This window comes from Bombus huntii, unplaced genomic scaffold, assembly GCF_024542735.1.
Source record: "Bombus huntii isolate Logan2020A unplaced genomic scaffold, iyBomHunt1.1 ctg00000108.1, whole genome shotgun sequence".
NCBI lineage: Eukaryota > Metazoa > Arthropoda > Insecta > Hymenoptera > Apidae > Bombus > Bombus huntii.
In genome coordinates this window covers 44003-104950 of record NW_026099361.1, presented here as the reverse complement: position 1 = coordinate 104950, position 60948 = coordinate 44003, and the positions used below count along the sequence as shown (strand labels likewise).

Below are 60948 nucleotides of genomic sequence, written 5' to 3'. Positions count from 1 at the left end.
GTGTATTGTCGTTTGTATATTTTGTTACGTGTAAAATATTCTATTTCTACACTACTTACAAGTTCGATAAAGTGTACATTACACATCGTGAAATTTACATATTTTCACTTGGTTACCCTGCCCAATTCGAATATAATTCAGAACGTATGTGCTATATTTATATATTCTGCATTTGTTTTGTATATTATGTACACTGATCTGATCTTTGTAAACGCGAGTTTTACGATATTAATGAGAAATTTGCCAATTTAATGGAAGTTGTTAATTTTTTCTGGCACGTTTCACGTTAGCAGACATGTTTCTTAAGTTACAGTCGAAAAGTGTTTTTATGTAAAAGAATAGGAATGATCAAGTTATTTTAAGATGACAAGATATTTCACGTCTTCTATTTAAATATAGCGTTAAATTTTAATTCCGTCAATTCGTATATACTCATACATCGAATTTCCTTTTCTCATGTCATTTCTTTTCTTTCATTTCACATTTAATTACAAAGATAAAGTGTAAGTACGTTCCTCATAAAATTAATATCAAATGTCGCAAAATATACAAAAGTAAACTAAGAAGAGGGGTACATATTATTACACAAACTGTCGTTCATATTGCATATGTACATATGCAGTATAAAAACAATACTTTTTAGTTTTTAATCTCTTGTTTAAATAATCCTAATATCTAAATTTGTATCGGTCATTGATTCGATATAACTGCGTTTATTGGAAGTAATTAAGCTATAGCCTGCGCACAAGAGAAGAAGGAACAAACACATATAGTATACACGCTTAAATAACAAAATTAATGTGAAAACTCTTTTGGATTATTTTCAGCCATTGTCAATCTTATTGTCAATACTACATGCTTGAAGTAGAAGGAGGGGTACAGAGAAAAAGACTTTTTCTCAGCAAATATAATCGTTATTCAATTATTTTGTTCAACAGTTTTACAAATCTCCCAAAAATAAACGAGAATACGAAAATACACTGAACATCGTGTGTATGGTTATTTATAAAATCCCCTTGAAATAGTTGCGATCGCGGATCACATAAACAAACGAACCTGTCATTCTACAGAGTATCTTTTTCGGTGAAATTATGCAAACGTAAATGTAACTTCGGTAGAACTCCTCGAGAACTTGTAAGCTTATATCACTCTGACCCAACCAGTCCACTCTAAAGTGTATAATTTATAAAAGGGGATTATATTAATACGCGGAGGATGTGGTAGGTGGTAAGTTTTGCATATGAATGTTTGTTGATACAACGAATGGTTAAATGGAGGTTTTCATGAATGTGATAAGGACTAGATCGAATGTTTTAACACTTATAACTAGAATGCGTATTTTTATACAAGTTTGTAGTTTTACGAACATAATCAAAGAAATAAAATTTTAATCGAGATTTATTTTCTTATATACGTATATTTTAGCGCATTTTATGCATTTTGCGCCATTTGCGTACTTTTCAATTTCGCACGAACGTATAAAGATCAGCAATATAATTATAACGCTTCTTAAAAATGTGAAAAATCCTGGTTTCCTAAAAGCTTGCAATTGATTTCAGAAAAATTTTTACCAGATAAATTATGGTAACTCTGAAAAACAAAATTTCACGATAAAATGATTTCCGGGTAAAATACACATAAAAGATGATTTAGACGTGTTTGAACGTGTTCGTTTTCTTTTTTAATAGCGATATGTTCTTACCCTCTGCCACACGAAGACGTTATGGACCATTGCGCATTCACAAAACACGATGCCAAGGCCTATGAAAACCGACGTAACGACTGCCGGTGTGACACCAATTACCTCTCAGAGAAAAGACATCGACTCCCGACTGTCGGACGCCAACGCCGCGACGCATCTTAGTCCCCATCAGAGATAAGGCCCCAACCCCGACTTTCGGACTCCTTGGAATCCACACCAAACCCCCCAACATCCCCAAGCCAGGGTGTATATAAGCCGAGACTTCATCCAGCCCGGGGAGTTCTCGTTCTAGTTACTGTTCTTGTACAACACCCCTTTCTCTGTTCAACATTATTCTACTGTAAGTGCCAAAGTCATAATAAAGTTCGATAAAAGAGAATTAATAGTTGGGCTGCGACTCAGCTTTCTTTTCTCTCGCAACCCAAGTATCCATTTTACGTGACACCGGCGTCGAATGAAACTGGATGAATGTATACAATATCATACCTGAAAGCATTGTTAAAGGATTATTATAACACGTATGCCATAACAAGCGGGACAAAGAATCAGCGCAAATACATATTCTCAATACATATAATTCTCGAAGCGTAAACTATATACATATGCTTTTCATTGAAATTTTCAATACTAGTCGCAAATTATTTTTCAATTAATTTATTATTTAAGTCTTTATATATCAATTCTCGACGAATAAATTACTTAAATTATAGAGAATCTATCTTCAGACAATAGAGAATTCAATATTTTTGGTCGTTAAGTAATTTACAAATTTCTAAAACGATTACGTTCGAAGTTTTGGACAGTATTTGAAGTTTCTAACATGACATTAAAAAAAAAATAAATAAATTTTATGATATAATTAAAAAAACGTTGTAGTCTATCATAATTTCTATTCCGTCAAATTTATTAAAACGCAGTTTTCTTCTGAACAGAGTCAAAATGTCCGTCTTGAATCGAGTTCAACAGCTTAACGATCGATCGAGCGAATGATAGCTGTGTAAACTAGCATGACACAACGTAAACTTTAGATTAGATCTCGATCCATCCACCAGCCGTATTCATGCATGACATGAATATTCTGTTTCAGCTCTTTATAAATTAATCTGTTAAAACTTCCCTAAAAGACGATCATTTTTATTTTTCTAAGAAAAATAATGACTATTCGGCGTTAAAATTAACTTTATTTCCATTAGATTTCTAAACTGATTTCATACACTCAGAGATAGTTCACAGTATCTTTTAGATTCATGCCTGAATTCAAGAAAAATTAAACGTATAACTTATGTACTAGTATCTTTCAAAAGGTTAAAGTTGACAGAATTGAAGGAATTGGTTCTTACCAGTTAGAAAGACGGGAATGCTAATGAAAAACCCTCCGACAGCACATATCCGGCTGATGGATGATTTTTGCAGGTACTTGTTACTCCTGAAACAGACAAAATTTGAAGTGAAAGTCAGTTTCACGATTCTATGATAATTGAGCGAAATATAAATGTTAAGGAAATTCGAGGATTTGGGAATACAAATTATTGACTATATTTCCCACACAACAGTTATACATCTATATTACTCTCTGAAGAACGTCTTGCACGCACGCTGGTCGCCAACCGACTATCCTAGATTCTTCTAACATCTGGCAACAGTCTTTTGTCCCCACTAAGTCCTTGACGCCCTCTAACCCTTACACACACACTCTCATGTACAGTGTAAATGTATCACTTCCCTAACAATAAAGGAACCAGTTTTTTGTTTAACAGCCAAGAATCTTTCAAAAATTCTACTGTAATTGATACTTCAAATATATTTAGTCAGACAAAGGATAATCATAATCGCAACGTTAATCTTAACTTTAATTCAAGGATCAAACAGTATCATTATACATATAAAAGTAAACATAAAGTCTATCCACATTATTGTTATTATTATTATTATATGTTATTCTATAATTGATTTTTATTTCTTTATTATCAACATTATTCTATTTTCTATAATGATTCAATTATAGATCTTATTTTTTGTCAATCATATTTCACTGAAAAGATCACTTTGAAAATAATCTAATAGTAAAAAATGAAAAATAATCTTTTTCTACCTTGTCTTCATTTTTTACAAACTCTGTCCACCGCCGTAAACCTATTAAATGCATGAAACGACAAAGCAAAGCTGCTTCACATAATTCCCCGCTCACGCAGTGTCAATCAGCTCACGACCGCAAACGATACTGCTAATTTCCAGCGACCACGAACGATTTCACCGTAATTGCCGGTGTGAAATTTACCAATACGTGCTCGAATTGGTCAATAATGGATAGAGCGCTCTTGCACATACTAATCTACCAACAAATAATATTGACTCAATTGAACAACAGCGCATAGATTAACGGACAAACTGCATGTTCCAAACAGATTTACAATCACGGCAGAAAATACATGCCGTTATAGATGTTTCCTGGTCAAGATTAATTTCCACGCGTTAAGAACATTGTAACCGGAATCTAGGAAGAACTAGCACTTCCTGGAATAATACTATTGTGTCCTCGATGAATGTCTCTCCGCAATGCCCTCGAGTGAGTTGTTTTTGTCTTCGGTCGTACGACGTCCGGGATGAGAATTCGGGGAACGGTTTTGCGCTGCTTTAATACTCGCACAACCATCCATCCATGGGACTGCATCTTTTTAGGAGGACCAGTGATTAATCTTTTCCCACTCATTTTCATCTCTAATTTCTCATGAGGCTAAGATTCCTGCATCTTTTACCATAATAATTTATTAATACTATTAATAAATTGAGACAATTTTATACGTCGTATTTTGCGTTATAAGATGACTTGTAATTTGTAAAATTTACCTGTAAAATTCCTTTGTTTGTTTTACCGAAGCAATAGTTGGCATTTCTATACGACAATAAGAATTTGTTAATACTAATAATTTGTACGGTTATCATGTTATCATTCTTCTAATGGATAGTATATTATTGAAACTTTTTTAATATTGAAACGCGATATTTTTTTGGAGAAGAAGTGCATAGTAGTAAAGAGTTGAATTCTACGGACGTAAAAAGTGGACATAACATTTTCTGTACATGGAGTCGCCTGGCCTAAACATTTTATGATTTCCGGGCAAAATACAGACGAATCCAGCGCTGATTTTAAAGTAGCTTCATCCAAATAAGCCACAATAAGAAATTCCCACGAAACAGTTGCGTTCATCCCCTTTCGAGGTCGCCGACCTCTTTGAATGCGTTTCAAGAGCGTCGTACCAATGAAACTTCGAGTTCTAAACTAATTTCTCAGCCTTTTCCGTTAAATTTAACCTTCCGCGTTAGTGTATTTCGGACGAGCTCCTATTTTACGCTTTCGTCGACTTCACCAACGTAACACGCAGCATCCGCAAGTAAAACTGTCTCTTAAATTTGATGTGACACCAATACACGACGAGAAGAATCACAATGCCATTTTTATTCCACTTCGTTAATTTTTCGTCGTAAGGTTTAGCTGTAAATAGGATTAAAAAAATTTAGATTAACGAGGAATTTAAAATTGATCTGTTAAATCAACAATTTCTATTAGTTGTCAATAGATTTTATAAGCCTCAGATTACTGAGAAATTATACACATTGCAAAATATTTACCATTGGTTACCCACGCTACACGTAAATTTGATCAATCTACCAATGCACTAACACTGCAATAAATTTCTATTGCAACATTCCACGCTCCTTTGCCGCACCTTAAACTCCTCGCTAGATTTATTCCACCTTAAAGTGTCACATAACTCCTACGACACCGATATCAAATCTTAAACTCCACCAAATTCCAGAGAAACTTGATTTCGTCGAAAGTAAGAGATTAAACTTAAAAAGCAATTTATTTCATCTTTAAACTATCCCAAACTTCTTAAATATAATTTATATATATAAAATATTATACACTTATTGTGTGCATTATATATTTCAAGAACTTTGCAATAAAAAATAAAACTTATTACATTTAAGATATGGTTATATCGCACAGGCTCGAATATGATAAAGAGGTTAAATAAATGTCTCGAATCTCCGCAACAAACTCACACAAACCACCTAAAACACGTATACACAATGTGCATTCACTACGAACTCGACTCCCATTCCCTGCCAAAATCACAGGCATGCAGAGTCAATTTCACTGCTCGAGCTAGTTGAATAGGGAAGAAGGTCGAGAGCTGGAGTTAAGGAGCATAGTTGGTAAAGAATCGCGTGCCGCCGCGCCATTAAGATCAAGCCCACGATCTCAACAATAAATATTAGACGGTTCTCTGACCTGCATTTCGCGTGCGACTCGGGACGATTCAAAAACGCGTAAATTTCCCATGAGTCGAATCAAACGTTCGCGATTTATCGCATTTAGGTTATATCGATATTGTCCACGAGTGGAGGCATTCAAACACAGATTGCTTTGTGTCACTCTATCGTAACTGCCCGTAATACATGATAATTTAATTTCGAATTCTTTCGAATATATGCACGTAACGAAAAATTTGTATTGGTTAGTCAATTGCAGACCAACCAGTTGTTAGCCAGTGAAAATAATGTAGATAATAATAGTGAAGAATTAGCTCGAGAAGAGTAAACAAACAAGGCGCCTTAATAAAAGGCACAATGTGGGTCCGCAAAGTGATGGGATTTCGGCGCATGCGCATTGTTTCGCATCAACTTACAATTAGACATGCACGAAAGCTTCATTTCTGCCGCATACATACTTGGATTCGCGTGCATGAAATTCACAAAGTAGGTTATTGCTTGAAAAACAGCTTTAATCGAGCGAAGCTTTTAACCAGACTGAAATCAAGTCTTGGTTTCTTTAGAAATTCAGATGGAATAAGAGAAACCTATTTTATCTGTGGATAAAGGTTAGGCTGCATCAGTTGGCTTATATGACTTTCCGGTGACTTTGAAGGGTAATACGGCGCCGGCGGTCGAGAAGGTAACTTCTCTATTGAACGAGATCTCATTGATCTCGTCTAAGCAGGAAGAGTCTGTCGGCCCTTTGATTTTATACGAGTCTTTCCATTCACGATCGTGCGAGCTGGCTACAGGCGACGACACGGACCCCCGACAAAACTGTCTGAGCCTATTCAAGGCGACGTCAAATAGTTTCACTCGGAGAGATGAATGGAGATAAGAATCACCGGAGCGTCTCTGCGCTTCGATGACAATGATATTTGGTAAATCCTCTTCTTGTTTCTCGTTTTGAAAGAAGGTTGTAAAGAAGAGTGCTACTAGATCGTCTAGGGAAATCACACGGTATATATTGCGTAATGCTATTTGTTTCGATCATTCGCGGAGAGACGCGATCGCGAGATATCACGTCAACGAGAGTTGTAAGTTCTCGTTACGATTAAACAATCGACGCCACGAACTGATCGATTCCCTTATTTCGATTATGATAATAAGGGTAGTTCAATGAAATTTCACAGAATTAACACAACTAAATTAATGTTTATTGCAACAACTTATTAACTAGAAAGATATAAATGGAACAACAAAAAGAAATGTGACTACGTAATGCGCGATATAAGATATGTGTTGACTGTTTGGCTTCTCGAAACGTTCTGATTTTTTCTGGAAGGCGACCCCCACTACCTTCGGATCACGCCACATTCTTTTACGCCAGATAAAATAACGGCCACGAATCGACGTTTCTGGAGGTCGCCCTGCTTAATGAACCATGCGCTTGCCACTACAATGTTTGTTTTGCCGGGCAGCCGCGACGATCCGTCTGCGACATTATAGTGCCGCGACCGACAGTTAAGAATATAATCTATGGCAAGCCGCATGGCGTAACACTATTGATTTATCAAAAATAACAAGAGGTTAAGGAGCTTTGGGAAGGTTGATTCAATTTTTTATAACCTGACATCTCTTTGAACAAATGTCTTAAGAAACGCTTGAATAAAATGTTAAAAAAAATAATAATCTTTTAATGAAATAATCATCTAAAATGAAATCTTTTCCTGTATTTTTAGACAATAAGATTTACTATATCCTACGCCATAATAAGAATCAATTTGCTATGAACTGGTATCTCGGAAATTGTAAGAATTCAGAAAATATAAGGAGGCCGGAAGAGGTAAATGAAATCCACAGAAACATTGACCCAACCTCAGCGCAGTTAGCCGACAAACTAAAATATCTCGCTGCCTTTTCTATATTTACGACCAGAACGTGGTCATTAATTGAGTCTAGCGACTGCACCGTAGACGAGTCACTGACCGATGTTGCTTTAATGGATATGCGGAAAATCACGTGTTCCAGGTTCCAGGGATGTAGTTGTTTTCATTTCCGGAGAATACGGTCGACTCGCGTGTGTATACCAATCTATCTGAGGATAGGTGTTCGTTAGAATTACTAACTATATTACTTTCAACCTTGTGATTAAAATTTTTAAACGTCACTTAATAGCAATTCAGTCGAGTAAGTACAAACTTTCAAATGTCCTAATTTCCAAATCTTTATATTTTTTAATCTCAAAGATATTTTATTATTTGCCGTAGATCAAGCTTCGTGTTACCGGTACTGTAACATTACAATCCTACGAGAAGCAGAAAATAGTGAAAAAATCTGACCTAATAGATAGTAGTCAATATTCCTTTGACGCGTCTTATGCGAACCGCAGTTAGAGGAAATGCAAATAAGCTCTTGCGAAACGGTTTGCCGCACGACAAGCCTACGAACAACGCCCAATGCAAGTTCGGTGGGAGTTACAGGAAGAGGGACGTCTAAAATCAACTAGGAATCCCTATTCAATCGTCCAATTTTCGATTCCGGCATTGAACTTCCCGAAGAAAATTAAATACAATTCCGACTCGAGATTTAATTTCAGTCTCGTAGCTAATGCAATCTAATCGCGTTTGCAAGGCTACGCTTCCGGTCAGAAGCCACGCGCTTCGATCGCGTACTTTCCGCATCGGAAGCGTACGCTTCGGTACTAACCGCGTCGATTTTCAAAGGAATCATTGGACACCGGAAGAAGAAGAAGGAGTAAGAATAAAAGCACGTAAACCGGCAGGAAGTCAATCGAGACAAAATCTATATCGTTGAAAGTCGAAAAAAGACCCGAATTTAGGCTACAGTACATATTCGAATTGAATATATTCAAGGTTTAGATTTTCTTCTCCTGAAAATTATAAACATAAATGAGTCGACAAGCGATCTTGAAAAGCGTCTGTTCCATCTAGATTATGTAAATTGCATGAATTACCGTTAGCCATAATTCATAATTTATCGAAAAAGCGCGCTTCTTCTCAACCACGCTTTCCCCTACCAGCACCGACATTATCGGCAGATCGATAAGTATCAAAATACCACAAAGATATTAATCTCATCTTTCTTCTAACCGCGAAAAAATGCCGCGCAAATGATAAAACAACAGATCAGCCAGAAACATCGAATTCTCCACGCTTCCGACTGCAAGAAGAAAAACAAAGTTATTTGTGTATGATGGAAACGTCTTTGGACGATGCTCTTGTCACAGACGAAATTCGAGCAGCTGTATATAACAAACCGAAATTCCGAACGCCTTATCGCGTGTGACCGTCCGGTCAGCATCCGTTCTCAGCCGCCTGAGTGGCATTCGATCACTCCAGCCGTTCTCCGAATTTTACACTAAGTATAAACAAAACCTTCTCCCACTCCAACGAATGGAAGAATATAAATTCTCCCTTCAAAATCATCCAGTCAGTCTAATAAAAAAATTCTTAACTAATCCAAATATCGAAAGTACATCATCGCGAACCGAAAAAATTGTATAAATTGACTAAAAAATAAAAAGGACTTTATCTCCTTGTCGGAAATTAACAAGTTCCTTACTTTTTACCTTAATTTTACACGACACTCTTAAGCGGTCGAGTGCGCGCGAGAATAGCATCGCGGATCGGCATTTCCACGGTGAGGATTGTAAAATGGTTACGCAGATGATGGATCATACGCATGGACCGTAGAGACTATCGTGAATGATGGATCAGACACACATACGCGTTCTTCGCTCTTCCGATATTCTTCGTAACAACTGCTGCGACCTCGTCATTGGAAACGATCTCGGGAAATTCAATCGAATAGCGAGGAAATTTATAGAAAGCTACAGCTGTGTTCGAGTATTATTCTAGAGAAAAGTGGTTAACTCTATGAGACTAACGATACAATACGTCTCAAGATAACTTTTAGGAAAATGATTGTACCTTTAAAATTCTTTCGACACTTTTCGGTATATTCTTGTCATTGATTCTGAAAGTATTTGATTAATTTGCTGGTTAATAGGAAGTTGGTTAAAACCGAAGTTAGTTAAAGAAATAAGTAAACACGAAACCCGTGGATACTCTAGACATATGATTCTACCTGCACGCGACAAAAATATTCATGATCTGAACAAGGAAAGAAGTGTTGTTAGATTCGCGTCATGCTGCAAATGAAAGATTTACAGCTCGAACCCAATTATCTGTTACATTACATTCTCGGGCACGTGTAGGCTGAACGTCATGATATATGAACACAAGTATAGAAAGAACAACATGGATATTTCGCGCGAAGAAAACGAAGCTTCACATATACAGTGTATAACCACTCGACAGTATTTGCTCACGAAAAATACGAGTTGTTAAAGTCTAACAAAAATTACGTATACAGTGGCAAAGAAGAAAACTGTTATGCCGTTTACTCTTATTTCTAATTGACAGAAAGTCGTCAACGAACAAAGAGCGCTTTTTCTTATTCTCTGTACCTTCGCGATGCAATCACAGAAATTCTCCAAAATGCTTCGTGTCGACTAAACAAAGAAAAAAAAATGGCAGCTGCTAAGAGCAAACTACCTCCGGAATTTTCTTCGTTTCTAAGTGAACCAGGAAGAAAGAAGGGAAGGGTTAATGACGCCGAAACTGAAGGGTGGCCACGGATCGTTTGAAAGGGGCCACGACAACCGTTACGATTCAGTCGCACCTGTTCCTCTTCCTAGGTTACCACGCCGAACCATTGCGCGCTTTTACGAGCGTTCCCGCGATAGTTTCCTGGCACTTGCTCGTCCTTTCAACGAAGGGTCGATCGGTTAATTTAAACTCTCGAAGGCTTTGTCCAGTCGGTAACATCGATAAGCTTAAGTCGAAATACGGATTTCTCGTAAATTCAGAATTTTATTGCCACCAGGATGTATATGGAGGCGACAGATGAAAACACGATGTAAATTAGATTTCTTGCTTTTATAGAGAAGCAATTTTTAAATTGAACACCAGTCGTCGATCGGTTCTGTAGATCGTTTTTAATAACAAAATAAATTTGGTTAGTCCATAAAGGTTTGTTCGTGTGAATCTTCCCATAGATCATCCGTAACGTAAATACCGCTATAACCGGCTGCAGATACATTTTCCTTGAACATGTGGCGGCACTTGACAGTAAACTTCCCAACAGTTTACGTCGCTTGACGCACGACACAAAGACCCTATACCTGCGGACAAGATGATTGCCAGATGTCGATACATTCGTACCGAATATTTCCAGCTAGCCTAAGGACCGCTATAAATCTTAGGATTTATTTTAGCTAAGGTCCTCCAAAGAGACAAACAGTCTTTGTTTATCAGTCTCGAAGTCGACCACCTACCACGGGGACACACGAGAAATCTGCTATCTCTCACATACGACGCTGCCCGCTAGCAACACCCTCTCAAGGGCAGCTAGCATCCTTTTCTAACGACCAACACGAATTAGCCAATAAACATTAACGTACATTTCCCTCACTTTCCGAACCAAAGCTTTTCTCAACGAATCCGATGCCTTCGCATCCTTAGACACATCCCAACGAGTCTTCCTCCGCAGCAGCATCGCGACAAAAATGTCAGTCTATTACCGCGAGTTACCGCAGTATATCACGATCGTTATACTTACACGGTTCGAGCCGAATAATTATCTAAGCTCTCGACATCTCGTGCAATCATTGTCCGCACTCGCAGCGTATCTCGAATCGTAGCTATCCAAGCTCTATCTAATAACCGCGCATTCGCGAACCGAATACAATCGCGAATCCTGCATCAAGTGTACTCATTGACATTAGAGTGAATAAACATTTATCGTTCAAGAAATCTGAGTTTTCCTTCCGACCCTATCACGACATACCACCTCAAACAAATAAATCAAAATCGTAAAGTATGTTATAAATAAAATCTGACTTCGCGAGGTGTTGATCCCTCATAAAAGAAGTCTTCTATATCTCGCAGATGATTCATAACATGACGTCTACTTTAACTTGTTCCTTATACCTCCTTGTCGAAAAAGTTAATAGTTTACAAATTCGAACATTACATATGTGACGGAAGAAAAGAGAGAGAGAGAGCGTTTCGTCCCGGGACTACCGGTGGACTCGTCAGTAAGGCTATGCCCGGTAGTCCCTGCCTTAGACGTAGAGCGAGTCTCGCTAGGTGCGGTATTTATATCAATCGCTCGTATATTCGACCACTAGCGAGTTAGACAGACAGACTCGTTGTCGTCGTAGCCCTCTAGTGTTGGCGGTTGGTACCCGCGGCTCGACCTGTCGGCGTCCTATTGATACCGATCCGCCACACATATCTACATAACATCGGCCATTATATTTGCCAAACCAAATTTGTTTTCTTGTAACATTCTGTGATTAATTAATGCTACAACAAACTTAATATAGAGTGTCACGTGCAAAATTTGCACGATAAATCAGATGACTACGATACAATCTTCAAATACGATCGTATCTTTCGTATACAAATTGATAGTTTCCACCTAACTGACAGATTTTTATACCCTTGGAAAAATAACGTCTTGACGAACAATTCACGCCAATCAACGCCAAGAATGAATCACGCAAATTCTACTGGAAGTCCTCTATTCACTTTTTCGATTTATCATCAGCTGGAAACATCAAAATTATCGGCTGGTGATTGGGAATTAATCGAAAAATAAATTACAAGCATTGAGACACGCGAGTGCCCGTTTCTTTCTCTATTTTTCTGTCTGCTTGTTGGAATATTAAGGCGCAGTCACGGCCCGCCAAATTTATTCCCGTTCCGTAGTGCCCTGTGTCGGTGAAAAAATTTGAAATGCCGGATTCGAAGGCGTGGAATGCCAACAGCCACGACAGAGAGCCCTCTTCTCTCTTTCTGGTGGAAAGACGAACGGGTGCACGCGTATGCTCGGACGCTCTGACGCACGAAGAACCGCCCGTGAACAGAAACCAGACACGCGTGTAACGTTAAACCGGGCCGTCGATGAAAAACGAACAAGACTTTCGCGACCGATGGGCGTTTTCAATGACAGATCGAATCGTTCAGTTTCACGGTTCGTTCGGGGTCACAGTAGCGTTCATCTTGGCATAAAAACGCGCTAGAGACGATTTCTCATACATTGGTTAAAGTTGATATGTGTTTCGGCGAATTGTCGTTTGGAGGAGCGATACACCTAAAGAAACGCACATATTCATAAGAATCTACGTTTCGTATTCTTCGTATCGATATCTTTATTTTTATTGGTCGTATCATGTTCGATGTGATAGTTGGTTTTTTAGCTAGTGAATTAACAAGATTTAATAAGAAATTTAGTACAAATGCTCCATGCGTCGTGTTTGACACGTCGTTGTTAAACTCTCATTTATAGGAAATTCAAAGCTGTATTTTCTCACCCAGCTTAAACCTTACGAACTCTTTTCACGCGTTCCACCCGTCATTGAACGAAACGATGAAAATGTTCATCCATCCACGTCTCTCCAGTAATAATCCAATTAACCTGTTTCCCCAATAAGTCGAAATCCGCGATCGAAATGCGCGCCTACTTTAGGATCGCGCCATCTAACAACGAAAGAAGAAAACTTCGTGAGCCAGCAACTACTTTGTCCAAAAGTGGCTTTATTCGAAAAGTCTGCTGTTCAGCGTGTTCGCGCCAGCAGCACCAGAGATCCCTTATCACGGACCATTTAAGTAATGAGCCGCCACTTAGCAGCGCCGCTTGTCTTTCATTCTTCTCGTGTCTCTGTGATCGTCGTCGCCGTCGTTGGTGTCGTCGTTGGTGTCGTCGTTGGACCTGTGTCATACTTCGGCTTTTTTTCCTTTCATCCTCGCGTCTCAGACTCGGTAGCGTGGTACGGAAGGAGGGACGGGCACCGAGCTTCGAGTGACAATGAGCAAGCGAAGAGGAACGGCCGTCTACTACTGGGACCCACCATTAAAGTTCGTGCTTCTTTCGGAGCACGTCTGCACACCCCAGGGCTCCTTCTCCTTCGCTAACAATGCCACTTTGCAGACTTCGCTGTTATCTTCAGTCGGACGACCTTCGGCTAAGGCTTCCTAGCTGGCGTGCACCAGAGACACTGACCGAGAACCCTCTTGCTTTTGGTCTTTCGTTGCCAGTTGACTCATTCATAGGGAACACCATTGTCGGAGAATTAGTTTCAGAACGAAGGAGAATTGTTGGTGATCTTTAGTTACTTTAGAGCGGAAGGTTTCGTAATTTGTAATTTGTAGTTTACAACAGAAATTCCTATTGTTTATTAGGGAACTTATGCCGCAGTTCCTTACATTTGAGGGAGGTCTATGGTAGAAATTTTTATGGTAGAAAAATATCGTAGGAGTCAGCCTCCATTATTAATAATACGGATACAGCTGTGCATATTTTACTTTGTAATTTTAACACGAAAATATCCAGTGATCTTCGGAGTATTTGAAAACATTTTGGAAACAATTAATTTGTTAACTGCGGAGTTTATTTCCTTACATATGGGGGAGAGGTCCATGGTAGAAATTTTTCAGGAGCGCGAGTAACCCGTAAAAATATCGTAGGATAATTAATTGTTAATAATACGGATACAGCTGTGTATATTTTACTTTGTTATTAATTTTAACACGAAAATATCCAACGATCTTCGGAGTATTTGAAAACATTTTGGAAACAATTAATTTTTAACTTTTTAAAGTTTAATTTCAAAAATGCCTCTATGGGGTGAGCAGGTAAAATCAAGCAATAACGAATAAACACGTCGAACGTAGTTAAGTGGTTAAGAGCACAAGAAGACAGTTCTTCGCATACCCGTCGACACTCGGACTATTCCTTCTAGCTAAACAGCTCTCTAGGAGAAAATCGAGCATTCCAATTCAGCAGAATCTTGAATTGTCTGGAAGCCCCGGAGGCAAAGCAGGGGAAACAACCGTTGAGCGAAAGGACGAGGAAAAGAGAGAAAGAAGGGAAACGAGAAGCGTCCGGTGACGTTGCAATTTTAATCGTCCTCCGGTTATCTCTTCTGGGCACACTGCGATAGTGTGACACAACCGGTAATATTAACTTAGCAGACAGCTGTAAAAGTTAGTCGTGGTGATAATGTAGCATAAAGAATGGCTGTGTCCTGTGTCATCGAACGATCGATAAGCCGCTAGTTATCAATGTCTAAGCTAGATCTATTGTTCAGAAAAGAAAACAAAGGATGGTCGACCACAGAAAACGGTACACTTTCTTCCCTAAAGGCCATTCTGCCAGATGTGGTTAATCGAAGCAGTAGCTCAGATGTAAACTGTCCTCTTCTCTTTACTCTTAGTTAACCAATAGTTGGGCGAATCACCAGAAATTTACAACAGGGGCCCCAATCGGTGACCTGGAAATTCTGGGGCCTGAATACCTGTCTAACGAACACCTGTCTACTTCGATCAGTGTTTGCGTTACCGTTGCTTACCACCAGCCAAAATAAATAATTACAAAGCATGATTTAACACTAACTCTACCAGGCCTGGTCAAAAGGCCGTGTTTCAACATTTAATTTAGAATTGTACAGTCATTGTTGTTTCTTCTCTTCTTCTAACTTTATGTAGATTCTTACGTTAACAAAAATTGAGAAATTGATTAGTCGGATAATATAAGAATTTACATAAAGTTGGAGGAAGAAAAGAAACAACGACGAACGCACAATTTCAAATTAAATTTTGAAACCGGTCATTTGACCGGGTTTAGCAAGGCTAGCGTTAAGATAATAAATTCGCACTCTTATAAACCGATTTATAGAATACTGCTCCCACTATAGTAAAATGAAATATACTATAAATAGACGAAGAATTTCATATGTTGCTTAAAAACGTTTCTCGCAAAGAACCAATCTTTAATCTAAATATATATATATATCCAAACTCCGGAATATACTCTGCCCGTTCCCAAATCTCATTCTATGCTAATTTGATTATCTGAAATCGCAGTGCACGAGTTTCAAGATCGACAGCTAATTTCGTCCGTGTCCAATCTTCATTATTCTCTTCTTCTCTGTTATTTGTTCTCGAAACAAAAGTTACGATACGTCTCTGTAGTTGCATACATTACAATGTTAACGGCTCGTTCTCCAACATTTCGAACAGCTTGAACAAATCTCGTTCCAATGGCCTGCCAATCAAGCCTAGTTGTGGAATAACGCAACACGCACAATATCAGCCGCATCTTCGTAGTTTGGTACATTAAAATAGTCAGTGGAATATAGTGGCATAGATTTGACTGCGAAATCCTGGGACACTCTATATAAGGAAAGGACCCTATCAAGGGAAGAACAAGATTCGAGTAAAACCTGATCGAACAGTAATATTCGTTGGAAAAACTTGTTACATGGTAATATTTGCAGGAAAACATCGTTGCACAATTACGGTCACAAGGGAGACATGGTCACACGGTAACATTCGCAAGAAACTTTAATATGCCAATCACGCACAACGTCTGGATGCTTTAAGAAACAATGATCTTTCTATCTGCCGAAGAGCACACGACATTTTCCCACGCGAATCAAACTCGCCACGCGATAAAAGACCGCCACTGGCCAAAAAACTGAGCGAAAGAAAAAGGACGGAATTAAAGAACCGAAGAGAAAACTCAAAACGGCGTGTCCGTTGAGGGTAATCACAGTGTTACGACCGTTCGCGGAGAGACGCGGTCGCGAGGAAAACGCGTCAGCGAGAGGCGTAAATTCTCGCTACGATTCGGTGAATCGACGCCGCGAAGTAGTCGTTCCCCTGTTTCGGTTAAGATAACAGAGGTGGTTAAATGAATATGACACAGCAGAGTAAATTATATTTCACCGTTTATTCCAACAACTTATAACGAAGACAGTTACGCTGGTGCGTATGTACGAGATGAGTGAGTGACTGATCTACGGGTGTGTATACCCGGTTGAAGGATGTTGACCGTTCGAAGGATGTAAAATCAGTACTGTCTTGGGAGACGATGCTGTCTCGGAGGAAAGCTAAGGATGGGTGTGTCTAGCGCACGGGACCATCGGATTTGTTGGTGACGATTTTAGTTAGGAGAGTGAGGGAATAGGCTTCGTTGTTAATTGGTCACACGAAGGGTCTTAACCGCCCTCGAAAGAAAGTGGTTAGTGGGAGGAAAGTTGCAGCGTACGTGAGAAAAACTAACTTTCCCTTGTCACGCCGTGGTAGACAATAGTCTTTGGAAATTCTTCGGAAACAGACGTTTGTTTGGTTTGAAGGACCTTTACTAGGAAATCTATGAGATTTATGGAAGGTACTTGAGACTGTTGAGGGTACGCAGTGAGTATCCGAAGACATCTGGTTGCCATCTTGCCCGCGGTGTGTGGCCTCGGCTAGGTAGAGTGTTACGCGACGTAACACACAGTGATTTGGCCGACGATTTCGGCCAATCTGCATAACTTAACGCGCGTTTCCATTCGCTAGTAATTAGAGTCGGCGATGCTTACTTTGTCTCGGTCGGCAACGAAAAAGATAAAAAAGAAATCCGATTGACCAACGATAAGGGAACTTCCGAGCAGAAACCACAGATCCCATCTCGAGGAGTATGTATCGTCTTTAACGAGCCTTATTTTCGCTTTCGAGTTGCGTGTCACGGGAGGCGAGCATATCTATATTCCCTTTGTAACTTGATCTGCACTGCACTGTGTGTATTCGATAATATTTTTCGCGAACGTGCGTGCTGAATTTGCTGGGAGAATTATTAGGTAAAACGGAGAATATTGCAATTTCTACACAAAGGACGTGTCACGATCTTTCAGCTTGGTCACAAATTAATATAGCGTAGTCTATATAAAAAAAAATCTTACTAATAAAATTATTATACGATTTCCTGCGTGCACGACGCTCGAGGAATAAACGAAAGTGTAATTTTCATTTTCAAGGTTCGCGTCATGAAACATACGCATTTACGGATACATCTCACTACACAGTATCGTATTGTGATTGCAGACACGTGTTTGATCAGTAAAAACGGGACACGCGGTCGGTGAACGCTTGCACGTCAAGTACAGGATGTGAATTTTTGCGTTTCGTCCTCCAGGCCGCGTGAGAAGAAACACTAGACAGGCCTCAGATATATCGCACGGGATACGGGACACTGCGTTTGTTCCAGACGCACACAGATAGGCCACGCATGGACGAATGAGAACTTATATTCCGGCACAAGGATAATGATTGAGGATAGCGTCGCCAGATTATAGAAATTAATGGTAATCATCGTTCGACCGCGAATCCCGCGAATTCCCAGCTACCAGGAAAATGCTTATTTTTCTTTTCTTTATCAATACCTAAGTAAGTTTGAAAAGTTACATGTACAACAGCAACAATGTAAATATGGATGCTGTTGACATTTAGGAGGGAAAATGTGGATGACTATGAGAGTCCTCTTTCCATCATATGTATAGTTCGGATTAAAGGATATTTGTATCTCAACGTTTATTTGCACTTTTAGAAGTTTCTCTTTGTGTATTTTGTTTGACTTCCGAATTTTCAAAGATAACAGTATCTTAAGGATACAAACTTTAAACGTATATATTTTTCACACCTTGTTCGACCTTCGGGTTGAGTAAAGTACGGATTATGTACAAAGGTATTTAAAGCGTTATGAATCACAGATTTACCCAGCGTGGTATAAAACGAAAACTCTACTCACCAATGTCCTTGATACGAAGTCTTGACGAGTTTCACAGTGAAGAGGAACTGTATAGCGCACATGAGGAGACAGCAGAGGTTTAGGGAGAGGGCGAGTGCGCACAGCGCTAACGTCACCTCGTAGACAATCGTATACTCTTTCGGGCTGATCAGGCTACTCGGCGTCACCGTTAACGGTGAGATCTTCAGCAAGAAGATCAACGAGAGTAGCGCCAGTAACAACGACACTAGACACAATAAACCCAAACTGGTCAACGTCTCTTTCGCGCTAACCTCGTGGTCCTTGTGATTCCTTGACAGGGACGACGACCAGGAAGCGTTCAAGGGGTACGCCGTGGAACCGGGACCGGTTAACTGTCCCCCGGTAGTCGTACCCTGAAGAGCAGGTGCAGGCGAAGGTGTCGCCTGACTGGGTAATCTGGACAGTCTCGAGATATCAAAGCCTCCATTCGCTTTAGGTCTGCTGTCCTGGTGCAGCGGCGCCGGGGATATCACCCCCAATGTAGTCGACAGATTATTATTATTGTTATTGTTATTCCCACCGGCAACAGGACTGACGCTGTTCACAGAATGCTTCGACGTGGACAACGTGGACAGATTAAGAGCGTGCGAGTGATTCAATCGTTGAGAAAGATTGTTCACGCTCAACTGAGAATGATTCAAAGGGTGTCTGTGAGTGGAAGATGGCGTGGTGGCAGCCTGATGCACGTTGGCTCTTTGATGGACCACCGAGTCGTAAACGTCGACTCCCCATCCTTGGCTTCCCCCTGTCGTTCCACGAACGTTGTTGTTTTGGTTGTAATGATGGTGTTGCTGTTGATCCTGTTGGTGACCAGAATGATGGTGGTGGTGGTGGCCGCCGTGCAACGAGCCCGAGCTCGCCTGGTAGTCATTGTGCTGGTGCCTGGAGCCCGCTGACGACGGTTGCCCCATCAGGATATGCTTCAGCATTACTCGACGCTGGAATGCCTGAGGAAGACTGCGCTTCTTCCTGCTCCTCTACATGGCGCTACGCGGGACTCGCTTCTGAGCACGTCTTTCTCGTTGGAGGCTTCTTCTTTCTTTTCTTTCCCAGTAGAATTTTTACACAATTCTTTCTCTCTTTTATCATTAAATTACCTTTAATTCTTAACGATCTTTAATCTTTGTCTCTTCTTTCCTATATATATATTTTTGTTTACTTTTCTCCGTAGCGAATTTTGTCTTTCTGACGCGGGATTAGGTTCCTGGACTTAGGGAGTTGCTACACGCCAGCTCCACCATGGCGACGGCATTCACTAGGCAGCCTACATAGCCACCTTTCAGCTCACGCTTCGGGATACTTTTTTCGCTGAGATTCTCCGCGATAAGGCATGAAAGCAGAGACCACCGTCTGCGGAGGCATGATTATTCTATTGTTCCTTTTAACGAGTAATCGTTTTACTCGAGTCCTCTTACTAAACCGTAAGTACAAAAGACTATTATACTTAGATAGGTACTTGGTCTCAAGAACCAACTTATTTTGGTCTTTCGATTAAGTTCTTAATTAAATGCTCAATTAGATATTCATAAATATATCTTCATAATATTTCCCTCATCTATTTCTTTGACATTCTAGCAACCTCGTTAAGACGTCCGCCACTTCAACTTCTATCTACAAGTGGCAAAAACTGAAGCTGACCTTCTTCATGGAGAAACATGCCGGAAATGGCATCCGCACGTGTGAATAATTATACTCAGTGTCCAGGTAGTTTTTTCGATCATCCGATAGAAGTCGTTTCTGTTTTTCAGAGTTCGTTCACGCCTCCAGAATGTAAAAATATCCAAGGAAGTACCATTAGGAAGCAATGAAATTCAGAGCTTCTGTGGTTATTCCTTTTTCTGATTGTTTCTTTTCTTTGCCCAAAATGGATGATTTCTATATCAAATTGTTTATTCGTATTTTTTTTTTAATATTCCTTGAGATTTTCAATCAACTCGATTTCGAATTTTTTACCATCCGATCTTCTGGTTGACGTCGTTAAGAAAGAGGAACGAGTGCACAGGAAGCATGGTCGGCGTGAGCATGATTAGATCCGGTCTGCCCGATGACCTTGCCAGTGATAATAGCGGTTCGTTAAGGTGGTTGCAGTCTTGGTTTGCTTCTGTTTCGATTTCCAGCGAACTCGTCAGCCGGCATGGCTTCCGAGATGCTCCCCCTGAAACAAGTCGAAAAGAAATAATTAATGGACTCTCTGTTCGATTGTACGTGGATGACAAGCTGACCGTAAAAAGAAATATACAAATACGATTAGAAAATATAATCCGAACCCCTTTCGGTTTGATCTGAAGGTTTCTTTTTCTAGATGGAACCAAAGATTCTTATCTGGTTTATGGTGAGCTAAGGAACTCTTTGAAAACAGCATTTATAACTTTCGAAAAAGAGACAGGTATTTCTTGCGCGAACAATTGAATAATTAATTCGTTCTCTAAATATCCTTATCTGTTGTTCCTAAAATACATAATGATTGGAAGCTTCTTACGGGAAGCGCAATCAGCCGCTGATATCATTGAAGTCGAAACGCCATTAAAACCATATTACGATTCGCATGCGACATGCTCCATTCATGAAAACACAAAAGCAATAAACAAGTACAAATCAACGAAATAAATCCTCCGAGAACGAGACGTTACAGGAATTATACCATTGCGAGGATACAAAAGACTTGCTCATGAGCTACTTCCTTCAAGTAGTCGAGCGGTGTATTTTCCGGTCGTTAACTTCCATATAATGGGATATTAAAGAGTACGGATACAACGCTGCTATTTTTCAACTGTTCATTATCAAATTACGCAGCGGGAATCGTTGCAACGACAAAACTGTAACGACTCGTACCTGCGTATCTTCCATTTAGCTGCGGTAAACGCTGACTTGTCTGCGTTTTTTTTTTCACTTCCTCGTTACGGAAACCAGGAAAAGTGATTCACAATACAGTTTCTAACTGTACTTCTCGCGATTCTTTCTTAGAAACAAGCAATTGCTTCTTTTCAATTTCCTAAATCTATAATAAAACAGTCCATTCCTTGAATAGAAATTAACTTTAAAACTTTAGGCGCATACATTGTACGTATCGTATGTATGTATTTTGATTTGAAAAGAAACGCGGCAAACGCCTTTGAAAAGACGTTAGGTTTTCAACGCCTTAACTAACTTAATTCCAGCGAGTTGTAAATCTGCTGCATCTCCAACATCTGAATATCAATCTTTTACAATGACTTGTTCTCCAATTTATTAAAATTACATCTCTCCCGTTGCACCGACCTTCTTTAAAGGTTCCCGCGGCAGGTTGAACTCGCATCACGTATCTTCCCTCTTCCTTCCACCCCCTGTTCCCTTTCTCTTTCTATCGGACGGGAAGAGCGGGAACGCTTAAAACGCGCGAATCACGCGAGCGCCTCACGATTTGCGAAACATCACGTGAAAATCACCGATCCGATCTCCGTGCGCGCGGTGCACCGTGGGGGTAACGATTAAATCGACAGGATATACTTTATTGGCTATTCCGTTATTACAGGCTGTAGTTGGCGGGGAAATAGTCACTATGGATCGATGAACTCCATTGTAACAACGCACCTTCGAATTGCATCGGAAACGCTTCTGTATTGCGTCCACCGTATAACCTATCATCGTGTGTTTAGGGTAAATCAGTGGATCGGAAGTTACGTTTCTATGTTTCTCGCCTGTCAGTATAATACTGTGCAAGAGATACAGCAAGATCCTAAAATCATTCGAGTACAAGTAGCGTAAAATGGTCGTTTAAATTTCAATAAATTAACTATTCATACGTTAATTGTACGCGGTCAGGATTAAGGGGTACGGCGATGGAGAAGATTTTGTTAGCTAGATGTTGAGTAAATAATCGAAGATGATAATTTTATAAATGTTTCGTATTTATGATGATGGAAAAGATTTAATTTGAGTTACGTTACGCTTGAATAAGAGAGACTTTTCCAAGAGTGGAGGATTTGTAGAGATAGTGGACGTAATAGTAGTATGATTTAATACTTGATGTGTCTTTTTTTTCTTTGACATATAGGTCACTGTGGGGAGTAATATTGATCTAGATATAACTATCTTTTCTGAGAAGTACGTATATGCTTATGGGAACTATGTTTGGTTAATCAATAGAGCCATTCTTTTGAGAAATTGAATCTAGAAGAATTCGACGATACTTTGCCTTGTTTCAATAGTACATCATTTTAAAGAAACGCCTGCGATTATAGTATATAATTGCACATAGGTATATGCAAAATTGCATTTTCAAATAATTAAATAAAAAATATAGGAATGTATCAATGGGAAGAATATTTGTTAAAGATCTTTCCTTTCTAATCAAATTCGTCCAACAACCCCATTCTCGTCAAACATAAAATGAACGGTGCCTTTCTCAAAGAAACAAGAAGAAAATTGCTGTCGTTCTAAAGTTCTTCTCCATTGCTAAATTACCGTTCGTGTTTCTAGTTACACTCCAATTATTCGATTGTAAGAAGCAAGCAATCCCTCCATCCAAGGGCTAGATATAGTTTCTCGAGTAGTTCTCTTCAATACCGTTATATCGATGAACTCTTTTTGAATAAAGTTCACATTTATAAAGCAAACACAATAAAATACGACAGGACAATTGTAATCGATAAATAACATTTTATTAGGATATTATAAGAAGCTAAGATATCGAGTTCTAATTGTGAATATCAAGCGCTCGTCGTTTGAGGAGATTACCAATATTTTCTTCCTTAACAATATCAATTACGAAGTTTCGATACCGTTTATGACATTAAGATCTCTTGATAAAGTTGTATCGTTAAAATCTTACTGTTCCTAGGGAAAATATATAGTTAATATATATAGTTAAATATATGTCGGAGATGAAAGGACACCGGAATCTTGGGATAGCCCCGCAACATTGCAATCTAAAGTCTACTATAACTGTAACTAAACTATTGTAGTTATTCAATCCGATTGTAATTGTTCGAGATTAGTGACGGTGAGCTTTGGCTCGAGGTGACAGTCTGTCGCCCAACGTAGCCGCGGTCAAGGGATGAACGCTTTGCCTAACAAAGGTATGGAGTAATTCTATAGCTCTCCTTAAAAGAAATATTCGTGGCGACACGCGACAGTAAACATTCCAACGGTTTCTGTCCCGTGGCTCGCCACACGCAGACCCTATTCTTCGAGTAAGATGATTGCCAGATGTCGATGCGTCACCGCAGTACATGTTCGGCTAGCCCGAGGGCCCGTTATAAATCTTAAGGTTTAGTTAACTAAAGTCCTTCAAACAGACAAACAGTTTTTGGCCCAACTACGGGAAGATAGGGGAGACATATTTTTCAACGAGCGGCGTCTCCCACTAGCAACTTTCCCTCGAGGGCGGCTAGCATCCTTTTCTAACCACCGATATGGAGATTAACCAATTAGCAGCAACACTTTCTGAACGAAGGCTTTTCTCGACGAATCCGATGATCTCGTATCCTTAGACACACCCCGTTATAGTTTTCCTGTGTGGCATCATCGGGACGGGAAAGGCATTCTCGCTCGCGATCTCATCGACCCAAGAGTAACGCCTTCGCGATCAGTGATCATTCTCAGACTTAGACTTTGTGACTACGTTCTGTTGTCATCCCGTTGACCGCGGATTCGTTATTGAGCCCGAGAGCATCGTCACTAGTGTCGCGAGTGCCGAACCGCCGTGATCAATTGTTAAGACTGTAATAATTCTATCATTGTAATAAACTACGCCTGTGTGTACCGTATCAATGGCTAATCCTCGAGAAGATTCATTTGACGCCCACAACCCCATTCCCAGTGCCGACCCGACATCAGAAGTGGGATCAGAACCGTTTAAAGTGCTACAAGAGCAAATGGTCCTTATGCGCGAGTTAATTCAGACGCTAGCGCACAAACCGGAGGTGCAAAGACCGAGTACGGAATCTAAGGATGTAACGTTACCACGTTTTGACCCCGAAGGTGCGGGCGCCGATCCATCCGCGTGGTGCTCTCATGCTGATTTGATTTTGAAAGACCACCCGATGCAAGATAGTGCGTTACTTTCCGCTCTAAATCGCGCCCTAAGGGGTCCTGCTGCGCATTGGCTTTCACAAATGGTGCGCGGTGGAAAGCTTACCTGGCCAACGTTTAAGGAACAATTTCTTTCGCGTTTTGGTGGCAGAGAGACAGCCGCTTCGGCGTTAATAAGGATATCCAGAGAACGACCGTCGGAGACTGAATCCCCGGGAGCGTACGGTAGTCGCCTCCGCTCCATGCTGCAGATGAAGTTGCAAGATCTAACGATGCCCGAAGTGATCAATGCCTTCGCCCTTTATATGCTGAGTTCACAAGATCGACGCTTTCGGCGACTAACGCTCGCGAATAATATCAGGACGGAGGACCAATTTCATGATGAAATGAGGATTCTCCCTTACAACGATCAGCCGACATTCTCGCCAAGAAATTCACTAACGGAACCTGAAGCTAAACGAAGCAGGCTATCAGTTCCTCGGATTAAGTGCTACCGCTGTGGTGCTCTCGGACATAAGAGAACGGAGTGTCGCCTGCAAATACAAACGGGGAAGGAGCAGGATATACGAAACCCGAAGGAAAAACGACCAGCCGCATCGTCGAAGGTGACCTGCTTCAAATGCCACGAGGTGGGACATATCGCGCCTAATTGCCCATCATCGCGGAAAAGAAACTACGATTCCATTGACGAACGCCGGATCGACTCCTGTGTAGTGGAAGCTCCGGCTGGTAGATTAAGCCATCTGGGTGAGTCGTATCCATTTTACTTTGATTCTGGGGCCGAGTGTTCGTTAATCAAAGAGTCCCTAGCCTCGAAATTTTCGGGTAAGAGAATAACCGATGTGGTAGTGATGCGGGGGATCGGGAATACTTGTATTAAGAGTACACTTCAGGTTTTGTCCACTGTTTGTATTAACGGTCTTACATTGGAGATAGTTTTTCATGTCCTTGCCGACGATTACCTGAAATACGACATCATGATTGGTCGCGAGATTTTGAGCCAGGGATTCGACGTAAATATCACGCAAAATAGCCTCGTTATTTGTAAAACAAAGGTCGTTAACGCTTGTGGTAAAGTCGCGGAAGATGCGGTCAACATTAACGAGGTTGACACTGATGTGATCGGTAACGACAAAGATCGATTAATCTCTGTTCTCGAAAAATTTAAAGAATCATTCATTACGGGTTTCCCGCGTACTCGCGTCAGTACGGGTCAGTTGGAAATACGGCTAATTGATCCCAACGTCACCGTGCAGAGAAGCCCTTACAGGCTTAGCGAGGAAGAGCGAAGAATAGTACGCGAGAGAATAGACGAATTAATGAAAGCACAAATCGTAAAACCTAGTAATTCGCCGTTCGCGAGCCCTATGATACTCGTGAAGAAGAAGGACGGCTCAGACAGATTGTGTGTAGACTTTCGAGCGCTGAATAAAAATACGGTCGCGGATCGGTATCCCTTACCCCTTATTGCTGACCAAATCGCGAGATTGCAGAGTGCGAGATACTTCATTAGCCTGGACATGGCTAGCGGATTTCATCAGATTCCCATTCATCCTAACTCGACGGAATATACTGCGTTCGTTACCCCCGACGGTCAATACGAATACGTGACGATGCCGTTTGGGTTGAAAAATGCACCAGCCGTTTTCCAGAGAGCCATTTTCAAGGCCTTAGGCGACCTCGCTTATTCGTATGTCGTTGTTTATTTGGACGACGTTCTAATAATCGCCGACTCAATAGATCAAGCTCTAGAAAGGTTGCACACTGTACTAAACACTCTCGTAAACGCCGGATTTTCTTTCAATTTCGCTAAATGTTCTTTTCTGAAAACGTCGGTACTTTATTTGGGATATGTAATTCGTAACGGAGAAGTTCGTCCAAACCCGGGAAAAATACAAGCTTTGAATTCTTTACCTGCACCGTCGACCGTCACACAGCTTAGGCAGTTTATAGGTTTGGCCTCTTACTTCCGAAAATTTATTCCTAAATTTTCACAAGTGATGACACCCTTGTACGCACTCACTTCTAGTAACAAGCACGTAACTTGGACGGACAGGCACGAAAAAATAAGACAACAGATAATTTCCGTTCTGACCGACGCACCGGTGTTAATGATATTTGATCCCAATCGTCCCATAGAGCTACATACAGACGCTAGTTCGGAGGGGTATGGAGCTATTTTAATGCACAAAGTCGAAAAGGAAAACAGAGTCATCGAATATTATAGTAAAAGGACCAGTCCCGCAGAATCTAGGTATCATTCGTACGAACTGGAGACACTAGCAGTAGTAAGCGCCGTCAAGCATTTCCGACACTACTTACATGGACGGAAATTCTTAGTAGTTACCGACTGTAATTCTTTGAAAGCCTCCAGCAACAAAGTAAACTTAAACGACCGGGTTTATAGGTGGTGGGCTTATTTGCAAACATTCGATTTTGACATCATGTATCGAGAGGGTAAACGAATGGCCCACGTAGATTTCTTTTCGCGAAACCCCGTAGACTTGAATCGCCGTATGATAAACAAGGTCGCAGAGAAAGAGATTAATCTGGCCGAGATCTCCGAGGATTGGCTATTAGCGGAACAACGTCGCGATCCGCAAATCTCCGAAATCGTTAATAAGTTGCAGAACGAAGAGCTCGCGGAAGACGTCGCGAATACGTATGAGTTACGGTCCGGCACCCTTCATCGTAAAATACAGAGAAAAGGTAGAACTCTCTGCCTGCCCATCGTTCCGAGAGGATTTAGGTGGTCTGTTATTAACCATGTGCACCAGTCCATTATGCACTTAGGTTGGGATAAAACGCTTGAGAAACTGTACGAGTATTACTGGTTCGAAGGAATGGCGAAGTATGTTCGCAAATTCGTAGAGAACTGTCATGCTTGTCGAGTTTCAAAGGCAAGTTCGGGTAGAGTACAAGCCGAACTACACCCCATACCTAAGACCAGTATACCTTGGCATACGGTTCATATGGACATAACGGGCAAACTAAGCGGTAAAAACGATTCGAAGGAATACGTCATTGTGTTGGTCGACGCCTTCACCAAGTTCGTATACTTGCACCATACCCGTAAGTTAGACTCCATTAACACCATTAAAGCGCTTAAGTCCGCTATATTTTTGTTCGGCAGTCCCTGCCGGATAATAGCGGATCAGGGAAGATGTTTTACGGGCAAAGAATTTCGAGACTTTTGTCAAGATAAACACATTAAACTCCATTTAATTGCGACCGGAGCTAGTAGGGCCAACGGGCAGGTAGAGCGTATTATGAGTACGCTAAAAAACATGTTCACAACAATAGAAACCACCGGGCGGTCCTGGCAGGACGCAATCGGGGAAATACAACTGGCCTTAAATTGTACCACCAACCGCGTGACTAAGTCAAGCCCGTTGGAACTACTAATCGGTAAAACAGCGAGACCCTACGGCTTATCCCTACCCGACAGTATCGAAGAAAGAGAGGTAAATATCTCCCATGTAAGACAGCAGGCGATAAAGAATATAGAAGCAAGCGCCAAATACGATAAGGATAGGTTCGACAAAAACAAAGCTAAAATAGTTAGGTTCAACCTTGGCGATTTCGTGTTACGTAAAAACGAGGAAAGAAACCAGACGAAGTTAGATCCGAAATTCAGGGGTCCATTCGTAGTAGCCGAGATTTTGGAAGGAGATAGATATACCCTAAAAACCTTAGACGGCAAACGATCATATAAGGACAGACACGACAGACTGAGAAAAATGCCAGAAGGTTGCGTCCCTGCTGAGTTAGACGTCTGCGGTGATGACAACGGCGGTGATAATAACGATGCAAGTACACTGACCTCAGAGGATCATTAACACTGCGTTGTGGTCATAGTAGTACACCGAGTGGTTTTATGTGCTTTTGTTGTAACCCGTTGAGAGGGTTGATGTGTCTTTGTTGTAACCCGTTGAGAGGGTTGATGTGTTTTTGTTGTAACCCGTTGAGAGGGTTGATGTGTTTTTGTTGTAACCCGTTGAGAGGGTTGATGTGTTTTTGTTGTAACCCGTTGAGAGGGTTGATGTGTTTTTGTTGTAACCCGTTGAGTGGGTTGATGTACTTTTTGTTGTAACCCGTTGAGTGGGGTTACGTGCTTTTGTTGTAACCCGTTGAGTGGGCTTACGTGCTTTCTGGGTGTAATGCACCCAACGTAGCAATATGATCCAACAAACTGAGGTTCACCGGTGTACGAAATCGAAAATGATCTGTTGTGTCATTACGGTCTGACTGGCGACTCACAGAACGCACCTAACACTTTGAATACAAATTATAACATTACAAATTCCTATTCTCTTTTATTTTTCCGTTGTCAAACCTCCGAACGAAACTTTGTTATTGCACTGGACCCTTGACTTACTTGGACATTTAGCTAAATCGCAAATAATGTCAGTTGTATCGAATCTAATGTAAGAAATACGATATTTTAGTTACACACGAGGACGTGTGATAGTCAGGATGGCCGTGTCGGAGATGAAAGAACACCGGAGCCTTTGGAATTTTGGATAACCCCGCAACATTGTAACCTAGAGTCTACTATAGCTGTAATTGAACAATTGTAGTTATTCAACCCGATTGTAATTATTCGAGAATTGTGATAATGAGCTTGGGCTCGAGGCGACAGTCAGTCGCCGAACGTAGCCGCGATCACGGGATGAACGCTTTGCCTAACAAAGGTATGAAGTAATTCTATAGCTCTCCTTAAAAGAAATATTTGTGGCGACACGCGACAGTAAACATTCCAACGGTTTCTGTCCCGTGGCTCGCCACGTGCAGACCCTATTCTTCGAGTAAGATGATTGCCAGATGTCGATGCGTCTCCGCAGTACATGTTCGGCTAGCCCGAGGGCCCGTTATAAATCTTAAGGTTTAGTTAACTAAAGTCCTTCTAACAGACAGGGGTTGTGGGCGTCAAATGAATCTTCTCGAGGATTAGCCATTGATACGGTACACACAGGCGTAGTTTATTACAATGATAGAATTATTACAGTCTTAACAATTGATCACGGCGGTTCGGCACTCGCGACACTAGTGACGATGCTCTCGGGCTCAATAACGAATCCGCGGTCAACGGGATGACAACAGAACGTACTCACAAAGTCTAAGTCTGAGAATAATCACTGATCGCGAAGGCGTTACTCTTGGATCGATGAGATCGCGAGCGAGAATGCCTTTCCCGTCCCGATGATGCCACACAGGAAAACTATATCGGGGTGTGTCTAAGGATACGAGATCATCGGATTCGTCGAGAAAAGCCTTCGTTCAGAAAGTGTTGCTGCTAATTGGTTAATCTCCATATCGGTGGTTAGAAAAGGATGCTAGCCGCCCTCGAGGGAAAGTTGCTAGTGGGAGACGCCGCTCGTTGAAAAATATGTCTCCCCTATCTTCCCGTAGTTGGGCCAAAAACTGTTTGTCTGTTAGAAGGACTTTAGTTAACTAAACCTTAAGATTTATGACGGGCCCTCGGGCTAGCCGAACATGTACTGCGGAGACGCATCGACATCTGGCAATCATCTTACTCGAAGAATAGGGTCTGCACGTGGCGAGCCACGGGACAGAAACCGTTGGAATGTTTACTGTCGCGTGTCGCCACAAATATTTCTTTTAAGGAGAGCTATAGAATTACTTCATACCTTTGTTAGGCAAAGCGTTCATCCCGTGATCGCGGCTACGTTCGGCGACTGACTGTCGCCTCGAGCCCAAGCTCATTATCACAATTCTCGAATAATTACAATCGGGTTGAATAACTACAATTGTTCAATTACAGCTATAGTAGACTCTAGGTTACAATGTTGCGGGGTTATCCAAAATTCCAAAGGCTCCGGTGTTCTTTCATCTCCGACACGGCCATCCTGACTATCACACGTCCTCGTGTGTAACTAAAATATCGTATTTCTTACATTAGATTCGATACAACTGACATTATTTGCGATTTAGCTAAATGTCCAAGTAAGTCAAGGGTCCAGTGCAATAACAAAGTTTCGTTCGGAGGTTTGACAACGGAAAAATAAAAGAGAATAGGAATTTGTAATGTTATAATTTGTATTCAAAGTGTTAGGTGCGTTCTGTGAGTCGCCAGTCAGACCGTAATGACACAACAGATCATTTTCGATTTCGTACACCGGTGAACCTCAGTTTGTTGGATCATATTGCTACGTTGGGTGCATTACACCCAGAAAGCACGTAAGCCCACTCAACGGGTTACAACAAAAGCACGTAACCCCACTCAACGGGTTACAACAAAAAGTACATCAACCCACTCAACGGGTTACAACAAAAACACATCAACCCTCTCAACGGGTTACAACAAAAACACATCAACCCTCTCAACGGGTTACAACAAAAACACATCAACCCTCTCAACGGGTTACAACAAAAACACATCAACCCTCTCAACGGGTTACAACAAAGACACATCAACCCTCTCAACGGGTTACAACAAAAGCACATAAAACCACTCGGTGTACTACTATGACCACAACGCAGTGTTAATGATCCTCTGAGGTCAGTGTACTTGCATCGTTATTATCACCGCCGTTGTCATCACCGCAGACGTCTAACTCAGCAGGGACGCAACCTTCTGGCATTTTTCTCAGTCTGTCGTGTCTGTCCTTATATGATCGTTTGCCGTCTAAGGTTTTTAGGGTATATCTATCTCCTTCCAAAATCTCGGCTACTACGAATGGACCCCTGAATTTCGGATCTAACTTCGTCTGGTTTCTTTCCTCGTTTTTACGTAACACGAAATCGCCAAGGTTGAACCTAACTATTTTAGCTTTGTTTTTGTCGAACCTATCCTTATCGTATTTGGCGCTTGCTTCTATATTCTTTATCGCCTGCTGTCTTACATGGGAGATATTTACCTCTCTTTCTTCGATACTGTCGGGTAGGGATAAGCCGTAGGGTCTCGCTGTTTTACCGATTAGTAGTTCCAACGGGCTTGACTTAGTCACGCGGTTGGTGGTACAATTTAAGGCCAGTTGTATTTCCCCGATCGCGTTTTGCCAGGACCGCCAGTTGGTTTCTATTGTTGTGAACATGTTTTTTTTTTTTTTTTTAGCGTACTCATAATACGCTCTACCTGTCCGTTGGCCCTACTAGCTCCGGTCGCAATTAAATGGAGTTTAATGTATTTATCTTGACAAAAGTCTGGAAATTCTTTGCCCGTAAAACATCTTCCCTGATCCGCTATTATCCGGCAGGGACTGTCGAATAAAAATATAGTACTTAAGTGCTTTAACGGTACTAAGGAAATCTACTTTACAAGTATGATGCAGATATGCGAATTTAGTGAAGACGTCGACCAAAACAATGACATACTCTTTCGAACCACTTTTACCGCTTAGTTTGCCCGTTATGTCCACGTGAACTGTATGCCAAAGTATGCTGGTCTTAGGTATAGGATGTAATTCAGCTTGTATTTTACCTGAACTGGCCTTCGAAACTTGACAAGCGTGACAGTTCTCTACGAATTGGCGAACATACTCCGCCATTCTTTCGAACCAGTAACACTCGCACAGTTTCTCAAGCGTTTTATCCCAACCTAAGTGCATAATTGACTCTTGCACATGGTTAATAACAGATCATCTAAAACCTCTGGGGACAATGGACAAGCAGAGAGTTCTGCCTTTTCTCTGTATTTTACGATGAAGGGTACCGGACCGTAACTCATACGTATTCGCGACGTCTTCCGCGAGCTCTTCGTTCTGTAATTTATTGACGATCCCAGAAATTTGGGAGTCGCGACGTTATTCCACTAATAGCTAGTCTTCGGAGATTTCGGTCAGATTGATTTCCTTCTCTATGACTTCGTTGATCGTAAGGTGATCCAAGTCTACGGGATTTCGCGAGACAAAATTTACGTGGGCTATTCGTTTACCTTCCCGGTACAGAATGTCAAAAGTAAAAGTTTATAAGTAAGCCCACCACCTGTAAACCCTGTCATTTAAATTTACCTTACTACTGGATGCCTTCAAAGGATTACAATCGGAGACGACAAGAAATTCTCGTCCGTGGAGATAATGACGGAAATGCTTGACGGCGTTCACAACTGCTAACGTTTCTAGTTCGTAAGAATGATACCTAGATTCCGCAGGGTTACTTCTTATACTGTAATATTCTATTACTCTATTTTTACCTTCAATTTTGTGCATTAAAATAACCTCATATCCATCCGAACTAGCGTCGATACGAAGTTCTATCGGGTAGTTCGGGTCAAATACCATTAATACCGGCGCGTCGGTCAGGGCGGAAATTACCTTTTGCCTTATTTTTCCATACCTATCTGTCCAAGTCATGTTTTTATTATCGGAAGTAAGCGCATACAAGGGTTTCATTACCCGTGAAAATTTAGGGACGAATTTTCGGAAATAAAAGGCTAAACCTATGAACTGCCTAAGCTGTGTGACGGTCGTTGACGCAGGTAAAGAACTCAAGGCGTGCATTATACCCGGGTTGGGACAAACTTCTAGGTCGTAAATTACATATTCCAAATAGAGTACCGATGCCTTTAGAAAAGAACATTTTGCAAAGTTAAAGGAGAATCCGGCTTTTACAAGGGTATCTAGTACGGTGTGCAATCCTGTTAGGGCTTGATCTATCGCGTCGGCAATAATTAGGACATCGTCCAAATAGGCGACAACGTACGAATGGCACGTCGGCTGTTATACGTGTTTTCAAAGGAATCTCAAGAATGATCTCTCGTTTTGTTTGTTCGCAACATCGAAGTCAGCAGCCGCTGCTGAATACAATGAAGGAAAGTGTAGTACAGATCACTTCGACCAAATGATTTCTTATGTCACCATAATTAAAAAGGGTCAAATGCTACAGAAGACTTGGCATGCCACTACTCCTGAGGATTTCCGTAGTAAACGCTTTGATGGTTTACACAAAATGGTAGCAAGGAAGAACATAAATATTAGAATATTTAGACAAGTATGAGTTGCAAAATTATTAGGATTGTCCGAAAATATAAGAATCCCCATTTTCGACGGAGTCAGCATAGTATCGCCGTCCCGAAAATGACTTCCGGAAGAAACATTAAACGCGCACGCACTTATGTTATGCAAATAAAGGACATCGAATGGATCGAACAAAGGCACAAAAGAATTCGAAGAAAACAACAACTTATTATCCAAATTGATCATCGAGGGTAATCAAGGCTGTATACTTCCTAGAATTAGGATGAATAGGGGTTTGGAGAAACCCACTGGCCATGTCCAGAATAATAAAATATCTCGCTTTTGCAATCTCGCGACTTGATCCGCAATGAGGGGTAAACGATACCGATCCGCGACCGTGTATTTATTTAGTTCTCGAAAATCTACCTATCATCTATCTGAACCATTGTTCGTCTTCACGAGTAACACGGGGCTCGCGAACGGTGAATTACTAGGCTTTATGATTTTTGGCTGTAATTAAGTCGCTTGTTCTATCACGTACTACTCTGCGCTCGCGAAGTCTATTAGGACTCCTTGTACGGCGATGTTAGGATCAATTAATTGTACTTCTAACTGTCCTGTATTTTTTTTGTACGAGTACGTAGGGAACCCGTATCGGATGAATCTCTGAATTTTCGAAAAGAAAGATTAATCGACTTTTATCACTACCACGTACCTCATTGTCAACTTCATTGACATCGATCTCGTTTTCAGCGGTTTTATTACGGGCATGAATTATTTTTGTTTTACACATAGCGAGGCTATTTTGTGTAATATTACGTCAAAATCTTGGCTTAAAATTTAACGAGTAATCGCGATATCGTATTGTTAAATAACTATCAGCGAGGACATGAAAAATTTATCTCTAACCACTAACACCTGCAACGGACAAGATTTGAGCGATACGTTTAGTACCAATATCTCTTATTCCTCGCATTACTACTATATCAATCGTTCTTTTGCCAGAAATTCTCAAGACTACGGATTCTTTAATTAGCGAACACTCGGCTCCGAAATCAGGGTAAAATGGAAATGACTCACCCGGATGGCTTGATCTACCAGTTAGCGCCTCCACTACGTAGAAGTCGATTCGACACTCGGTATTGAAATTATATTCGGGGCACTGCTTTGTAAAGGATTTTCCTCCGTAATCAGATTGGTAGCTGCGCACCATGCAGCGGAGTCGAAAAATTGTTAGGTTCCACACTCGATATTTTGCACTAGCGACGGAATTAACTCGCGCACGATGGTCGTAAACTCTTGCACTGTTATAACTGGCACTGATCCCACTTCTGATGTCGGGTTTACATTAGAATTAGGGTTAGGGGCGTGAAACGAATCTTCGTTTGGGTTACACGTTGTCGTTATGCAATAGAGAAGACATTGACTAGTGCAAATACGATTATTATAGAACCGGACAAGTAACCGCGGTAGTTAGGTGCTCGAGATACTAATGACAATGATCCTAGGTTCAATAACGAATCCGCGGTCAACGGGATGACAACAGAACGTACTCACAAAGTCTAAGTCTGAGAATAATCACTGATCGCGAAGGCGTTACTCTTGGATCGATGAGATCGCGAGCAAGAATGCCTTTCCCGTCCCGATGATGCCACACAGGAAAACTATATCGGGGTGTGTCTAAGGATACGAGATCATCGGATTCGTCGAGAAAAGCCTTCGTTCAGAAAGTGTTGCTGCTAATTGGTTAATCTCCATATCGGTGGTTAGAAAAGGATGCTAGCCGCCCTCGAGGGAAAGTTGCTAGTGGGAGACGCCGCTCCTTGAAAAATATGTCTCCCCTATCTTCCCGTAGTTGGGACAAAGACTGTTTGTCTGTTTGAAGGACTTTAGTTAACTAAACCTTAAGATTTATAACGGGCCCTCGGGCTAGCCGAACATGTACTGCGGAGACGCATCGACATCTGGCAATCATCTTACTCGAAGAATAAGGTTTGCACGTGGCGAGCCACGGGACAGAAACCGTTGGAATGTTTACTGTCGCGTGTCGCCACAAATATTTCTTTTAAGGAGAGCTATAGAATTACTTCATACCTTTGTTAGGCAAAGCGTTCATCCCGTGACCGCGGCTACGTTCGGCGACTGACAGTCGCCTCGAGCCCAAGCTCATTATCACAATTCTCGAATAATTACAATCGGGTTGAATAACTACAATTGTTCAATTACAGCTATAGTAGACTCTAGGTTACAATGTTGCGGGGTTATCCAAAATTCCAAAGGCTCCGGTGTTCTTTCATCTCCGACATATATATATATATAATAATAATTCTATATTGAAAAAAATATGAAATTAACATGATATATACATTACTACATAAGTTATATATAAAATATGTATACTATACCCTTGCCTACTGATTGATATGAATTTCTTTCGGTCTCGAATGCGTTAAAAGAGAGCGCAAAGAAGTCGAAATTACTTATTGTAATTAGTAAAACGACCTGAGAGGCAGACAGATACAAGAAAGAAGGAATATTATATTAGCGGCATTATCATGTTTTTGCTCTCTTTAAGTCTTTCATCGAGACAGACAATCTACAGGTATTAATCGACCAATTTCTCCAAGCTGATAACTTCGAATTGATGTATATATATATATAAGAAGTGTTATGTGTTAATCTGTCTAAATGTTTAAAAGGTGTTATAAATTAAATGTTGTTAAACGATACGTAATTGCCTTTTGATCGTAAATTTTACTATCAAGGGGTCTTTTATGTATGCGTAATCATTGTGAATTATAACAATTTATGTGATCGATATTAAAGGTGTTTAAAAGCATGTAGTTTTTTTCTATATTACTATTCTCCTATATTATTATCCTATATTATTATAATATCCAATTACATGTTGATACACAAGATATACAGATTATTATTTATAACGTTTTGGTTTTCTTAATTGAGTCACTCATTCAGTACAAATGATAAGAAATTAGTAATAATTCACAAAAAAAGGATATCGTAGTAGAAATATTATAAAAAAACATTTTCTGTTTTAGTGTAGAGTTACTCCTTCTTACAGACAGTGTCGTACAAATCTGTACGTCTCTGAGAAAATGTAGGTATCTGAGCCCTTACTTCCTCAACAACTTTTAGATCTGATAGAAAAAAGAAACATACGAAGTAATAAGTAATGCTTACTAATAAATTCAACAAATACAGAGGAAGATGGCTAAATCGATAAATTAACGAGACTAAAAATTAATTACATCATGGATCTCTCGCTTTTAATTTTAAGCTGTAAATTACCGATATCGGTGACTGCCATATTCTCTTGAGTTTCCAAATCGTAAAGAATCTTTCCTCAGGGATTGGTCAACTGTGTATGTCCCCATGCGACGTAACTTGCTTAAGGAACACGAGCCGGTGATATGCAGGCAACGTATAATTGATTATCATTCCGCTGGATATATCAGCATTTGGCAACCTAACCCAGAGAAGCAGGAAATATGAAGCCACCGAATACCAATTAACTTCGTAGTTGCACGGTTCACATTCCATCATTTCTGAATATGCGAGGACAGTCCTCTTATTGTGCTTTTAATTCTTTTATTTGTTTCATTTTCAGCAAATATACTGGTTTTTTAAATTAAGCTTCTTTTTATACAGAGTTACAGATTATATTAATTTTATATAGAATATATTTAAGAAAGATATTTAATTTTTTGCTAGTTAAGTATTGATCGATTAAGTTACTGTACCTTTGTTCCGATAAATGCGTGCCATTTCCTCGAATCTAATATCATAGCAAATGCCAATACCTATTTTGCAGCCCTTCACATCGAACGTCGTTAGGGAGTTACCAGGACTGAGTGAATCACTCTCTCGAAAAGTAATCTTATTAGGAATGTCGATGTCGAATAGATGTACCTAATAACATAAAAATGTGGTCGCTAATTCTATTGCTGCAACTTTTGTAATTTAATATCAAAGTTACCAACTCCTAAACTTTAATTATTTTTTATTTAATAACTGACAGCGTTTTTATCACTTTCTTTTATTAAAAAATCTTATCATTTAATAATGTTTAAAAAGGAGAAAAAATAAGTATAATAATATTTTAAGTATGTGAAAAATTTATACAACAACAAACACATTACAACAAAAATGGGCGTTTCCCGTATCATAACGTATTTTATAAACCGTAAATTATAGAATTGGTTATAGTATACGTATGTACATATGTATATTCCTAAATTATTCCTAGATAGAGTCACTTTCTTCACCCCAATATTTTCAAATTCAAAGCCATAAAGGAATATATTACTTACCTTTCGGTGTTTTGCTATCAAAGTTCCATCGGGACCCCAAATAGTACAGGTATTGTACAATTTAGCGCCCTCTATTTCAGGCATCGTACCACCAACTACATAGATGTTGTTTTCTTTAGCTGCGTTCGATGAAGCAACGCTCGTTTCACCATCAGGAATACTCTCGGCGTATTTTGGAAAGTACTCTGCATTGCAATATTTCAATTAATGAAGAATAACTGTCTTTTGTTCCAACCATAAATTAAATTGAAATGTTTGTCAGTTTTTTATTTTTTAAATTATTAAAATAACTAAGTTTTATATTTCGACTTAATTAAATATGCAATTACTTAGCTAATAGTATATATAATAAATTGTTTCTACAGGTTCAAAATGAAAAATGAATATTTAGAAATATTTAATTACGACAATGCTATTTGTGTTAGCATCAGTGGCTTGTTACTCAACGACTTTGCTAGTACTTTTTGAAACATAAAGTTAGTTTTCAATTAACACTTATACTAGAGGCGGAATTATAAATGCAAAATAATTGATAATACTAATTTATAAGTACCTAATTATTAGTATCTTAAAAAATATATTTATACAAAAATCACGATAATCATGAAAATGGGGAAATCCTATATTCTCGACTCAATTCACAATCTTTATGGAAGTATAAACGGAAAGGTAATTTGTCTACTTTTACTTTTTCTATATAGTTGTTACACACATAGTAAATTATTGAAAAAAAAACAAATTATTACGTATTCCATATGGTGAATTAAAGCATTCAGGAAGAGCTATAATATCAGCATTGTGCTCTTTTGCGCTAGAAATGTAGGAAACTGCCCGCTCTACATTTTTGCGTTTTACTTCATTTACTTCAAGTTGTACCAACGCCAAGCGAAATGCTAAAATGTTGGAAAAGTTAAATACATTCGGTTATATATTTCCCATACTTTTTATCTATAAATACTTTTTACATAGTGAATACTTACTCGACATCGTTCGCACTACTTGTTTAGCGATGTTTGTAAGTATCATAATGTTGAGGTTATGTATGGTACTACTCAATATCAACATTACGTAAGCAATACGCAGGGATTTTTAATAATTCTTGGTAAAGTTTAGGACATTAATTTTGATGTAATTGTAAACATTATTTGTTCACAATTTGTTCATTTACTTTGCAACAAAAAGAACGCATCTGCAAGCGTGTTAATCGGATAACGACGAACTTCATTTCGCAAACACCGACACGTGAAACATTTTGAAGTTACGTCGACGCGAGAGTAATTGGTTCCCTTAAATTACTCAATTTCCATTTCTTTCGCCATGTATATTCGAGTATTGCATTTGAATTGCAGAGCAGTCGAAAGTAGAGGAGCACCTCGCCGATATATCGACAGGAACATGAATTTTTTTTCATAGGGCGAATATTTTTTCCATTGAATTATTAAACCGAGTCAAATTTTCAAACTCAACCACTTAATTTAATCGTTTTACATAAAACATTTCAATCTGTTTTCTTCTAAATACTTTACCTATATTTCATCTGGCTGAATATTCCATATTTTTAAAGCTTGTTGATAATTACAAATACGTAATTATCATTCTGAAGCTAGAAATTTGAAATAAAATTGCTCTGCGCGAAAGGAAATAATTCAACGTTTTATATATAGCTGTTAAAATGATATAATAAGTTTCAGTAAAATAGCTTCACTAAAATTTGTGGTTTTTTTCCTTTTCTATTTTTTTTCTTTTTTTTTTTTGGTTTTATGTGTTCAAGGGCGAACCTTCCCTCTCATTTCTTGTATTTTTATGAGGAATTTAGCCTTTTTACACCACGAGAGCCTCAACGTTTTCATTTTCACGCCTACGCTACGCTCGTTAAACACGTTCTAATGAGACCATGTGCTGACATTGCGAGTTTTATTATTTTCGCATAATAATTTATCATTTTAGATTTCAAATATTACATTCATACATTTTTCGTTGTAAATTTCTTTCTCTATTTAAACAATTTACCATTGTTGCTACAATAAATCAATTAATTAAATTAGTTGATCAGTTTAAACTTAAAATATCATTTCATAAGTTTTCGTCACTTGAATCTAAAAACAACAGAAAACGGTATACCCGCATCATACATAGAAAGGAGATTAAAACGCTAGAGTGATCATATTCAACGATCACAAAACGATAATAGGATATTGTGTTTCTTCTGAAGGGCATGAAATTGTCAGGAGATTATGCCATAAATGAAATTGGAAGCTGGCTGGTCAAAGGGATTAAACTCGGTTAAACTCAATTGTGCTATATTGCACAAAGACTTGAGAACTGCTACCAAATATCTACTAGCTTAAAGGTGTGCTGATTACACCTTACAAATTGTAACTATATTTCAAATACAATCTCCTAAGTAATAAGTAAATTAAATTAATACTTTACCTAGAATCTGTGATACATTAATATAACAAAAATACATTTCTTAAATTATTCATTAATTTGCAATGTAATTAGAATATTATCTTTATTTTCTGGTGTCTTTATTATTCTTAAAAGATACGCTGCTTGTTTGCAAATTTAACACTACGTATGCTATTAATAAATCATTTTATATTTAATTTTGCAACCTTCAATCATTGTTAAAATTGATTGATAATACCGTTGGTTAATAGAAATTTGAAAATGCTGTCGTTTCCACTCGATTAAAAGGTAATTGCACAAACTGTCACAGTGTTGACTACAAATCACGTGTGTCGTTCTATTAAATTTATACACAATAGTATTTATTCTCGTTTTAATTTAAAATGAAATATGTTATTGTATGAATAGCAGAATGTTCAAATAATTGAAACAACTTTTTGTCCTCTAATTAATGATTCTCATTTAAAAAAATTTAAGAATTTTAATCAAGAAGATTTTGAAGTCTCGATCTAAAATGACCAAGGATTGAAACAGAGAATATTTTGATGCCAACAAATACATATTCTTCAGATATGAAACAAATGTGATAATAAAAATCGATGTACATGAATGAATGTTGAAATATTGGAAAATTGTATAATTATATCCATTCTCTGTTGCGTTTAGATGTTTCAATTAATGTTTCATCAGAATTTTTATTGAATATTTTAGAGGTACTGGCTGTAAGGTTTTTTTTTAAATTAAAATTAAAATTAAATGTAAGAACAGATTCAAAGTATAACATTTAAAAATTTGTGGTTATAAAATTTACTTGTATGTCATAATTATGTAAGTGAATTAATCTCATAATTAATTAAATGAATTTATTTTATGTGAGTAAATTATATTTATCTATAATAAGTCTTAACTTATTATTAATAATCAGCTAACACTGCATAATACTAAGTAAAGTAACTGAAAATTCTCGACGTGAGAATTAATTATAATTTCAACAAGAAAATAAAAAAGAAAAGAAAAGAAAAGAAAAAAAAATTCTATGTAAGTGATTGTTCTATGTAAATAATTCTATGTAAGTAATTCTATGTAAGTGATTTGGGGCTCGGCCAGTACCTTGCCCTTCTTTGGGATATTCCGAATTATCTGTCCTCTCCGAGCTGCAAATCTGATATCTCAGATGTTAGGGAAACCCCCTGGCCGGTAAGGCACGATAGACAGATGAGACTAAACGGCTGGTGGAGAGGGCAATCATCAACAGAGGGTCACACCGTGCGGATACAATACTGGGGTCTCAATAAAATCTTACAACCGTGGTGTTCAGAACATCAAACTCTGTTTGCATACACCCGGTGCACATAAAGTGTCAAATTACACTAACACTGGATTTATTGAACCTCTTTCACCTTGACCAGTGGCTCTTTAGTTTATGATTTGCAACAGAATCCCTGCATCAACGCAGGTTCACGAAACATACAACTTCACGCACCAAATATCGATTACAGTCAATCGACACTAACAATCAATAATTTGTCTGCGAGATGCTCCTCTGGAAGTTTTAACTATATATATTCCGGTTTTAACTATATATATTTAACTATATATATTAACTATATATTTTCCCTAGGAACAGTAAGATTTTAACGATACAACTTTATCAAGAGATCTTAATGTCATAAACGGTATCGAAACTTCGTAATTGATATTGTTAAGGAAGAAAATATTGGTAATCTCCTCAAACGACGAGCGCTTGATATTCACAATTAGAACTCGATATCTTAGCTTCTTATAATATCCTAATAAAATGTTATTTATCGATTACAATTGTCCTGTCGTATTTTATTGTGTTTGCTTTATAAATGTGAACTTTATTCAAAAAGAGTTCATCGATATAACGGTATTGAAGAGAACTACTCGAGAAACTATATCTAGCCCTTGGATGGAGGGATTGCTTGCTTCTTACAATCGAATAATTGGAGTGTAACTAGAAACACGAACGGTAATTTAGCAATGGAGAAGAACTTTAGAACGACAGCAATTTTCTTCTTGTTTCTTTGAGAAAGGCACCGTTCATTTTATGTTTGACGAGAATGGGGTTGTTGGACGAATTTGATTAGAAAGGAAAGATCTTTAACAAATATTCTTCCCATTGATACATTCCTATATTTTTTATTTAATTATTTGAAAATGCAATTTTGCATATACCTATGTGCAATTATATACTATAATCGCAGGCGTTTCTTTAAAATGATGTACTATTGAAACAAGGCAAAGTATCGTCGAATTCTTCTAGATTCAATTTCTCAAAAGAATGGCTCTATTGATTAACCAAACATAGTTCCCATAAGCATATACGTACTTCTCAGAAAAGATAGTTATATCTAGATCAATATTACTCCCCACAGTGACCTATATGTCAAAGAAAAAAAAGACACATCAAGTATTAAATCATACTACTATTACGTCCACTATCTCTACAAATCCTCCACTCTTGGAAAAGTCTATCTTATTCAAACGTAACGTAACTCAAATTAAATCTTTTCCATCATCATAAATACGAAACATTTATAAAATTATCATCTTCGATTATTTACTCAACATCTAGCTAACAAAATCTTCTCCATCGCCGTACCCCTTAATCCTGACCGCGTACAATTAACGTATGAATAGTTAATTTATTGAAATTTAAACGACCATTTTACGCTACTTGTACTCGAATGATTTTAGGATCTTGCTGTATCTCTTGCACAGTATTATACTGACAGGCGAGAAACATAGAAACGTAACTTCCGATCCACTGATTTACCCTAAACACACGATGATAGGTTATACGGTGGACGCAATACAGAAGCGTTTCCGATGCAATTCGAAGGTGCGTTGTTACAATGGAGTTCATCGATCCATAGTGACTATTTCCCCGCCAACTACAGCCTGTAATAACGGAATAGCCAATAAAGTATATCCTGTCGATTTAATCGTTACCCCCACGGTGCACCGCGCGCACGGAGATCGGATCGGTGATTTTCACGTGATGTTTCGCAAATCGTGAGGCGCTCGCGTGATTCGCGCGTTTTAAGCGTTCCCGCTCTTCCCGTCCGAAAGAAAGAGAAAGGGAACAGGGGGTGGAAGGAAGAGGGAAGATACGTGATGCGAGTTCAACCTGCCGCGGGAACCTTTAAAGAAGGTCGGTGCAACGGGAGAGATGTAATTTTAATAAATTGGAGAACAAGTCATTGTAAAAGATTGATATTCAGATGTTGGAGATGCAGCAGATTTACAACTCGCTGGAATTAAGTTAGTTAAGGCGTTGAAAACCTAACGTCTTTTCAAAGGCGTTTGCCGCGTTTCTTTTCAAATCAAAATACATACATACGATACGTACAATGTATGCGCCTAAAGTTTTAAAGTTAATTTCTATTCAAGGAATGGACTGTTTTATTATAGATTTAGGAAATTGAAAAGAAGCAATTGCTTGTTTCTAAGAAAGAATCGCGAGAAGTACAGTTAGAAACTGTATTGTGAATCACTTTTCCTGGTTTCCGTAACGAGGAAGTGAAAAAAAAAACGCAGACAAGTCAGCGTTTACCGCAGCTAAATGGAAGATACGCAGGTACGAGTCGTTACAGTTTTGTCGTTGCAACGATTCCCGCTGCGTAATTTGATAATGAACAGTTGAAAAATAGCAGCGTTGTATCCGTACTCTTTAATATCCCATTATATGGAAGTTAACGACCGGAAAATACACCGCTCGACTACTTGAAGGAAGTAGCTCATGAGCAAGTCTTTTGTATCCTCGCAATGGTATAATTCCTGTAACGTCTCGTTCTCGGAGGATTTATTTCGTTGATTTGTACTTGTTTATTGCTTTTGTGTTTTCATGAATGGAGCATGTCGCATGCGAATCGTAATATGGTTTTAATGGCGTTTCGACTTCAATGATATCAGCGGCTGATTGCGCTTCCCGTAAGAAGCTTCCAATCATTATGTATTTTAGGAACAACAGATAAGGATATTTAGAGAACGAATTAATTATTCAATTGTTCGCGCAAGAAATACCTGTCTCTTTTTCGAAAGTTATAAATGCTGTTTTCAAAGAGTTCCTTAGCTCACCATAAACCAGATAAGAATCTTTGGTTCCATCTAGAAAAAGAAACCTTCAGATCAAACCGAAAGGGGTTCGGATTATATTTTCTAATCGTATTTGTATATTTCTTTTTACGGTCAGCTTGTCATCCACGTACAATCGAACAGAGAGTCCATTAATTATTTCTTTTCGACTTGTTTCAGGGGGAGCATCTCGGAAGCCATGCCGGCTGACGAGTTCGCTGGAAATCGAAACAGAAGCAAACCAAGACTGCAACCACCTTAACGAACCGCTATTATCACTGGCAAGGTCATCGGGCAGACCGGATCTAATCATGCTCACGCCGACCATGCTTCCTGTGCACTCGTTCCTCTTTCTTAACGACGTCAACCAGAAGATCGGATGGTAAAAAATTCGAAATCGAGTTGATTGAAAATCTCAAGGAATATTAAAAAAAAAATACGAATAAACAATTTGATATAGAAATCATCCATTTTGGGCAAAGAAAAGAAACAATCAGAAAAAGGAATAACCACAGAAGCTCTGAATTTCATTGCTTCCTAATGGTACTTCCTTGGATATTTTTACATTCTGGAGGCGTGAACGAACTCTGAAAAACAGAAACGACTTCTATCGGATGATCGAAAAAACTACCTGGACACTGAGTATAATTATTCACACGTGCGGATGCCATTTCCGGCATGTTTCTCCATGAAGAAGGTCAGCTTCAGTTTTTGCCACTTGTAGATAGAAGTTGAAGTGGCGGACGTCTTAACGAGGTTGCTAGAATGTCAAAGAAATAGATGAGGGAAATATTATGAAGATATATTTATGAATATCTAATTGAGCATTTAATTAAGAACTTAATCGAAAGACCAAAATAAGTTGGTTCTTGAGACCAAGTACCTATCTAAGTATAATAGTCTTTTGTACTTACGGTTTAGTAAGAGGACTCGAGTAAAACGATTACTCGTTAAAAGGAACAATAGAATAATCATGCCTCCGCAGACGGTGGTCTCTGCTTTCATGCCTTATCGCGGAGAATCTCAGCGAAAAAAGTATCCCGAAGCGTGAGCTGAAAGGTGGCTATGTAGGCTGCCTAGTGAATGCCGTCGCCATGGTGGAGCTGGCGTGTAGCAACTCCCTAAGTCCAGGAACCTAATCCCGCGTCAGAAAGACAAAATTCGCTACGGAGAAAAGTAAACAAAAATATATATATAGGAAAGAAGAGACAAAGATTAAAGATCGTTAAGAATTAAAGGTAATTTAATGATAAAAGAGAGAAAGAATTGTGTAAAAATTCTACTGGGAAAGAAAAGAAAGAAGAAGCCTCCAACGAGAAAGACGTGCTCAGAAGCGAGTCCCGCGTAGCGCCATGTAGAGGAGCAGGAAGAAAATATTCGTAATCTCCTCGAACGACGAGCGCTTGATATTCACAATTAGAACTCGATATCTTAGCTTCTTATAATATCCTAATAAAATGTTATTTATCGATTACAATTGTCCTGTCGTATTTTATAGTGTTTGCTTTATAAATGTGAACTTTATTCAAAAAGAGTTTATCGATGATTATCCATTACAGGTTGTTAATAAACCTGAATTATGCACAAAGGAATTGCCGTTAATAACTTAAGATTCTCTGCTCGTCGTACAGGGTACATATAGTAATTATTCTCGACGATCGTAACGTTTAAGTCCAATTCGAGCTTATAGTCCCATGCGAGTTAATCAACGACAATAGTTTGAATTTCTATTTGTTCGTTTGTCGTCTGTTTATACCCGGAGCACCTGCTGTAAACCAATACAAAATTTATTAGATCTATAAATAACACATATAAAACTTATTAATTTATAATTAATATAAAATAGGAGAGCACGAAACTTCCTATTTTATGGATATGTTAAATCTTTGTAAAAAAATACCATATCATTAGTATCATTTTAATCGTTCTAAAGGATTTAGCTGCATAAAGCTGTGACCCTTGGAAGAATCGATGTTCACGCGTAACAAATTGAAATTGTGCGAAGGTTCCGGTACGAACATCACAAGCGTCGATACCAGGGGCACAGGCACATGTTCTGGGTTCATTATATATTTATAAAGGGCTGACGATTCAGTGGATGGTCCGGGTAAATTTAAATTGTAAATGAACGCATTGCTGGTTTCAAGTAAAAGCCTGGATAAGAGCGGATATGGTATGAGAGTCTGTCGTGGAAAGGGGAACAGGCCGCTTTTATTTGTAAAGTTTGAATCTCCTCGATATTGAAGATGTTGAAGCTGCAAGTATGTATTTCATTTTAATCCATTCGAGACCGAGATTTAATTGTAAGACGATACCTAGGTGTCGGTACGATCTGAATGTTTAGTTAGAATGATTCTGTGTTTTACTCTCTCCAGGGTATCCTTTTCATACTTTGATTTTAAATCGATGACAATCTTAAATAGTATGCCTCATATTTTTAAAATATAAAATTATATACTATGTTATTCTATAATGTATTATGTACAGTCATATATATATATATATAATAATAATTCTATATTGAAAAAAATATGAAATTAACATGATATATACATTACTACATAAGTTATATATAAAATATGTATACTATACCCTTGCCTACTGACTGATATGAATTTCTTTCGGTCTCGAATGCGTTAAAAGAGAGCGCAAAGAAGTCGAAATTACTTATTGTAATTAGTAAAACGACCTGAGAGGCAGACAGATACAAGAAAGAAGGAATATTATATTAGCGGCATTATCATGTTTTTGCTCTCTTTAAGTCTTTCATCGAGACAGACAATCTACAGGTATTAATCGACCAATTTCTCCAAGCTGATAACTTCGAATTGATGTATATATATATATATAAGAAGTGTTATGTGTTAATCTGTCTAAATGTTTAAAAGGTGTTATAAATTAAATGTTGTTAAACGATACGTAATTGCCTTTTGATCGTAAATTTTACTATCAAGGGGTCTCTTATGTATGCGTAATCATTGTGAATTATAACAATTTATGTGATCGATATTAAAGGTGTTTAAAAGCATGTAGTTTTTTTCTATATTACTATTCTCCTATATTATTATCCTATATTATTATAATATCCAATTACATGTTGATACACAAGATATACAGATTATTATTTATAACGTTTTGGTTTTCTTAATTGAGTCACTCATTCAGTACAAATGATAAGAAATTAGTAATAATTCACAAAAAAAGGATATCGTAGTAGAAATATTATAAAAAAACATTTTCTGTTTTAGTGTAGAGTTACTCCTTCTTACAGACAGTGTCGTACAAATCTGTACGTCTCTGAGAAAATGTAGGTATCTGAGCCCTTACTTCCTCAACAACTTTTAGATCTGATAGAAAAAAGAAACATACGAAGTAATAAGTAATGCTTACTAATAAATTCAACAAATACAGAGGAAGATGGCTAAATCGATAAATTAACGAGACTAAAAATTAATTACATCATGGATCTCTCGCTTTTAATTTTAAGCTGTAAATTACCGATATCGGTGACTGCCATATTCTCTTGAGTTTCCAAATCGTAAAGAATCTTTCCCCAGGGATTGGTCAACTGTGTATGTCCCCATGCGACGTAACTTGCTTAAGGAACACGAGCCGGTGATATGCAGGCAACGTATAATTGATTATCATTCCGCTGGATATATCAGCATTTGGCAACCTAACCCAGAGAAGCAGGAAATATGAAGCCACCGAATACCAATTAACTTCGTAGTTGCACGGTTCACATTCCATCATTTCTGAATATGCGAGGACAGTCCTCTTATTGTGCTTTTAATTCTTTTATTTGTTTCATTTTCAGCAAATATACTGGTTTTTTTAAATTAAGCTTCTTTTTATACAGAGTTACAGATTATATTAATTTTATATAGAATATATTTAAGAAAGATATTTAATTTTTTGCTAGTTAAGTATTGATCGATTAAGTTACTGTACCTTTGTTCCGATAAATGCGTGCCATTTCCTCGAATCTAATATCATAGCAAATGCCAATACCTATTTTGCAGCCCTTCACATCGAACGTCGTTAGGGAGTTACCAGGACTGAGTGAATCACTCTCTCGAAAAGTAATCTTATTAGGAATGTCGATGTCGAATAGATGTACCTAATAACATAAAAATGTGGTCGCTAATTCTATTGCTGCAACTTTTGTAATTTAATATCAAAGTTACCAACTCCTAAACTTTAATTATTTTTTATTTAATAACTGACAGCGTTTTTATCACTTTCTTTTATTAAAAAATCTTATCATTTAATAATGTTTAAAAAGGAGAAAAAATAAGTAGAATAATATTTTAAGTATGTGAAAAATTTATACAACAACAAACACATTACAACAAAAATGGGCGTTTCCCGTATCATAACGTATTTTATAAACCGTAAATTATAGAATTGGTTATAGTATACGTATGTACATATGTATATTCCTAAATTATTCCTAGATAGAGTCACTTTCTTCACCCCAATATTTTCAAATTCAAAGCCATAAAGGAATATATTACTTACCTTTCGGTGTTTTGCTATCAAAGTTCCATCGGGACCCCAAATAGTACAGGTATTGTACAATTTAGCGCCCTCTATTTCAGGCATCGTACCACCAACTACATAGATGTTGTTTTCTTTAGCTGCGTTCGATGAAGCAACGCTCGTTTCACCATCAGGAATACTCTCGGCGTATTTTGGAAAGTACTCTGCATTGCAATATTTCAATTAATGAAAAATAACTGTCTTTTGTTCCAACCATAAATTAAATTGAAATGTTTGCCAGTTTTTTATTTTTTAAATTATTAAAATAACTAAGTTTTATATTTCGACTTAATTAAAAATGCAATTACTTAGCTAATAGTATATATAATAAATTGTTTCTACAGGTTCAAAATGAAAAATGAATATTTAGAAATATTTAATTACGACAATGCTATTTGTGTTAGCATCAGTGGCTTGTTACTCAACGACTTTGTTAGTACTTTTTGAAACATAAAGTTAGTTTTCAATTAACACTTATACTAGAGGCGGAATTATAAATGCAAAATAATTGATAATACTAATTTATAAGTACCTAATTATTAGTATCTTAAAAAATATATTTATACAAAAATCACGATAATCATGAAAATGGGGAAATCCTATATTCTCGAATCAATTCACAATTTATTTTGTATGTTAATTAGATTCCGCGCTCATCAGTACGTACTCACTGGCGAGATCGAGAAAATGTATCGGCAATTCCTCGTACGACCAGAGGATTGGAAATATCAAAGGATATTATGGCGCAGCGCGAGTGGAGAAACAGAAACATATGAGCTTAACAAAGTAATACTCTTATCATAGAAATAGAAGCAGTCCTCAATTCCCGCCCGCCAACTTCTATCTCCACCGATCCAAATGATCTCCTAGCCCTCACTCCCGGACATTTCCTCATTGGCGATTCATTAATGTGCTTACGTGATCGAGATTTCAGGGACATTCCATCGAACCGACTCTCCAAATGGCAGCATATCCAACAGCTTAAACAACATTTTTGGAACCGCTGGCATAAGGAGTATTTGAACGAGCTAACCAACCGCAATAAATGGAGCAAGGGTGGACACAGCATGCAAAAGGGCACAATCGTCATCCTCAGAGAGGACAACGTTCCCTTTGTCACGTAAAATAACAAAATAAAAAAGGAATTTGAGGTAAAAAATAAAAAAAGAAAACTTTATTTTTTTTCTAACATCAATACACTTTACAATCTACTTCCGAACTCTAGGCGTGACTTTCTAAGACTGACTCTTATGATTTTACTTTCGATCGGATCCGATTACTTTCTTTTGTCATCCCTCAACATCCCCACCGTCCATGCATTTGCTAGGCGTCCGCGATCGTTGCCACGTGCTCTTTCTGCTAGAACTTTCGGTGGAAGGACCGTTGGGATGTTGATGGTTCATTAGGCACTTCAGCGATATACATTGTCGCCGAGTGCTTTATCTCTATCGTCAGTCCGTCGGATTTGAAGTATGCCGGTCGTGACATACCCCCCTGGTTAGATTGATCTTGGTCCTCTAAGATCGAAGTAGAATGGAATTATTTAAATGTAGATCAAAGGATATGTTTACGCTTTTTTTTCAGAGATCGCTATGAATTGATTTTCTGCATGTGATGGTACAAAAGTTATTTCGTTAATCTTAAATATAGCAATTTTACAATATTTGTTAGTGTTCGAGAAGCTAATAATTTCAGAGGCGTAATCATGTTGTAGTTTTCGATCGTAAATTGATTGGGTTTGTTTACAAAGCGTAATTCCTATCCCGTGAATTTAAGGCAACTAATTAAGGGTATTGTTACTAGTGCTAGGGTCAGCATTATCCTGAAAAAAGTACGCTTTCAATCGGTTACCATGTATCTTTTTCTTAGCATTGTCGATAGAAATAATGTAATAAGGAGTTTTCACATCGTTAATCCTGTAGGGTCCTAACCATTCAATGTCCAACTTATCTCTTTTATGGTCGTTGTGAATTAAAACAAAGTCTCCTTTCCTAAACACAGTCTGAGTTTTAACAATCTTTCTTTCTTGGTCTCGCTTGTATCGTTGCTTATTCTGAATAAGTGTTTTGTGAGCTGTTTCCCAATATTTATTCAACTGTTTTTGCCAAAGTGAGTACATATCATCATAGGTAAGTGTGGGAAATTTGGATATTGCGGAAGGTAAGTTAGCTTTTCGCCCAAAGGTCAATTCAAAGGGAGAGAATCCTGTTCCTTCATGTTTCGCGGTGTTGTACCCTAAACAAATGAAATTAAGTACTTCATCCCATTCTTTGTCATTGTCGTGTAATGCAGTACGAATTAAATCTTTAACTGAGGCATGCGTTCTTTCGAGGAATCCGTTACTTTGTGGGTGAAATGAAGTTGTTTTGATGTGTTTGATTTTAAAAGCTTCTTCAAATTTCGTCATTAAATCACTAACAAAATTTTGTCCCTGATCTGTTAGGATCGTTTTTGGTGCCGAAAATATGTAAATATAGTGTTCAATGAGCGCGTTAATTATGGATTCAGTTCGTTGCGTTTTAAGGGGAACTAGTATCAGATATTTCGTAAGTTCATCGTGTATTGAAAGTATGTATTGGTTTCCGCGTTTGGTTTTCGTCATCGGTCCTATGATGTCCATAGCGATTTTGTCGTTAGGGTTAAGTGGCGTGTCTGAGATTTGTGGGGATTCTTTGGGTCTGATACGTGTTAGTTTCTCCTTTCGACATGTGTCGCATGTTTTCACAAAGTTTTCTACTCTTTCTAAAAGTCCGGAAATTTTGAATTTATCCTTGATCCGTTGATACGTTTTCTGTATCCCTAAATGTCCTACGGTGTCGTTATGGTTTTCCTTTATTGCTTGTATTATTTCGTTTTCGTCTAGTTTTAAGATGGGATTAGGTGCATAAGTAATTTTCTTGTACGTGTCGTTAAAATATATTAACATGAGTTTAATCTGTGTTTTCTCTAATTCAGTGAAGTCGTTATTTCCTATGCCGATTTTTGTTGTATCTTTAAGAATTTTGTAAAGTCTTCTGATCCAAAGTGTCTCGTCGTATTCTCCTAAGTCGTTTCGAGTTAATTGGTAAAATGTTTGGTCATTTGGTTTAATTTCTAAGAGTTTCGGATTCTCGTTGTTGTCTTTCCATGCGTTGAATGAATTAGTGTGATCAATTACTAGGTCGAGGTTAACTACTTCGTCGCGAGTTACTGCGTGAACTCTAGATAAAGCGTCTGCAGCTGTGTTATCTTTACCCTTTGTATATTCGATTTCATAGTCATATTCTTCGAGTCTAAGTCTCCAACGAATCAGTCTGCTAGAAGGGTCTTTGCAATTGTGTAGCCACTTAAGAGCTTGGTGGTCGGTTCGAATAATGAAGCGTCGTCCTAACAAATATTGTCTTAATCTTTTCACGACCCATACGATGGCTAAGAGTTCCTTTTCTGTCGTGGTATAGTTTCGTTCGGGTGGATTCAGTGTTCTTGAAATGTAACAACAAGGATGACCGTCTTGCGACAGTATTGCTCCTAGTCCTTCGTTACTTGCGTCGGTAGTTAAGGTAAAGGTTTTGTTAAAGTCTGGATAAGCTAATATTGGGAAATTACAGAGTTTGTCTTTTAAAGTATCAAAGCTAATCTGGTGTTTGTCAGTCCAATGGAATGGTGTGTCCTTTTTTGTTAAGTCTGTAAGGCTTTTCGCGATTTTGGAAAAGTTTGGAATAAATTTGCGGTAATAACCTGCTAAACCTAAGAATGATTTCACGTCCGTGCCATTGCGAGGTAATCGAAAGTTTTTTACAGCGTCTAATTTCTTGGGGTTTGGTTTGACTCCTTCGGATGAAACTACATGGCCTAAGTATTCTAATTCCGGTTTTACGAATTCACATTTGTCCGGTTGCAATTTAAGTCCTAATTCTCTGAGTCTCTGAAATACTATCGTGAGGTTTTCGTTATGTTCTTGAATCGTTATTCCGAATATCACTATGTCATCCAAATAAACAAAGCAGTATTTTCCTACAAGTCCAGCTAAGGCTCTGTCCATTAATCTTTGAAAGGTAGCGGGTGCGTTTTTAAGTCCGAATGGCATTCGATTGAAATGAAAATGCCCTTGCGGTGTCGAAAAAGCGGTATATTTTTTAGATTTCTCGTTCATTGGAATTTGATGGAATCCTGAGGATAAATCAAGTGCCGAAAAAAATTTTGCGTTTCCTAGTTGTGTTAAAATGTCGTTTATATCAGGTAAAGGGTCTTATTCTGTGAGTTCATTTAGTTTCCTGAAATCGATAACTATCCTCCATTTCTGTTTTCCTGAGGCGTCTAATTTTTTCGGAACTACCCATACCGGAGAGTTATAAGGGGATTCGGATCCTTCTATAATATTTTTCTTCAACATGTCTCCTACTTGTCGCGATATCTCGTCACGGTGACATTCCGGTGGTCTATACGATCGTGTGTTAATAATTTTGTCTTTGGTTAACGAAATTGTGTGCTGAGTTAAATTAGTACAGGGTAAAAGATCGGTTTCTAAATTAAAGATGTCAATATAATGGAGGATAATCTTTTCGATGGATTCACAGATTGGTTTTTCAATGTGATCTGTTCTCACTAGGCTTTTTAGTTTTGGTGCGTTGGAAAAGTCATGAGAATTTTGAATATTGCTAGAAATTTCAATGTTTTGCTCACCAATGTTGATAAAACATACTTTAGTTGGTTTGCCTTCCAAATAGATTGTTTGAACTCTGTTTTCTCCAGGAGTCAAATGTATTGGTTTCTGAAATAAAATGGTTTTGTCGTTTAATCGGATTTTGTCATTGGATATTGAATAGTTATACTTCTCTAAACATGGTAGCCCAATGATTCCGTCTTCGATAATAGGGAAATTGTTCGGCACTATGTGAAAAATGTGATTTTGTCCAAAAATTCGTTTCGTTACGTATTCGTTAGTTTCGTATTTGTCTCGTCCCATAGAAAATTTTTGTTTAGGCCCTATTTGTATCGCGTTGACAGTTTTGTTACGTTTCACCAGGTTTATCCCTGCTCCTGTGTCGACCAGAAATACTCGCTCTTCGGTTCGGGTTGACAAAGGTATTGCGAGTAATCTTCCCGTGGCGATGTTGACTCGTATGTCTCGTACGGTTCGTCCATCTCCTGGTTCGATGTTGTTTCTTGTATTTCGTCCCATTCCTGGACTGCCTGAATCCTTGCGGGTGGTCGATCGCGCTGGCTCGGTGGTAGAAAATTTTAACACTTGTTAGCAATGTGTCCCAGCTTTCCGCACTTGAAGCACTTCATCTGCATATGCTGGTTGTCGGGGCGATTACTAACCGAAGGTAAGCGATTACATGACCAATTAGGTTGTCGTTCTTCTCGCAAGTAGCGTTCTACATCGGCTGCCTTTTTTTCAGCTTCCGGAAGATTCAAGGGTTCACTGCTTAATAGTATTCGCCCTATGTCGCGTCTGAGTCCCTTTAGGTACACACGAACAGTCTTCTTCGTGATTTCTTCAGTCATAATTTTACGTGTTAGTGGTTGTGGGTACTCATTGGTTACTGCGTACAGCAAACGGTTGAGTATTCTTCTAAACCGAATATTAAAACTTTGCACTGATTCCTCTCATCCCTGTCTCAACTCTCGTAATTGTTCTTGGTACTCATCCGAAGTCACTTGTGCTGCTAAGTTATTTCTCAGTGCGTCGTACAGATCACTGTAACACTCAATAGGAATGTTGCAAATACTTTGGGCTGCTTTCCCCACGATTTTTTCCACTTTTATTGCTTTTAGCAATAGATCTTGCTCCATACAGCGATCCTTCATACTTCTCACTTCTTTGATGAAGTCTTCAACTCCTACATCATCATCTCCGTTGAGCGTTGGGATGTAGCGTATTGCATCTTAGCTCGTAGAGTGGGAGGAGCGGGCGGAAAATAGCCTCTTTCTTCCACCTCGGGTTGTTCGATGTCGAGGTGGACAGGTGGGGTGTCTGAAGCTGCTAACCCTGACAGTTTGCGTGCTTTTGCCATATTCACGGTACGATTGATTGCTGTCGACGCACTTTCATTGTCTTCGGTGATAATGGAAGCAAATTCATCGGTCGCAGGGGATCCGAACCCAGTCCGTAGCGCTGCGACGGTTTTCCCGAGATTCTCGATTTCTGCTGCCCTGTGTCTGTTCTCTTCGTCATTTTGCATAGACAAACGTAACATTTCCTCTCGTAAAAGGGCAATGTTCTCGTTCTGTTTTTGAATACTGTCCCATATTGCTCGCAACATTGGGTCAGTTGAGGTTGAAGTTTGAGATTCGTTTGCCTTAGACATTATTGCGCTGATTTATAATTTTCAGACGAAGACGAGTCTTGGCTACTGAAGCTAAATTTTCTTTCACGGTAACGTACAAAGGAATTCAGTTTACCTTTTATTGTTACTTCACTTGGTTCGTGATAGTTACTTTGTTGTTGCGGATGACCGTAGTCCCAAATAATTCGATCTTCCGTAGATAATGAATGTCTTTTGGTTTCCGAACAAACACTTTTCACTATCCTGGCAGGATCGCCAAAATGTCACGTAAAATAACAAAATAAAAAAAGGAATTTGAGGTAAAAAATAAAAAAAGAAAACTTTATTTTTTTTCTAACATCAATACACTTTACAATCTACTTCCGAACTCTAGACGTGACTTTCTAAGACTGACTCTTATGATTTTACTTTCGATCGGATCCGATTACTTTCTTTTGTCATCCCTCAACATCCCCACCGTCCATGCATTTGCTAGGCGTCCGCGATCGTTGCCACGTGCTCTTTCTTCTAGAACCTTCGGTGGAAGGACCGTTGGGATGTTGATGGTTCATTAGGCACTTCAGCGATATACATTGTCGCCGAGTGCCGCCACATCTTTATCTCTATCGTCAGTCCGTCGGATTTGAAGTATGCCGGTCGTGACACGAGCATCGCGGGCGGTGAAGAAAAATCTACCGCCCTCCAAGGGTGTCTAGAACCTGAGTACTTAGAGCGAATCGAGGACATAGCGTTGAATACCCCGGCCACCACAATATGATAAACTCAAGGACGAAACACTTCTCTCTCCTTTTCCTTTATTTGTCGGCTCTACATCCATCCCCCTTGCTTACTCAAGTTGTTGTTTGTCTATATACGATTCAGCAACTATGGAACCACATATGGGCAAGATGGATTGACAGAAAGGAAGCGGAGGATTTTCGCGACGGAGGATGTAATTGAAGGATGAGCGTTGTAATGAATTGGTTTTGGTTTGTAAATATATTTGTTATGTTCTTGCAGCACTTCTTCTTTGCATTCTCAAGTCCCTTGGACGGCCTTTAGGAGAGAACAAAGACACAAATGATAATTGTAGCTGCTGGCTGTAGATGTCGCTGCTAGGGTACTGCTGTATTTTCTTTTCATTTAAGAATCGTGGAAGAAAAATCGGACTACGGCCGCCGGGATTTAAGAACCCAGATCCCGAACGTTCGTAACTCGAGGCGCTAACCACTGCGCTGCCGTTGTCTGGTATTAGTTAGTGTCGAGTTGTCGTATTTGTGCTGTCGAGTGCCGCCACATATGTATGCATTTATGAATTGAGTGGTTTACAAGTAATTACAATCGATATACATTAGAAGTAATTACAATTTATTACAAATGACTCGCTGTGCATATTACTATAACAGTCAGTACTAATTCTATAGATCAGCAGCATTGTAACTTTCCAATAAACAACCGAAAATCACGTCGTTGAATAATAGATGCATTCACTGTAGAACGAAATTATTATTACGAATATAAGAGAAACGATTTAAAAGCCATGTATTTTTTCATTTAAATTATTTGCATTTGCAAAGGGAGATACAAAATTTTAACAACGTTGCAAATTACAAAGACACAAATTACAGTTTCGTGTTTAAGTTATTGTTCAGAGTTTGTTGGAATACAACGATATTAATCGCATACAGATGAGGTGATTGATCGAACGGATTCTTTCCTTCGTTGTTCAGCGATATCCTCATTAGCGTGCGTTCGTGAGATGTACCACGGCGGCTAGCACGTGCATGCTCTTTCGAGAATTCGGCGGAAGAAGCGTAGGAATATGGATGGAACATTCCCGATGGGCACGTCGAGAAGCTACTAGAAGGTTCTGTGGCACATGTGACGCCACACAGACACCCACACAGCTCACACTCATTACTGCATAGAGAGTGGGGTTCAAAACCTTTTCAAGGGCCATGGGTCACTAAGCCAGTCAGTCTGTGAATAACTAGCCAACTGACTACATTCCAGAACTCACACACTTATAATTCCTGTAATAATTGTTTAATAAATATCACATTATATTGTTTCAACACAAACATTGTGTCTTCCACAGATTATTAATCTTAATTCCAAGATTAAATTCTAACAGAGCTTCCTAATAATTATGGTACAATTGGTAAAATGATGATTTTACATGAAAAAAGTAAAAAATATATTAGCTAATTGAAATAACGCGATATAAATATAATTGAAATAACATCAGTAAGAACGGATGTTTTAAGCTTTCGATTTTGAGAAAACAGGGTATGAATATGTTTAGTTAAAAAACAATCCGTGTTTATTCGAGCATTCGCGGAGAGACGCGATCGCGAGAAAGCACGTCAACGGGAGTAGTAAATTCCCGTTGCAATTAGATAACCGACGCCACGAACTGACCGATCCCCTGATTTCTGTTACGATAATAGGGGTGGTTCAATGAATTTAACACTGCATTAACAGGTTAATATAGCTTGTATATTTAAAAATAATGAATGTAATAATAAAAACGTCACAAATTATTTAGCGATAAATACAGTTGATATGTTATAGGAATTCGACCCGACTTTGCGATATCTCTCAATGAATTCGTTAGACTAAGCAATTTATAACGTTTGACTCTTCAGAAGGGACCGATTACTCATCGATCCTTTTCGTTGTCTTCTCTGGAAGACGACCCCCACTACGCTCGGATCACGCGCCTATGATCACGTATACCAGCTTCTTTATGCGGATAAAATAACGCACCGAAGGCGAATAGATGTTTCTGGAACTCGCTGCTTGACGACAACTATGCGTTTATCGCTACTTTGTGTATATCTCGACGGTCATGTAAGACGATCTGTTTGCGACGGTTAGGAACACGGCCTATAGTAAGCCTTGGGGCGTAATAAACGGAGAGAATAGAATAATCTACAGGATTATCAACGGTGAAGTATATAAATATACTAACGACTCAGAAAACATAATTGAAGTGAGTTGCTTAGATATGAAATTATTGTTAATAACTAAAAGAATAATAGTACAAGTTAGATTAGCAGAGAGACAAACGTGATTGTGCAGTGAGTCTAGGAAACAGGATAAAATATAAAACAAATAAAAATGGAATATGCAATACGTCCTATCCAAGAAGATTGGATACCAACTAATGCATAATAAAAGAATGTCCGCAATATTTGGAATTAAGAACAAAATTCTTAAAATAAACAACCACCATCTTTACGAACAGAGAAAATTGTTTATTGAGACTAAAGAATTTTATTAAGAAACAACATGACGCTCAGAGCATAATAACTGAAGTTATAATAACCTGAGCACAACTCAAAAACTTAGCTATGACCCTTTTGTAATAACTAACAAACAAACATTTCAAACTTAATTAATTATAAACAAGCTACAGATAATTTGAAGTTAGATATGAACAAGCTTAATAACAAAATTACATAAATAGAATTTTTCTTATTTAAATGCGACAGTTCGTAGTACAAAACAAATTTTGTTCAGGAATAAGGTTTTCTGAAAATTTCCTGCGAAAATTTTTGCAAAAATTTCCTAAAGGAATTATAATCTATGAGATAAATGAAATAAAAATACAAAAACCAACTGATATTAAAAGAAGAATGATTATTTTACAAGATAATATGAAACTGTGTAAGGGATTACATATGTAACATATTGTCCCGATGTACACATATCTGCGAAGCGACTTACTACCCTGTATATTCCAGAAACTTGCCCCAGCCTTAGCAATTTGAAACTATTTTATTAAAATTAAGAATTTTCCACATTAGATCGAACGCACTTCTAATAGGTACCAAACAGTATATATATATATATAGCAAGATTTTACGTATCTCTAAATTATTCACAGAAAATTAATACGGCACATAAATTAGACTTCGGATTGTAAATATTAAGAATAAATAACCGATACAGTCTCACAAAAATAGAAGGATAAAGATAGAGATAAGGGATCAAAAACAACAGTTATTTTTCAAATTTGTATGAAAAGCCCTGAAGAAAATAAGTTCCTCCTTAAATTGAAAACAGTTATATGTATAGAAATCAAACTTGCGATAAAAGTAAAAAAGATAGAAAATAAGAAAATTGTATTCGTTTTTATGACTCACTTTTACATGTAGTATAATTTCCACCGCTATTTTAGCATAGAACGCTATTTTCAAACACGAATTGTTCCAACTCGATAGTCCCTTGCTTTACTGTAAACGGAAAATTCTTTCGTGTTCTCAACCAAATTTATCAAATTCCAGCAATGACACATGCTATGTGATTGTCAGTAGAACATGGAGAAATGTTTCCAGTAAAGTTTCGAGCGACTTATCGCCGATTTTCAGGAGACACTGCGACGATATCGCGTGTACAGTGCTTCTATCGTTGTTGATGCGCTTTAATACATAGTGCATGAGAACACTAATAAGATTTCCCAGTGGGCCTGTAAATCCTTATAGATCACTCAAAAATATATCATATTGTTTGTTTCAACTACTAGCAATTTAAAACGTCGTCTACATATATTTAGAAAGTTAGCAAAGACATATATTTGTTCCTGAGCATGATTTCTATCAGTTGAGCAAATTGTAGCAAAATGTCCGATACAATTTAATGTTGAATTTGTCTTTTTTTAGGCTAGCTTGATTTGATTACAGGTAGATTTAAACGATCCGTGTGTTGCATCTCCAAGGCATCTTCGACTCATCGATACGCAGTGATACCCGGCAAACTTCTAGTGGACAAGCGACGTTGCTTGCAGGCAGTTTATATACATGTTTTGGCATGTGTTGTCGGCAGGCAATGTCTACAGACGCCTGTAGTCTGCCCGTACGCGCCTTAAGTTTCACTGACAGACATTGTCCGCCGATTACTACGACATCTGTCTGTGGACAATAGGCCGTCAGTGTGGAGTTATCTTTACCCGAATAATTTAAGAAATATAAAATAAACTTCAACGAAAAGTTGCTAGCTTCGATATCTTACTAATACAATGTTATCGAAATTGAATAAACCTCGTTACTGTATTTAAAAGGAAATTGCATTTATATTTCAAGTTTATAGAGACAACAACAACAACCAAACAAAGAATCGCAACGAAGAAATAAACGGATACAACAAACAGAACACTGGATCGAAGATAGAACAATAAACAAGATAGAACCAAGAAAACAACAGTAACGAAGAACCGGGGCGCAGAAAAAAGCACGAAGCGTGCGAGCTGGGGAGGAAACCTGTGACCGTCGGTGCAAGCGGTAAGCATACAAAATGGTTGCCGAGCAGGAATAATCGGCTGGAGAGCCAACCTGCTGGGACCGAGCTATATGGTGGCAGGTATCGCGTGGCGCCAGCTAAGCGAGCTGTCGCCCGAAAGGGTAGGTTTAACTTGTCCAATGATCCGCAAGGAGAGGGCAAGTCGCGCGCCGACCATCTATGCGCGCCATTCCCAAGTCGAACGTGAACATCTAAATGCGAAGCCAGTATGCGTTTTTACTGCAGGTATGGCGCGGTCGACCAAAAGGTCGGGCCCTCAAACGCACACATTACTTGTACAATTCGAGTGCTGCAGATACGGAAAAGCAATTTATAATTTATCGTAATTTATCGTAATGCGAATTTTGGCGCGTCGTCATAAATAGATTTTTATTTAAAACGAAATTCTTAAATATCCTTTTGTATCAATTCACATAACGTTAATAAATCAA

At 38.6% G+C, this 60948-nt stretch overlaps 1 protein-coding gene and 1 long non-coding RNA gene across 4 annotated transcripts; one reads left to right on the top strand and one right to left on the bottom strand.

Moving 5' to 3' along the window:
* Positions 1-2081: 2081 nt before the first annotated feature.
* Positions 2082-19576, bottom strand: LOC126876960 (serum factor response D-like). 3 transcript variants are annotated; one of them, XM_050639828.1, is made up of 3 exons: positions 18626-19576; positions 3043-3128; positions 2082-2188 (listed from the first exon to the last, which is right to left on the bottom strand). In XM_050639828.1, exons 1-3 carry the CDS (start codon positions 19573-19575, stop codon positions 2082-2084), a joined length of 1143 nt encoding a protein of 380 aa, XP_050495785.1. In that variant the 5' UTR covers position 19576. The 3 variants fall into 3 exon arrangements, 2 of the variants coding, with proteins under 2 accessions (XP_050495785.1, XP_050495786.1); XM_050639829.1 differs by lacking the exon at positions 2082-2188 and adding an exon at positions 2217-2953; XR_007694639.1 differs by lacking the exons at positions 2082-2188; positions 18626-19576 and adding an exon at positions 3795-4020 and having other exon boundaries at positions 2911-3128.
* Positions 19577-19975: 399 nt separating this feature from the next.
* On the top strand, positions 19976-20906 carry LOC126876967 (uncharacterized). The gene is made up of 2 exons (XR_007694643.1): positions 19976-20067; positions 20222-20906. It is a non-coding gene; the product is annotated as an uncharacterized LOC126876967 (long non-coding RNA).
* The last annotated feature ends 40042 nt before the right edge of the window (positions 20907-60948 follow it).

What these genes read in the sequence shown, in the direction of transcription:
- LOC126876960 (XM_050639828.1), bottom strand. Translation starts at nt 19,575, where the DNA reads ATGCTGAAGCATATCCTGATGGGGCAACCGTCGTCAGCGGGCTCCAGG. An exon ending in ACTTCGTATCAAGGACATTG is followed by an intron (nt 3,129 to 18,625) that starts GTGAGTAGAGTT and finishes TGTCTGTTTCAG; the next exon opens with GAGTAACAAGTACCTGCAAA. An exon ending in CATTCCCGTCTTTCTAACTG is followed by an intron (nt 2,189 to 3,042) that starts GTAAGAACCAAT and finishes CAATGCTTTCAG; the next exon opens with GTATGATATTGTATACATTC.